General features: G+C 38.9%; 1 protein-coding gene and 1 long non-coding RNA gene across 3 annotated transcripts; one reads left to right on the top strand and one right to left on the bottom strand.

Moving 5' to 3' along the window:
• Nucleotides 1-19,601: 19,601 nt before the first annotated feature.
• Nucleotides 19,602-56,669, bottom strand: Itprid2 (ITPR interacting domain containing 2). 2 transcript variants are annotated; one of them, XM_059260787.1, is made up of 17 exons: nucleotides 56,376-56,669; nucleotides 56,049-56,094; nucleotides 52,748-52,797; nucleotides 51,854-51,910; nucleotides 50,015-50,054; nucleotides 49,830-49,928; nucleotides 48,437-48,645; nucleotides 46,963-47,642; nucleotides 40,907-40,979; nucleotides 37,148-37,236; nucleotides 33,852-35,057; nucleotides 31,859-31,936; nucleotides 31,652-31,779; nucleotides 30,918-31,068; nucleotides 29,718-29,783; nucleotides 28,610-29,078; nucleotides 19,602-20,753 (listed from the first exon to the last, which is right to left on the bottom strand). In XM_059260787.1, exons 1-17 carry the CDS (start codon nucleotides 56,584-56,586, stop codon nucleotides 20,659-20,661), a joined length of 3,747 nt encoding a protein of 1,248 aa, XP_059116770.1. In that variant the 5' UTR covers nucleotides 56,587-56,669; the 3' UTR covers nucleotides 19,602-20,658. The 2 variants fall into 2 exon arrangements, with proteins under 2 accessions (XP_059116770.1, XP_059116769.1); XM_059260786.1 differs by lacking the exon at nucleotides 19,602-20,753 and adding an exon at nucleotides 20,873-21,800 and having other exon boundaries at nucleotides 28,614-29,078; nucleotides 56,376-56,667.
• A 298-nt stretch (nucleotides 56,670-56,967) lies between these two features.
• On the top strand, nucleotides 56,968-63,417 carry LOC131908144 (uncharacterized). Its single transcript, XR_009378560.1, has 3 exons — nucleotides 56,968-57,151; nucleotides 61,171-61,283; nucleotides 62,936-63,417. It is a non-coding gene; the product is annotated as an uncharacterized LOC131908144 (long non-coding RNA).
• The last annotated feature ends 3,832 nt before the right edge of the window (nucleotides 63,418-67,249 follow it).

Raw genomic sequence — 67,249 nt, 5'->3', positions numbered from 1 at the left:
AGTCACCAGAAAGGAGAACACTGGCTGGTGAGTGTGGAGGTGGGGGTGGTTTTCAGAAAATGTCCAGAATACAAGCTTTGGCTGGAAAAAGGAGATGGGCTGGGCATGAGGGACAGAAGTATGAGGGCAGTTTTTCAGATGTTGGTCACCTGGGCAGAAGAATTTTAAAAAGACTCAAAACAGGAAGTGCTTTGCCCAAAATACAACTCAATTTAATGAATTCCATTTAGAACTAACTCTGAAGTGATTAATATTCATTAATTCTCCGTGTGGACAGTGAAATGAATATGTTATGATTTGATATATCAAAGGGACTCGCAATCACGGTTAAGTGGTTGAGAGCAGGGCAATTTCGACATCGCCTTGATGAAACGCAGCTGCCTCCATGCATTGAGTGCCTGCTTGATGAGAGCTCACACGGCTGAAAAGCATGTCGATGCTACTTATCCCAATTCAGAAAGCTGATAGGGTTTTCTTTCTCTTCCTTTTTTCCCTCAAAATCTATTTTAAGGCTTAACAATATGAACAGCTGGTATCGTGGGTTCTAGAAATAATTACAGAGTATGCGAATAAACATAAAATTATGTAATATTTCACATGGAAATTTCAAAAATAATATACTTCAACTCTGTACCTCACAATTTCAATTTACTTGTGGTGTCTAACGTATTCTTAAATTGACATTTTACATGATAAATATTATATGATTGACTTAATTCAAGTGAATGATAACCAAAAATTAGCAAAAGAAACTATAATGCAAAGAAAGATATAAAGAAAACCAAAAAATTCATAAACACAAAAGCAAGCACAGACTAGATGAGGCCGAAACACTACAACATATCAGGGATGCTAATCTGAGCATGCTAGAACTAGAGATCATTTTATTTTCTTTTTCTCTGTGTGTTTGTATGTGTGTGTTTGTGCGTGTATGTATGTATGTATGTATGTGTGTGTTTCTGTGTGTATGTATGTCTGTGTGCATATGTGTCTATTTATGTGTATGTATGTGTCTGTGTGTGTATATGTATTACATGTATGTGTGAATGTGGAATATGAATGTGTGGTGTATGTGAACATACATGTGAGTGCATGGATCTGTGTGCTCACTTGCTCATGGATGCCAGACAATATTGGATTTTCTGCTCTATCATCCCCCACATTATTCTTTTGAGACAGAATCTGTTACTGAACTGGAGCTAGGCTGATGGCTAGCAAGCCACAGAATCTTCTCGTCTCTGCTTTACACAGTGCTGAGGTTACAGATACATGCCTAGCTGCACTTGACTTTTATGCAGGTGCTCGATCAGAGCCAAGGTCTTCATGTTTGAAGATGACCTTCCAAGACATCTCTCCAAGTCTTCTTAGTACCCATAAACTGTGTTATTTATTAGCATCTTGTATATAAGATCATCCTTCTCACTCAATTTTCTATTAACTTGAGTGTTATTTGCTTTTGCTCTTGACTCTTTTGGGGGGCCTCCAACCAGCTCCCAAATCATGATACACACTTATTCTTAATTATCAATTAACAAGCTTTAGCTTGGCTTGTTTCTAGCCAGCTCTTCTTAACTTAAAATGATTACCTTTTGCCTCTGGGCTTTTACCTTTTCTACTTCTGTATATCTTACTTTCACTCTTTGTGGCTGGGTGGCTGGGTAGCTGGCCCCTGAAGTCCTCCTTCTCTTGCTCCTTCTTCTTTTCCTCCCAGAGTTCTCCTATTTATTCTCCCTGCCAGCCTCACCTATCCTTTCTCCTGCCTCACTATTGGCCGTTCAGCTCTCTATTAGACCATCAGGTGTTTTAGACAGGCACAATAACACAACTTCACAGAGTTAAACAAATGCAGCATAAAAGAATGTAACACAGAGATATTCCTGGCTCTGCCTCCTGAGTGCTGGGATTAAAGGCATGTGACACCACCACCCAGCCAGCCTGGTCTACAGAGCGAGATCCAGAACAGGCACCAAAACTACACAGGGAAACCCTGTCTCGAAAAGGCTGGGCACGCCTTTAATCCCAGCAGAGGCAGGTGGATCTCTGTGAGTTCAAGGACAGCCTGGGCTATAGAGTGAGTTCCAGGGAAGGGGCAAAGCAACACAGAGAAACCCTGTCTCAAAAAACAAAAACAAAAACAAAAAAAAAGAAGAAAGAAAGAAAATAAAAACAAAACAAAACAAACAAAAAAGAATGCAACACATCTTTGCATCATTAAACAAATGTTCCACAGCATAAGCAAATGTAACACATCTTAAAATATTTTACAACATTCGAGAGTAAATGCCATATGAGCATGGACATGGTTCAGAAAGACCACAATGGCTTAAATGATTTAGGTGGAGTGATGTATGTTGGTCCTTTCAATTTACTATACATTGCCTAGAAAACATTGTAAACTAGGGAGCCTTGAAAATGTAAATAGAACTTCTTTTATTGGCAGTAGTGAGGTTGAACAATCACTTTTCTAACATCTTAGATTGACAAATACAGAAAGGGAAGGGATAAGCACATTTAAACACACACATGGGATATTTATGTGGCAGAAAGAAATCGTATTTGTGAAGGATTCCTTTAAGTAACTTCTCTGGGACCCTCAATTCCTGGTTATAAATGTCAACCAATTTGAAGGTCTGCTACAGGAGAAAGAAATATGAAGGAGACTTCAGAGAAAGGTACAGCTGATAAAAATATGGTTCTTGTCAAGGGAGTTTTCAGATATCAAGTTTCCATCATGTTGAAAGGTACCAGCTGTGACTCTGTGGGATGGTTTATCTCACTTTTGGCATTTCCTGTGAGTCACACTTTATTCCTTCTCATTGATGAGTATTTTATAAACACAAAACCTCAAAAACATCTGCATTATTTTTTTGTTGTTGTATAAATGGACTAATAAGCCACCAAAAGTCTCATGAAGTTGACAGTCACCTAGCTGAGGCTGACTTCCTATGAGCACCCCTTCCCATGATGGACTGGATTCAAATTTGAGAAGTGGCCAGCTTCCACCCTCGCACCTCAGACTCAGGCCTCTAACTCTTTGGAAATGGTTACAGAGGCACAGCCCTGGGACAGAATACATATGTATGTGTACAGATGAACCTATAGATGTGGACAAAAAGATCTCACAGACATGGTCCACAAGCAGGCAAGTTGCACTGAACTGGTAAACAGCAGAGAAGCCAGAACCTGCATCCCCATCTTGGAGCTATGACTTTATTTACATGTTTAAGAATATAACAATGGGGAATTCTCTGCACATTTAAAAAAAATGGGGACTGTCTGGAATTTTTAAAAATGATCATATCAGTGATGATGTTTCTTAACTCTTGATTAGAAGACAGAGGTTCCCTGCCCTTCTTAAGGTTTAAACACATTTTTTTCCACGTCCAGAGGCCAAATGAGCTGCCTAACCATTTTGTATTATTAGTTATGTCCCAGCACTGTAGTGATTGGTGTGATGCCTGACAGTGTTGCACTTTCCCAGGAATGCTGAACCCACGATGCTGCTGGGACTTCATGCTGTGTGGAGGTTACATATGAACATTGGGCATAGTGCACAGTATAGGAATTTCAGCTAGATAGAGTGAGCCACAGAACTGACCTTGGATGGTGACATTTGAAAGCAAGTGACAGGGCTTCCATAGAGAAGTCATTTCCTCATCACAGACACCAGTTCCAAAAAAAAAAAAAAAAAGGCTATTGTGCTTTTTAAGTTCAGTTACTACTGTGCTCTTACCATGGTAGAGAAGAACAGATGTTGTGCCCTACTGAAGCACACAGGAAACTATTCAAGAATTAGGTCCAAATTTAAAGGGCCTCTTAAGTTCATCTCTTCTATGTCACCTTTCCTTATTCACTGCCTATGGATTATTCTCCAAACCATACAGCGTTAAAGATAACAATATGAATATGGGCTGCAGATGTCATTCAGTTGGTAGCATTTGCCTAGCGTGCACTAAGTCCCTTATTCCATTTCCAGCACTGGATAAAGAAAACAGGCACAGCAGCAATATTACATATTGAGCTTGAGGCTAGCCTAGGCAGCATAAGACACCCATCTCAAAACAAACAAACAAACAAACACTAAAAAATTCAAATAAAAAAATAAAACAGATTTCTGTTTCATGCAAATCACACCAAAAATAGATTTTATACATATTGTAACTTGGTGTGAGACAGTCGGACCTAGAAGCATAAACAGAGATGCCCCAGGTAGAGGAAATAATGGTTTAAATGAGTCTGCGCAGAAGTTAACATAGTAGAGAGCTTTACCTCGCGGGCACTGATTTCCCGTGGAGCTGTTCCCCATACAGGTAGCTCTGAGTAGCATACCTTTAGTGGAGCAGAAGGGTTTTGTTTATTTCATTTATGATCAGTGATTCTTCTGAGCCAAGGACACTAGAGGATTTCTAATCAAGCTTTGGTGATGTGACAGTGTGCAGCTTCGGATGGCTTGCTGCAGAGCAGAAGCCAATTAGAGGAGAGGCAAAGGTGGTGTAGACAAAGAACTTCATTACAAAGAGCTTGCTGGTGGGAAAACAGCAGAATTCCCATCTGAAAAGATTCCCATCTTTGCCAAGAGGCTGGTTTATATAGGATGTGAATGATCATGTACAACTGAGAGTCTCCTAACAGGTGGAGGCGGTGGCCAAATGACGCATCAAACCTCCATTGCTGAGTCATAAGATGGTGGCATGCTCTGTAAAGCTCAAAGCAAGGATCATTATTTCCTCATGCTGTTCTGTCACTGATTCACCACCAAGACAGTCTCTGACCTTTTACACAATGAATGCTCAGGGGTGACAGCTGTCCCAAAGCCATCTTGCTGATCTCCAAACTTGGAGAAATAGAAGCATCAGACCCTCCTAACCACGACAGGAGGCAACAGTCTGAGGAGATTAACCAAGGTGTCTGCATCAGAGCAGGTCTTAGGGTTAAGCCTCAGTGATGTCTGGCACTCTGGAGTGACATGCAATCTCTTTTTTAGAGAGCTATTATATTTGGAGTGTGTAATGAATGCCAGACAAGCTCCAGGCTTAGGGGTTGGGGAAGGGCTCTGTGGAAGAGGAATCAGGAAGAGGTGACTCACCCCCCAAACACACCGAGGTGGGTTTGGTTGCTAAGAACAACAGGAGGCTTTGAGGGACTTGGGAATGAGAAATGTGGGAACAATTCACTTTCTTTGCTGCCCTCAATTTAGTCTTTTTAAAATGAGGGTTGGACTGCATGCTCTCTGAGCCCTAATGTTCTGATTTTAACACAGAGTGAAGTTCACTTCAAAGTCAGCTGAAGAGCTGCAGCAACAGAAATAGACCTTGGAGTATAAACACTATGTTATCCAGAGAGAAAACAAAGATGACAGACTACATGTTTTAAAATAAATTCACTCACTGTGGTTTTTAATTCTCAATCATAACCTTGAACTTTATGAGTATTGATTTCCTAGGATAAGAAAACCGATAAGTGCTTTCCTAACTATCTTTCTATTCATTTTAAATAAGGTCATTAAAACCTCTCTCCTTCTCCTTATCCCTCATCTTCCTCTTTCTATATATATATATATATATATATATATATATATATCTTCTCATCTCTTTCTCTCTATATATATATGTATATAAACATATATATACATATATGTGTGTATGTATAGATATAGATAGATAATAGAGATAGATGGATGATAAATAGATAAGATAGATAGATAGATAGATAGATAGATAATAGAGATAGATATCTCAGTTTAAATATCCTTTTGCCCTTATCAAAGGGACTTTTCTTTGTTCAACTAAATTTTGGACATACAAAAATTAATCACAATGTGTTCCGAGTATTTATAAGAAAAAAAACAAAACAAAAACAAACAAACAAACAAAAACAAGATAGCATGCTTTCCCTAAAGGGAACAAAAGCTTTGTGAAGTACTTCAAACACTGAAGCAGAGTATTGCTGACAACACCATAAGACAGGAACAGAAACATAGTATTTCTTATTTGCTTGAGGTCATATAGTAACTGAGTCCTAGGCTAGAGGTTCAACTCAGGGTGGTTTTGAGTAATGGGTTAGATCAAGCCGCTCAACTCATAAATCAACAGAGAGGTAAAAGGCAGAAAAGGAATTTAACCAACAGGTTCACACTGGGAAGAGAGACAAGGTCAAGCATCTCAGCAGATCTTCAAGACCCTGCCCTGAGCCTTGGCTTTAAACAGAGGAAGAAGTAGACAGGGCATCCTGGCTATGCGGAAGTAAAACGTAGCCATCAGACTCTGGCCAGGCCAGTCATCATTCAGTCCAAGTCCAAGGTGACTCTGGAGAAATCCCTATGGCATGAAGGGATATTCTGATTCCCATGAGCTGACTGTTTATGCCTTAAGATTAGTCTCCATTTCTATTCTGGGGTACTGTTTCCAGTTAGTGGGTCAATCTCATCCTCGGGTGATCTGCTGTGACACTTTACCTGGAATCTAAGGTAATTCAGTTTTATAACAATAACAAGAGACTTTCTGAAGATCTGGAACACAGCATTGTAAAAGCTGTCAGTAAAACACCTTCCTTACTTTACCCTTGTGCTGTCTGCTGTAAAAGGAGAGGATATAAACTAGGTATGCCTTGAGTGATAAATATGCCTCCATACAGAGTTCATCAGGAAGCTGACCCATATCAAGACAAAGGGGACAGGCTGAATGAGGGAGAAATGCCAACTATATCAATCTCATCTCCCTTCCACCATGTCAATATGCCCTGTTTTGTTTTTTGAGACAAACTTTCACTATGCCCAGGCCAGTGCTGATTCATAGTGTCCATCTTTGCTTCAGCCTCCCAGATGCTGGGATTACTAGTGTGTGCCACCGTGCCCAATAGATCTAGTACTTTCAAGCAAAATAAATTCCTAAATTGATGTCATGTGTCTACTATTTGTCTTCATCTATCCTTTCCTGCAGGACTATAAGTCCCTGCTCTGCTGATAAGGAAACAAATTTGGAATCCTGTGTTCCTGCAACAGCAGTAGATTCAAAACTAGATCTAGCTAGTCTCTCCAAAGCTCTTCTAAGTTTCTCCTTACATGGGTGAGATTCTCACAGATAATCCTGGCTTTTCAAAATGTATAGAAAGGATATCACCCTCTTTCCTCAGAGAACAGGAAGCAGTTGTAAAAAAGGAGGAAGATAAGAACAATTTTAAAAATCTGTCATTCTATTGCCCTTATGTTTCCTGGTGGACCACATTTCATCCCTTCCCAGCCTTTATTTTACAGCTAAATTAGATTACACAATTCCTGGACTAGACACTCTGTTGAGATCAGGCTATGCCCTGCTCAGAGTCACTCCACACTGTTTAAAACAATGGGGCTTTGGGGTGTGCCTTTCTCTAAGGGACTCCTTTTTATAAATGACATTTGAATCACTGTAAGTATAAATACAGAGACAGGATGACTCTACCTTTTTGTGGATGCAAACAATACCGTTTGCTCAGCAGCATCCATTAGGCACAGACCAATACATAAATTATTCCTAAAACTACAAAAGTATACCACCCTATCAAGTTAGCAGTGATTGGGACCATGTAACCACATGAGCACATTAAATCATATCGGGACAGGCAGGCCCAAGAGCTCATCAACCCACCAGACCCAGGGAAATGTGAAACCCACCTCACTCAGAACCCATAAGGAAGAGGACACCTAACAAACACTGTGATGGAAAAAGACTGATAATCTGTCACCTGACCATCTGGTGTGGTGTGTGTCAAGGGACTCAGGCCAAAAACTCAGGACTGTCTCAGCTGACCGAAGCTTGCTTCGGCTCTGCTCCATCTGCACTGCTGATGCTGGCTACTCAAATGACCACGAGCAGTCCATTTATCTGTCTGGACCCGGTCCTGCACTTCTACTTCATGGCATCCACAGTTTCCCACCTGGTTCCTGTTTCTGAAGCTCACCCCAGGGAAGTTGAAGCTTTACTCAGACCTGTGACCCTTGGCATCTCCAGTGACTCTCCAGTAGGGTTTGTTATCTTACCCCAGCAGAAACTCTTGGCATATCTACCAGCCCTTCTACCTTTGTCCCCAGTAAGGCCTCTTTGTACCGCTTGACCTCCACAAACATGTCTGTCTACATGCCTGACATAGTGTGCTCATGACACCCTCTCAGCCTCAGATTCCCTGTTCAGTCACTTCTCTCTTGAAATTTCCTTTCTCTCTTCTCTGGTTAATGAAAACCTATTCATCCTAAAAGTCAATTTCTCATGCTACTTCCATTTCATAAAAACTCTTTGTCTACTCATATCTGTTAAAAACTTTCCTACTCCAAGTTCTTTGTTGGTTGCCAAGGTAGAGTGCAGGGTGTAGAGTAGGCATGTTTCAGACATGTTTCTAATACCTGTCCTTCTGATGCTTACTAATGAGAGCCTGGAAAACACCCTCTATGAGGCTCAGATTCTTCAATTATAGAGTAGAGAACACCATTTCTACTTTAGTAATACCTACCTTGCAGTGCTGTTAAAACTGACTATATAATTCTTTGGTCATTGGTAATGTATAAACAGACAACGATGTATAATTTCTAACTCTTAAAAACACTTTCATGGGTCCATGACTTTTTGTTCTTTGATGATGTTCTGGCATTAGCAATCCAGTCTATTCTAGTAAATACAAAACTAGAGTCCAGTTCCATAAAGAAAACAACATTCAATCTCATAGGTAATGTCAAAGTTTTCTTGCCCTCTATATGGAGGACAGAGTAGAGTGAAGAAAAGTCATGGCTGGCTAGTTCAATAGCATCTAATTCTGCTTCCTTCTGTGCTGCAGAGACCCCAGTCCAGGCCTCTCTAGTGTCCTACATCACTGGTAGTGGCGTATCACTTCTCTAGAGCTGCAGACACACTTCTGACTCTGTTGACTTTTGTTGGTTTTGGAGCTTCTCTCTTGAAGAGCAAGGCAGTTCACCTGTATTGCCCAAGTGTTTTCAGGTTACCTCCATTCTAAGGATCTGGCAATCCACTGTTGCTCTGTATACCATAACTCCCTTTTGAAAGAGATTCATTCTTTTAATATCATGCCAGATAAACTAATTTATGAAGGAACATGGAGTGGTAGAGTCATATTTTGCCATTACGAACCAATGTAAGTAAATGGAAAGCCCATTCTAGTAGTTTCTCTTTGTAGCCTTTAATCCTAGGTTTCTCAGGTAGAAGTCTAACTGGCATTCCCTTAATATCTAAAACAAAGTTATAAAAATCTCATCATAGTCCTTATTGGCTTGAGGATATAGTGAGGTGGGAAATGTCAAAGAAGACCGTCCAAATCTCATACAAACGAGTCTCTCTAGTCTGCAGCTTTGCCCCATTACTCAAGCTGGGCTACATGGGCACATCAGTAGAAGCATCTTTTCTTTTAGCAAGTCACCTGTTTCATGGGTAGACTAGTACATCCCTTATCTTCTGAGGCATTGTGTTGGGGAGATAAGTTTTCCCTTGATACTGTTATTTTGTGCTTTGTCACTGGAATTCATTTTTAAAACTTACTAACTGATAATGGACCCCAGGAACATCTAAACTATGATCATAAAAGTCATCAGGGACCAAGGAATCTTTTCCTTGTCTTTCCTTTGCTGGGGCCAAACACTATCTTAACTCTTTTTCTCTCTGCTTACAATCAATTTTGTTAGCTTTCCTCTCCAAAGCCTCTTCATTTTTTCTAAACACACACACACACACACACACACACACACACACACACACACACACAAATGACTACTGTACAGCTTTGAATACTTACAAATCAGAAGAAAGTGACTGGTTAAATCCCAGTTGTACACACAGATCTGTGTTGCTCTCAATCTTTGTCACCAAAGGTTCTTTCCACCATGGGTAGTGGTTAAAGTAGAGAATTCAAATGCTGAGTCAAAATGCTGAGTATAAGTAACTGTGAGCCCTAGGCTGCAGATGAATCATCTATATCAACACCCCTCAGCTAAGGCTGAGAGAACAGCGCAGAGGAGAAGGCAAAAAAGAATATCTGAGCTGGCAAATGGAGACTGAGTGGAGCTGTGAAATTCTGACTTCTGAGTGTGGCTTGGCTGTTATGCACATCCACTCAACAGCAGCTTTTGTTAGCTTAATAAGACCTACACAAGCCAGTCGGGATTCCAGCTTGGGCAGGGGAGAGGACCCTGAGATCCCCTCGTTTGGGGAAGAGGCTATTAGCAATTGATGTATGACAAGGGAAGGTCATTCCTTTGTGAGGACATGACCCCTGGTAAGTTGTCCATGCCCCCAATGGGTGGTCCCACTGCATGTGGGGACAACACCAATTATACTCATGGGAAAATTATCAACTTCAATAATCCCTCTTTTTTTTTTGTCCTTTATTTAAGTCCCTAACTTCCCTGTGACCTAGTCATAAACAATTGACTTAGATCACTTACTTTTCATCTGTTCATTTTTAGTTTGAGACAGGGTCTTGCTAGGCAATCTAGACTGGCTTTGAATTTGCCATCTTTTTACCCTATGCCCATGAGTGCTAGATTACAGACATATACCCTATGTCTTTAATCTTAGATAGACATTTAATTTAAATCACAGAAATCACAAGCATTGTTGCTCCATCTTATTGAGGATTACCTAGACAGAGGTGGTCTTTTACCTACCTGAGACCATTCTTCACAGTCCATGTTCTACAACAGTAGTTTACATGAAGGATCCAGTAGAATCCTACCTGAGAAGTCCCAGCTGCACCACACCCACTTTCCCAGAAGCCCTGGAGTTTACAGATGATTGCTGTCATGTGGGGGTCATTAGTTTCTCATTTAGTCTTTAAAAATGAGGTCAGAATTAAGTCCTGTGGAGTTCCGTGACCAGAACAACAATCATCATTCCCTAAATTGTCCCAACAATCAGCCCAATAGTCTAAGTCTGAGTTAAGGAAATGTCAGCCAGGACTCTTGTCTTCCTACTGGAATGAGGAAAATATTAAGGAGTCTAACATAAAATAATACGAAAACATTATCCTACATGGACCATTAGGACTAAATGACTGACTGGCATTCTCTTGGTTTCACCATAAAAATGAGAACAAATGAAATGACAAGAAGATTCCACCCTTACTCAGCATGAGATCCTGAGAGAACTACTAGAATCAATATAGTATGTTTCTTGGAAAGAAAATAACTTTTGACCCAGAAGAAATGATGGGTTATTGAAGCAGCAGAAAGGCACCTGTACAGAACTTTCACAGAGATGCAAACTCATAGCCACGATCCCCATACATGTCCTTCTGAGGCTTGGGGAACACAAACAAGGCAGGCTCATTCATTTATAGGTTCACATAAACAAGGCTGACAGAGAAAAAGATGACCTGCTCATATTTTTCCACTTCATCTTGTGAACACTTCACTCTGGAAATTATCACCCAGGCTCAGGTCTTTGGGATTGCCATAACAAGATTGTTTTACAAGGAATGCAGCTCAACTGGTATGGGGTGAGTTACTTTAGACACTACAAATGCACACTGCACTAGGAAAGGAATACTTTACCCAGAGCCTGACACAATCCCAAATATGTAGCTGCAGCAGCAACTTCCACCCTCACATGCCAAATGTATAGAGAGGGAGTTTAGATATATTTAGACTACAACCCAAGCTTTTCACAGTGAACATCCGTGCAATGCCTATCAGAAATCATGCTGGACAATCCTTTATCACCATTCACATATGGGGGTTCTGCCAAAATTTAGTTTGTCTTAGCCACATTTGACAAAATATTTACTTCCTATTTTAATTTCCACAATCCATGAACTATTCTTATGAGACACAACACTACCATTTCTCTGTTCTGAGATTCATGGCTGGAGATGTAGTGTTTCAAGAATTCCATATTTTGTAAGACAATATAATCATCATATTCATTAAAAAGAGTGTAGGGGAGATTTATAAGTGATTGGCTTAATTCTAAAACTCCAGGGATCTAGTGCCTTTTTTGTTTGATTGTTTTATATCATTTCACTTGTCTTTTGGCTCAAGGGCAGAAATTCTTTAAAAATCTTTGCAATTTCTCCTGTATCATCTGATAATCAACACCATTAGACAAAAGTTGGATCCCCAAAGCAGCCCTTTTCTCCTATTTTTTTTTTACCCCATTGCTATGTGGGTTTAGGAGACTCCATTACTTCACAGAAACACTGTGGGTGGGCAGGGCTTTGAAAGTCCTTACAGAAACTTTGCTGTTTGAAATGTTTTATGAGGAACTCTTTTTAATCCTTCTCAGATATTAACAAAAGATCCTAAGGACTCAACCTGGATTTTATCTTTTCCAGAGCTACATTTTTTTTTTTTTAGTAATTTTAATGAGACTCTGGTATATATGACACAGTTTTATTTTAAAGCAGACACCTTCTAGTCCTATTTAAAGTGTATTTTCAATTCATTTCTTGTTCTTTATATTTCATTAAAGAAAAACAAGGCCCATTTCTCCTCTTTTCAAATAATTACTTCTTTTGAGATTATAATTACACCATTTCCCTCTTTCCTTTCTTCCCTCTAAACCTGGCCACACAACACTCCTTGCTCTCTTTCAAATTCATGGCCTCATTTTCATTAATCATTGTTACATGCATATATGTAAATACATATCTAAATACAACCTTGTTGGTTGATCTGTATAATGTTACTTGCATATTTTGTTTGAAGGACTGACCATTTGGTATTAGATAACCAATTGATGCACTCTTCCGTGAGAAAGACTATTTCTCTCATTCTCAGCATTTCCTAGTTGCCTGTATTTCTTTGTGCAGGCTTGAGGTCTTGTGGTCTTTCCCTGTCCACTTTGGCATGACTATTGTTGTTGCACTTATTCAGGGCAGTCATGTGGTAAGACTTCATTGGTGTAGCTTCCGACGTTATGAGGACACAGTCTTACAGCAAACTCCCTGGTCTTCTGGATCTTACAATCTTTCTGCCTCCTCTTTGGAAATGTCCCCTAAACTTTATTTGCGGGATTTGTTTCATACATGTATCCACTGGCACTGGGCTCCACAACTCTGTATTTTGATTGGTGTGGTTTTCTCTAACTGTCTCCATCTGCTTCAAAGAGAAGTTTCCGGGATGAAGGCTGAGAACTGCACTTATAACTGAAGATCTGGAGCTAGTAGTTTCTGATGAGAGAGAACATTCGGTGTTTGTCTTTCTGGATCTAGCTTACCCTCCTTAGTATCTTTCTAGCTCTCACGTTTTGCACTTCCCCTGGCAATCTTTTTAACCAGATTGCTGACTTTAACGGGTAGGTTGCCTCTTTGCTGCATTGTCACAGATGTGTGTGAGGGCAGACTCCATGCTGTCACCAAAGGAGCCATTTCTTTCCTCTACTTTACAACAATGTCTTTTTCACTTTCCTATGAGCCTTTATGGAGGCCTCCTTGAAGCCTATTAGATTTCCACTAACTCTACATGAAGACTTTTTGGCTTCCAGTAATGACATCCCAAAGCCAGTGCCAGTGGTTTTAGTTATGGCAGCATCCCATGTCTGGATACAAAACTGTAGCTGTATCAACAGATACATAAACTGTCTCCAAAGTGAGTGAACTAAACAATAGTCATTGTTCATACACCTATAATTTTGGCAAGGGTTAGCAGTAACTAGTCTCATATCCATGTGGTGTCACCTTCAGATGGGACTTTACTAGAAGCTGCAAAGTACATTCAGAATAACTGACTCCCAGGATTAGCAATTTGGTGCTATCTATTGCATGGGAGTTCATCTAGAGCCAGAAGCCAGAAGTGTCTGTTCTCCATGGCTTGTTTTTCTAGGTTTGTCTTCCCTCCAGGATGGAAGGTGAGACTCACGCTGAGAATCACATGAAAATGCATGACATTATCCTGTCATAGTCTATATGGTAACATGCTCTCACGTCTACTCTCTCTTGTCACTCTGCTGTCATAGATACACAAACAGTTGCAGGGGAAAAAGAAGTATTATTTATGTGTACCACACAAGTGCAGATGTGCACAAACGCAGAAGAGGGCATCAGATCACCTGGAACTGGAGGTACCTGTGGTTGTGAACCATCTAGTGTGGGTGCTGGACACTGAAACTTCTGGAAATGTAGAAAGTGCTCTTCAGCACTGAGCAATCTCTCCAACACTAAACTCCAGCTCTTAATGAAAGACTAGCTAAGATTCAGGAGAGTAAATGGGATATGGTACTGTTGGACTCATCTTCAGAAAACTGTCTGTAATAGAAAGATGACAAAAAAAGAAAAGACCATATAAGGACATTGATTTTAGGGATATATTCCTTATTCCTGATGACTATAGAGAAAAAAACTAAAACACTGTTGTTGGTTGTTTTTGCTCTTTGGTCTTTTAGGGGGCCCACTGCCCACCTCCCAAATAAATCACACATAGAGGCTTATTCTTAATTATCAATGCCCGGCCTTAGCTTGGCTTGTTTCTTGCCAGCTTTTCTTAACTTTAAATTATCCTGTCTACCTTTTGCCTGTGGACTTTTTCCCTTTTCTTACTTCTGTATATCTTACTTTCACATTTACTCCATGATGGCTGGCTGTGTGGCTGGGTGGCTGGCTCCTAGCATCCTCCTCTCCTTGTTCTCTTGCTCCTTCTTCTTCTCTCAGATTTTTCCTTCTATTTATTCTCACTGCCTGCCAGCCCCACTTATCTTCTCTCCCGCCTCACTATTGGCTGTTTGGCTCTTTTTTAGACCATCAGATGTTTTAGATAGGCACAGTAACACAGCTTCACAGAATCAAACAAATGCAACTTAAAATAATGCAACACATCTTTGCATCTATAAAACAAATGTTCCAGAGTATAAACAAATGTAACATATCTTAAAACAATATTCTACTACAAAACACTCCATATTTCTTTTTCCTCTGTGACCAAAATATATTTTCAAAATGAAGTAATCACCAAGCTAAGGGCTTTGTATGGATAAAGTTTTTTTTTTATTTTTCATTTCTAAAACCATATAAACACAAATATCATATATATTAAGGAGTACCATGTGATATTTCAATGCAATAATGTATATTGTATAGTGTTTAAGTCAGATTAAATATATTTTTCCTATCATTTACTTATGTTAAAATATTTAAATTTTTTCTTGCTTCTTTTTTAATATACAGGATGTCATCTAGTCACTCTAGTGTGTAGCTAGAGTTTTCCTGCCTTGCCCACAGTCAGGACAAATCTCTCTCACCTGCCAGTCCCACAGCCACTCAGACCTGACCAAGTAAACACAGAGACTTATATTGCTTACAAACTGTATGGCCGTGGCAGGCTTCTTACTAACTGTTCTTATAGCTTAAATTAATCCATTTCTATAAATCTATACCTTGCCATGTGGCTCGTGGCTTACCGGCATCTTCAAATGCTGTTTGTCATCATGGCGGCTGGCAGTGTCTCTCTGACTTAGCCTTCCACTTCCCAGCTTTATTCTCCTCCTTGTCCCGCCTATACTTCCTGCCTAGCCAAAGGCCAATCAGTGTTTTATTTATTGACCAATTAGCAACACATTTGCCATACAGAACATCCCACAGCACTAGTGCATTGGTTCTCAACCTTCCTATTGCTGTGACCATTTAATACAGTTCCTCATGCTGTGGTGACCCCCAATCATAAAATTATTATTGTTGCTACTTTTTAACTGTAATTTTTGGTACTGTTAGTTGTTTTCCGATAGTCTTTGGGGATCACAACGCACAGGTAGAGGATTGCTCTGTGTCATAGCCCTTTCTCAATCAAGTGTAACTGTAACTTAGGACTCATTTATTGGCTGCTCCTTATCCCTGCCTCTTGCCCTTTTTCTTCAGTACTGGGGATGCAGAGCCTTGTGCATGCCAGTTAAGTGTCAGACAACTCACCTACTCCTGCCTCTCTCCTTTTCCCTGTTTCTAGTAGCCACCAGTCTCAATTCTATGAGATCAACATTTTTCTTTTTAGATTCCACATGAGTGAGATCATGATATATTTATGAAAAAGCTTTGACAGTCATTCTCATAACCCAAGATAATCAACTAGAAACCACTAAACTTTTGCAGCAATCAGTATAAAAATCTCAGATAAGTAACAGATGGGCTACGAAGAAGCACTTACTGCATAGGGGAGGTTTATCTAGTATTGTATCAGAATATTTTGGAGATGCTTAAATAAGAAACCAGGAAGTTGGCTGTGGCCACCACCTCTCAAAAGTGCCTCCTCTTTCCATTGTCTCTAAGTGATTTCAAGGTCATGAAGTATGGCTATCCACACTTCCTGATTCTGTCTCTTGCATAGACAAGTCATGGTTAAATGTCACTCTGTTAGCAACCTCCTGGCTGGAACTGCTCATTTCCTTCTTCCAAAGATACTGTCTAGTCTAAAGTAGTGTTTTCATAAACTGTGGTCTGAATTATTTACAATATCTAGCAGTTGAATATTTATTCCTTTCAGACTTGATTTTTTTTGGAACTCTATCAAATTGAAAATCAGTTGGCTACTACACATAACTAGAATCTAATGTTCTGAGCATATCAAAAGGCAATTATAATGTTCTCAGAATTGAATATGTTTTGCCTGCACTATCTGTGTTGACAGTAAATTAACTCATTTAATTTCGAGTTCACAGTAATAGTAAGAATAAACTGGGGTTGGAGAGATGACTCAGTTGTTAAAGCATTTGCTGTCCAAGCATGGAGACCTAACTTTGATTTCCAACATTCATGTAGAAGTCAAGTGAAGTGCCCTGTGTATATAATCCCAGAACGAGGGAGACAGGTGGGCCCCTGGAGTTCACTACTCAGCCAGTTTAGCTGAGACCATAAGCTCCAGGTTCAGTGAGAGACACTATCTCAAAAAAAACAAGGCGGGCAGTAATTGAAGACACTCAGTGTTAACCTCTGACCTCCAATGCACACTTGCATATATACATGGCCAGAGCATATACACATGCTTGCACACACACACACACACACACACACACACCAAAGTCTTAATTTTTTTTAACTTTTTCAAGTTTTTAAAAACTCATATTCCACTTCAATTTTTGCAAGAACTTAATTTGAGACTGAGTCTTATGCTGTAGACCAGCCAGGCCTGGAACTTACTATGTAGTCACAGGTTCACTTTGAACTTGTGACAGACCTCCTGCCTTAGCTTTTCAAGTGATGAAATCACAGGCATGAGCCAGCTCACTCAATTGAGAATTTGAAAGCTGTTTTCTGTAGTTATATTTCATTAGAATATTTTTCTAAATATAAAATTATGAAACAAATACTAGTGATATGTCTATGTATACCCCTTCTTCCAGCCTCCATGGATACCCACATGCATGTGCCATATCCTTACATGTACATATACACAGATAAAAATAAAAAAAATTCAAGAAAATTTTACCATTAGTTTTTATTTATTTTTATTGAATGTGGAATGGCTGGATAAATCTAATTGTGATGAGATTTTAGAATAGAAAATAACAAAAATGTTTAATGTTCATTATTTAAATACTTTTCTGTTCTTAAAAAGTAGGAGGAACCAGAGCCAAGTGGCGGTGGCGGTGGTGGCGGTGGTGGTAGTGGTGGTGCACGCCTTTAATCCCAGCACTCAAGAGGCAGAAGCAGGTGGATTTCTGTGAGTTCAAGGCCACCTTGATCTACAAAGGAAATTCCAGGATTGCCAGAGCTGTTACACATAGAAACCCTGTCTTTAAAAAAGAAAAAGAAAGTGGAAGGAAACCAATTTGTGCCTAATGCTGCATCCATTCTAAGATTCAGCCAAGGTGGATTTGAATTAGCTGATCAGAACGAGGACAGCTGGCAGAGAATAACAGTGATACCTGCATTGCTGCTTTACATTCCCTACTAGCCACACCCAGGGAGATGGAGCTGAGAGCAGAAATGATCAAAATTTCAGCAGGGATTCATGAGAGGAAAGCCAGGCAATGAGCAATGCTGCTTTGCCACCAAGGTATGCTCTGATAGCAGGACAAAGGGCGGGCTCTCCTCTTCCATACGTCACACCACACTGTCATGCAGCTGAGAACCCTGGCGGAGTAGCAGGGTTTGTCTTCACATGGAAAAATACAAGGTTTTTCATTATCAATGTCATCTCAACTTGCCCTCACATGTAGAGGTCTGAATGAACATTACTTCTATTTGGGTGCCTGCATTTTTTTGTATATAATAATAGATAATAATAGTATAATTTCTAACCAAATATAAATCTAGATATTCACAACCTAATTGTTCTAACGGTGCCCACACACATCGTAATTTATGTTTGTGAATCTAACTTAGAATCTTTTTCATAATACTTAAAGGTATTGTTTTAAAAATAAAATCTTTGGACTGCAGAAATTATAGAAGCAACCATAAATCATCTATACATGGATTTACTAAACCATTAACTCAAGAACATGATTAAGGAACTATAATGTTTACCACAGATGGCTTTGTTTTTAAGCACCAATTCCTTCCTAAAAAGGAATGGTACAGCATGTGCTTCAATCTGTGGTGCTGTCCATTGTTGGTGTATCATCCAGTGGCTAAAACCTTCAAAAGTAATCTCAGGGCTTTGCGCTGTGCCTTCTTCTGTGAAGGCTCTTGGCACAGAACACATGAGCTATGAACAATGTGCATCTTTAAAAAACATTGCTCTCACCAGGCACATGATAATTTAAACTCAATTTTGGTGTTCTTGATAACCTTGTAGTAACGATTCTCTTGAATAGTGTAATCCTATACTGTCCACTTTTCTGTCTTTAGTCTTTTACACATTGGTAGACTTTTCTGACCCCTTTAAATTGTGTTCTCTCAAATTCTGTTTGGAAACTGGATACTGCTAAGCATATCTTACATTAAAAGACACATCTGTTTTCAGGTCCCTTTCCTCATCATTCTACATAGTTTGGTGGCTTGGACATGGTAACTTCCCAAGAAACCAAGGAGCAGAAAAGTTAACAGAACATATGCTAAGTGATCTGCCTATTGGCTCAGCCTAGAGTTTCAATTGTTAGACCACCAATATTGATCATCAAAACCCGAGAGTCTTATTCTGTTAGAAAGAGACTGAAATTGGCTAAAATCCCAAATAGCTAAAATTATCAATGCTTGCATTACTTACTATTCATAAGGTATCTGGTTTGCATGTTTACTATCACTGTCACAATCAACTGGTTAAATTCCTGAATAACTTGACCAACTAACAATAATACTTTAAAATCTGTTCTTTTTCTTTTCTTTTCTTTTCTTTTTTTGATGCACAGTGACATGTAGTCCAGGCTGGCTTTGAACTCCCGATACTCCTGCGTCTACGTCTCCAATAATGAGACTATAGGCATGTGTGTCATTCCTGGCTTATTAGTTGCTCTTCATAGTTTAACTGGACATTTTAAAGACAAGTTCAACCTGTCCTTAGATGGGATCCTAGCCCTGGGCCTTTATACACCCAAGAGTGATTAGTCCTGTGCCTCTTCTTGGCGGTGGAGACAGAACTTTCTGAGAGCATTGCAGGAGCCTCATCAGGGAGAGAGGCTCAGCAAGCAGTTCCGACGTTATTGGTTAGTCATCAAAAGCAATCCAAATTCTTCACCTTTGCAGGTCAAACAAAAAAAGTAACATTTAGGCAAAATAAATACTTTATTGTTTTAATGGGTTTTTTTTGTTTTTTAGAGATCAGTCTTTGTGTGATTGTTCAAATATTTATAAACATTTTAGATAGTCTTTCAAAGAACGCTAACATTTCAAGCACTTTTGACTAAAATTTCTCACACAAAGTTACATAATAGAAGTTGAAGATTACAAATACTAAGAGACTAATTTCTAATAACATTTGGTTGTTACTTTATACATTTATTTGACACATATAATACCAGATAGGAAACTTTTTTTTTTTTTCAGAAAAAAAACCAAGAGTTTTCTGGTTAAAACTGAATTAAAATCATTTATGCATGAGGAAAACATATCTAAACCTCATTTTGGGAAAAAAAAAACAGCTTATTCATTTCTATTCTATCCATTCAAGTCACAGGCCCCATTATCTTGAAAATACTATTTAGTCTAAAAGATAGAAGAAACATCTTAAGTAAGGTATCTGAACAATGCAGAAAGTACATAGTGTTTACCATAATGCACATAGCTATAATAAAATTACATTTGTTTGGGGCAAAGCAACAAGGCTTACAGTGTAAGAACATGAAGTAGTTGTAGGTAACCTCATGAGATCTACCCTACTGCTTCTCAGTAGCCTCCTCAAGAATTAAGAGCAATTTTTACAACAGAATCGTTTGTCTTCTTGGAAGTGACCCACTGAAGAGCAGTGGAGGGAAAAGTCATCGGTTGCTTCAAGCTCTCAGAAGATGAATCTGTTATTGCACAGTAAATACCTCATAGAGGTCAGTGTTGTAGAAGCTAGTCTGAAGAAATACGTTATTTATAAGTTGGTTATGTCTGGAACTCTTCAAGTTTTACAATTAATTCTACATAGGACATCAACTGGAAAAAACATTGACATACAAATAAATACTAGACTTTCAAATGGCCAGTCTGATAGTTTAGAAATGAGTCAGCAAAGTGCCTAAGTTTCTACATATGTTTTTAAAGTTTTATGCATAGGAGAACTGTATACTGTACACTGCATACAGAAATGCACACTATCCATTGTGTACAGTAGCCAGCTCAGTAGAAAGTATCTTCCAAAGGACAAATAACACCTCCACCAGCAGAAATCACCAATAACGCCAGTATTACAGGTAATGGGAGCCATCCCAACCCTAAAAAGAAGGAAAGGTGAACATTAAACATTATTCAAATATTATTTTGAAAGTTCTTTAAAAAGAAATGTGAAATTTATTCAAATAATTCCACATATATCATATATATATCTACCTATACCTATTTGCCTATCTGTCTGTCTGTCTATCTATTTATCTATCTCTGTCTATCTATCTATCTATCTATCTATCTATCTATCTATCTATCTATCAATCAATCATCTACCTATGAACACTTACATATAATCCTCTGGCTACTATACATTTTTTGAGAGTTAATTGTTTGATCCTTGGCTTTTGAAAAAGAATCCTCAGAGTTGATTCTGACATAATTTATTAAAATATTTTCTCATTTTCCACAGCTGAAATTATGTATCACACTCTTCATATCACACTGAATAAACACCTTCAGTTGGGAAGTGTTATACAGACTATTATTCCTTAGTGTGTTCACCAAGAACTGCTATTAATATAATTTATAAAATATAGGTATTCATTTAAATAAGTAAATCACATAAAATTCATGAATAAATTAGGATTAGAAATGGATATATGAAATGTCTATTTAAAAGGTAAAAATAACAAAGAAAGTTATAATTTTTTGACTAATTCTCAAATTCTTGCTCATAAATTGTACATTTGAAATACAATTTAATTAACATTAAAGTAAGATTTGGATCTAAAGCCCAATTTCAGGGTTTATTTACAACAATGAAATTTCAAAGTAAGCATACACTGTAGGCAACTCTGCCCTTAAATTAAGTTGTTTACACTTTAGATGAGGTTATATATGGTTTTCATACCATAGGACAACTAAGACATATATTATAAAAATAAAAATTTAGCTAGAGATAACAAACTAAAACAAATAATTAAAAGCCAAGTGTCAATTGATATCCAGTTAAATGAAGAAACGAATAAACATTACCCAGTAAATCCCACTCAATGACTGTCCTGCTTCGAAGTCGACGCTTTACTTGAAGACACGGCCGCCAAAAGTCCACTGACAATCTCTCGTCTAATTTCCCCAACAATAGACTCTTTAATCTAGAGGGGAGAAACAGAAACACACACATTTAACAACAGGACTAAGCTCTTTTTTTCTTCAGTTTTCAGATAAAACCACACGTCACTTCATTGTTAGAGTCAGCTGAGTCACAGAAAAGACCCAGCCTTCATGTGGCCAACACCAACGCACCTGCAGCACAGGTCACCCCTCAACCCACATCAGACTCCGAGGTCTGGTGGAGCACAACCCAGATAATGATAGTAGAAAAAAAACAATCACCATTCTCATGGGACAAACATGATAAAAACCTCTCTTAAGTTACTTCACACAACAAACTGCAAGGACTAAATGCAAGTCTTGCAATGTTGCTTTTACAGATGCAAGAAGTCAACAGGATTTATGCTTTTAGTGCTAAGAAAACCTGTAAGTAGCAAAGTGATAGGTAGGCAGAAATGCTCTGCCTGTTTCTACCAACTAAAGACAGAATATCTATAGAAGTTATATATTGTCTTAATCTAACACTTTTTAAGGGGACAGAAGAAATTTTCATTTAATAATACTTATTTTTAAATATTATAAACACACTCAAAACAACCAACTGCTTTAGTGTTATGGTGTGCTTGTCGTCTGTCTGGCTTAGGTAAGAACTTTCATCTTGGGTTGGGGAAGGGCCGAATCAGTAAATGCTTACCATGTAGGCATGAGGATCTGATCCCAGAGGCCATGCAAAAAAAAAAAAAAAAAAAAAGCCAGGTATGGTGATGTGTACTTGTAATTCGGGCACCAGGGAGGTAGAGACAGGTGGGTCCCTGGAACTCCCCAGCTAGCCAGCCCAGCCTAATGCACGAAGGCTATGTCAGTGTGAGACTCTGTCTCATAAAACAAAGGAGAAGTCTCTTGAAGATGACACTTGAGGTTGTCCTATGGCTTCCAGAGGCAAACACGAACCCATGCACAAATAAATACCCAAACATGCACACACTCAGAAAAGAAATAGACATCTCATTTTATTGATGAAAGAAGCAAACAGACCCGAGGCAACAATCATTCTAATTAGGATTTTCTTGTCTAGATGTCTTAATACAATATAAGCCTCCTTTTCTTTCTAATGATATAGCCTCACCTCCAAATAGCTCTTTGTAAAGGCTTTAAATGTGCACTTGCTGAAGTAAATTGATAATACACTCCCAAATTAGCACCGTGCTGCTCTCAACTAGCTCTTAAAAATTCTGCTTTTCCACAGTTTCCTGTCAGTCTGATCTATTTCCTAAAACGTTCCTAAATACATCCTGAAAACATCTCACTTGGAGTCTAAAAATGGCTCTGCCACGTAAAACTTGTCCATAATACATAGACTTATATATGACTCTTCATAGGAGCACAATAGGGCTAGGGAGACGGCTCAGTACTAAAGGCTAGGCTCAAAACCAAAGACAACAGAAACAAAATGTGCCTTCACTATCAACCATTCATTTGCCCTGTTATGCAGGTTAATAAATATAAGATTTTAAATTTACCTCTTACCACCATTTTTAGAACATTAAATAACAAAGATTTTTTAAATTCCTAGTATTTTAGGTTCATTTTTTAATGAGTATGAAACATGCAAACCAGATGGTTGTAGCCACAGTATATAAGGCAAATACAGTGTGAAGAAAAAGACCACTGCAAATCTGTATTTTATAAGATGCTTTCTAATGCAACTATGAAAAAACAACCTTACAACACCTCCTTCCTGTTCATCATTCAAAACACAAACTAGCTAACTAGTTAGCAAATGATATACCAATTAAAAATGAATACTAAGCATTTTGGGTAACACAGATATTACTGGCATAAAGTATAAAAGAATATCTAAGACCCTAGCAGGATGATATGCATCTATAGTCCCAGTCATTTGGAGGCTGAGACAGGAGAACTGCTTAAACCCAGGAGCATGAGATCATCTTGAGCAAAATCCATCTCAACAAAAAAGAAAACAAACATACAAACATGACTCTCTACTGTCAAGCATATTTTACTCTAGATGGGCACACAAAATGATACTGTCTCAAAAATAATAACAGACTAAGTGTGCTGGTGCATGCCTTTAATCCCAGCACTTGGCAGCAGAGGAAGTTCAAGGATAGCATGGTCTATAGAGAGAGCTGCAGGACAGCCATAGCTACATAGTGAGACCTCTGTCTGGAAAAAACAAACAAACAAACAAACAAAAAAACCCACCAACCAAATAAACAAGCAAAACAAAAGAGAGAAAAGTAGCTACATCTAAACTAGCATTGAAAATAACACAATGCCTATAATATCTATTTTATAAAGGAATCATGGACAAATAAATTAGTTCTAAAGTTCCCCATGCTATAGAGAAGACAGGAGGGTTGAGAGTAAAACAATTTTAGGAATGGTGGTAAAATTATCATTGTTAGCACAATTTCCAAAAGGCTGTGTAGACTTTACATGGACTACTCAACATTAAAAAAGGACTACTTATTGCACCGCAAAATGACTTGCTGGTGTGACGTGGGAAGCTGCATCTACACAGTGCCTAGGGCTCCAAAGCCATGGCCCTTAGACAGTCTCTGAAAGATCCCAAGGGAATACACAAGAAGCTGTGTTTCTACCAAAACACAGTTTAATCATGTCAGATGTACTGACAGTTGTAAACCAAGCCTAGAAGCTTAAACAAACATAGAAAACCTTTACTAAAATCATGACAATCTACATTTATTCTTCCACATTCAATGTTGAATTTGTCTCCGTGAAAATGGCATGTTCACATATCCAATAAATCATCTTTTTATTCCTACACATATGTACATTTTCTAAACTATCTGTAAACAGTTGCAGGCCCCGGTCACACACATCACAGTGGTTCAGACAATACTAAGGCAGATTTCTTCCCAACTGTGATGTGTACACAACCTGAGCGAAGGAGTATCCCTAGTTTGACAAAAGTGTAAGGACAGACTGTGTGTATTAAACACTTGTCTGAAAGGACTTTGTGTCGACTTTGACTTTCTCCTTCCACAGTGGGAGTCCACTGAATTAGTGCATTGTAAGTAGAGAAGTACTCTTTAAAGCCTCACATGGTGCAGTGGTGGGAACAAAGGCCGAACAGTCATCATTGTTTTCGTGCACCCAGGAGTGCAGGAACAAAGTTTCCCCGAAGGTGCCTGCCAAACATGTTTAATCCTCACCTGCAGAACTGTTCTGCCCAAGACTAGATAGTGTCATCCTGAATGGAGGCTTTGTTAATGGGGGTCAGGGCCACAAATTTACAAGAAAGATAGAATCAAATTTAATTTCCTTGGTAGCAGATACAATAAGCTAAGAACTTGAAATTTAGTGCCATGGACATTTAAATTTAAAAGATTACCAGTTGGAAATAAATGGAGTAAGGAATACTCAGTATTTGAAATATCTTGTAAACAAACTTTTAAACATAAGCCCACCTACCTGAACTATGATAATAACAGGTATTAGTTTTTGAATTTTAATGAGCAATGGACCAATGTATCTATTCATGTATGCTCTCAAAGTACTCCAGAGAGTTTGATTTTCTAAGTATATCAATATTCCTTGTGCCTTGTTTATACATATATTTTGCAGGGTAAGCCCTTCTTTGTAGACAGCAAAGGTTAAAGCAGATTTCCTTCAAACATTGCCATATTCTGATGCGCCGAATGGCTTCTCACGATGGGTTTAGTTACCCATTCTGAAAGTTTGTCAAACATTTGCCTAGCATGCCAATTTAAATGTTGACAAAGTATAACATCTTTCATATTTCATGGGAGACTCCTATAAATGACTAAATAATTTTCTAGGACCGAGGCAGCATAATAGAAACAAATGACTTCTTCTATGGTCTGTGCTGTGCTACTGGCTAAAGAATCAATGTTCTGGTCTAAAGCGAACAGTTTCTTCCTAGGAAATGACTTGCAACATGGATCAGGCCAACAAACTTTTTAAAATGAGAACTCCAGCATGCATTAAGGGAGCAATTATGCCAGACAAGCAATAGAAAGTCATGTTTTCAGGAGACCTTTAAAAACAAAGCAGAGTGAAAGGAACAAAAATACCACAATTTAGTAAAAGAAGAAAAAAAAAAGAATTAGCAAATGTGCCATGAGCAAATGCATACAGGTAGAATAGTTAATTAATCTAATTCAAGTAATGTCCTGTGCTTAAACATGTACCTTGGAACAGATTTCTACTCACAGACATACCTGATTGAGGAGGCTGAATGTACACTTTGCTAAATGTTAGCCAACCATAATTAACTTACTAAATTAACTCTATTTGTAGATCAAATAAATATATAGAATTAAAACCTTCCATTAGTTCACAGTCAAGTCTGGAGAAAAAATGAAAACCATGCAGCCTGCAGCTATACTGATGTTGAAAATGGGCATTTGTTCCAACATGTCAGAAATCCTGGGTAACAATTTGCATGTAACACAAATGTCATGTCTATTTATTTACATTGCATCCTCAAGACACATGAGTGGCCATAGAAAGTAGCTTCCAGCTGAACCCAGGAACTAAGACACAAAACGCAGACAACTTAACCATCTACCAGCAAGGTCAGTCCTGTGCACAAGCCACTCCTCCTCACACCTGGTATTATAGCTTTGTCAGAGTTCAGACCATCCTTTCACCGCACAGCAGTAACCCACAAACTCCAGCCCGCCCAACCCCCAATTCTACAAGCACAAGTCAAACGTTTCCAAGGCCCAAGTACCATTTTTACTGTTGTATTATCTGCTTCTGGACTATATAATTGTGTATTAAACCATGCTACTATTTTGATTAGTTTTATATCTTTTGTCCTTTCTAGTGTCACTGATGAAGTTTGGAATATCATCTTTCCAATCCTGTTCTACCCTGACAAGTCCTACAGTTTTTATTGCATATTTTAACAGCACAGACATTTTCAGGAAGACATCATCTGTGTGTTCACAGAATTCTCTGTTTATTTTAATGTACCTCTTAAGCTATTAATGTGCAATAAATGATGGTACCATGTATGTAGGCACTAATCATTGGCCCCAGAGGCTCAATGGCCCATTGAGTGAAGATTCTATGCTACAAACTGATTCTAAAAGTATGTTAGATATACATTTACATTTACATTAGAAATAATTTGAAAATAGGGAGCCCTAATTTCGCTGGCTTATTTTGATTTATTTTGCTCTTAAATCGTTAGTTTTTGGATAACTGAAAAGATTAGGAAATCTGCATTCATGAGACAAGAAATGTTGCAGTGTGTGTGTGTGTGTGTGTGTGTGTGTGTGTGTGTGTGTGTGTGTTTGGTAATATTTTCATAGACTTTATGATCCCCAAATTTACAAAATAAAAAGACCCCCAAACCTGAAAACTTTTTAAGGGCCTCTGTGAAAGTTTTCAGTTTTCCTTGGGGTTTGTCCTGTTAACCCCACTGTAATTTAAGTCAATAATTCCATGGTTTACAGGTCTTTTCCGCTACCTTGGATACTTTATAAACTGTGTTGCTGGTTTCTTTCTGTTTTTGTTTTTGTTTGGGCAGTGCTGGGGGGTGGGGGAGGGAATGTCACATTCAGGCTTACAGACGCTGAGTGCCACCTCTGCTGGGGTCACACTCAAGCCTAATATAAAATAAAAGGTGTTTATTATCGGGAATTTCAGGACTGGATGAAAAGAAAAGTACAACCAGTTATACTTCCTCTTCATGGTTATTTTTAGGAACACAAAACAGAAAAATATTCAGAGTGTATAACCTGTACAGAGAGCAGATTAAAAAGCCACCATGAAGCTTGTCTGTGGTGTTCTTCTTTTTAAAGATCTGTATCAGTTTATATTAACGGAACTCAATGGTAAAAACAGTGTTCTAACATAAATCTAAAACACCTGCAGAGGCTCAGATGCCAATAGTTTGGTTTCCTATACAATGATACTCAGAGGTGTGCCTTTTGAGAAGTCACTAGATTAGTCCATATATGGGCTCTTAATTCCACAAGCTACCGGGAGGCCACAGAAACTCAGAAGGTGGGACCTGGGAGAAAGTAGGCAGGTCCTCGGGCACAGGACAGTAGCTGCTCTTTGTTGTCCTGGCCCATAGACCTCCCTTCCCCTGCTCCCTGACAACACAGGGCAAGTAGCCCTGCTGTCCCGGCTTTCCCCACATGCTCTGCTTCACCACAGACCCATGAACAACAGAACCACGTGTTCATGGACTGAAACCTCTGAGAGCACCAACAGAAAGATGCTTTCCCTCTGAGCTTGTTCCTCAGGGCATGTTGTCACAGTGAGAGAACGTTCAGTCACTCTACACATTTTCTCAATGAACTTTTGACCCTGACTCGTAACCTTCATTCATGCCTGTGACTCCTTTAGTAACCCAGAACTATGGTCAACACTTTAGGTCCCCATGCTGTTGTCATCCAGGGTAAACCCCATTTTCATACTGTGTTTCAATCTAAGAACAAATCATACCGTTTCTACACTTCTCTAGCCACCAAAGGAAAAATATTAATCTCCTCCTTTTTGTCATTTTCTCATGCCAATCAGAATTTTATAAAATGACAGCTTTTAATCTTGAAGAGGTCTAAATTGTAATTCCTCATTTTCGACACGTAGAGATGAGAGGTCTAACGGGCTTTCCCTCCTTCAAACTTTTCAAACAACTCTTCCCCTAAAGTGGGATTACCCTGCAGTATGAAATCTGCAGAAATGCATGGTCAGTAGGAAAGCTAATCTAAAGTGTTCCACAGTTACTGTAGCCAGTGAAATTAGTCTCACAAGTAAGCAATATATGAGTCAAATCTACCAGGACACTGCCTGCAATTAACAACACACGCCCAGACTTGACCCACCTCCCGTATGACTTGTTGCAACTCATCTTGCTCCACATTTCGATGCACTTCCTGAGCAGCTGACATCAGTGGGAGATCTTCTTGCTCTTCCTCCATGTGAGATGTAAGTCCCACAACCTGTGAGGCTTCTTCAGCTGCTCCAGCTTCCTCAGAACTCTCCAGATCTGGAGGTGTCTGCACAGAGCCTGTTCTAGAGGGGGCCGTTGGTGTCAGGGCCACAGAGGCTCGGAATATCTTCTTTCTTGCCACTAAGCGGGCTCTGGGTTTGCTTCCCGTGTTGCCAGAAGGCCCTCTGGATCTTCTGTTGTTGTGGGAGGGGCTGGAACAGACGGAAGATGATTCTGATGTGGCTTGAGAGAAAACGGACTCTGAGCTTTCTCCAGGAGGAATTTCAAATCCCATCTCTCCGAGTCCCAGGCCCAACTCGGACTTCAGGTATGACTGCTCCCGTATTAGTTCTGTGACCTGGAGGCCAAAAAAGTTATTTTTCACTTGCAAGATTTAGACTGATAATTAAGAAAGTTAAAAAAACAGCTATGCTTACTGTCCCAAGTCACATGGATTTTTAAAGGCATAATTCTATTTTATTAACTTATTAACTAGTCAATTTCACTTCCAAAAACAAAGTTAAATCCATAGTAATCTCAAGCCATAACTTGGGAATGTAGGAAACACAGTGACTTGAAATTTTACTAGTTAACGTTCAGATGTCTGAATTACTTCATGGAAGAGTAACGAATGAAAATTAAAAGAGTTACTCAGAAGCCTTTGCCAATGAGTCTAAAATGTAATGATGAATACATAAGTCATTTTACAGATCCTATAAAGACCCTGCATCTGACAAGAAAGGACTCCTTGAAGTACAAATGAAATGTTTCTATGGTGCATCATCTCTTTTAGGTTATAAAACAAATCATATTGCAATGAAGCTAGCTTTCTAGTGGCCCAAATGGTACTGGATTTCAAAGTGGCAAACTCACTTCCAATTAATTTAACTTCTTAAATTCTGTATTTAAAACAAGCGTGAACGAACCGGGAGAACTGCATGTTAATGAGATGTTACAGCACCCCGCCCCTGTAACTGAGAAGGAGAGACAGGCTTACTGGTTCCATGACATTCAGTGGAGACGGGCACGATAAGTTATCAGCACTCCTACTGCCGCACATCCCCTGAAAAGGCAAGTACAGCACACAGGCTCACACATGCACACATTTTCTCAAACCACAAATGCTTCATACTAAAACTCTTGGCTACTTATTTCCTCGAAACATCACTTTATGTCACAAACACTGTAGTCAGCTACCATGAATTCCTTCAAATTCTGTGACAGCTACACAGATATTCTGGCTCTCTACTCCCACCAACACATTTCTCAGAATGATGGGTCAGAACTACAGAAGCATGCATTCCTAATGATTTGGAAAATTATTTTATCTATGTGTATATACATCTTCCTCTGTAGATGTCCAAACACACATACTTACATCCATTTATTTTTAACAAAATCAAACATGAAAAAGTAGGGTAAAATTCAAAATTTCAAACCACTATATTTTATAACTGGAAAGATATTGGCTAAAATAAGAATATAATGATGATGCTCATTCCATGGGAAGGCACATTAGAAATACTAAGAAATGGCACAACATAAGGACAAACGTGTCCCTTTCATTATTCTTATTGTATATGTGGATGCCATCAGGATATCACACTTGGTCCCTTAAGGAGACAAGGAAGGCATCAGAGGAACTGCCAGTCGACAGGGCACATATTTGGCCTAGGGAAGGTCTCAGGTTCAATCTTCAGCATCAACCATAAAACATAAAACTACAAGGAACGGAAAAGAACCAAACTGAAAACAAAGGAAAAATTCAAAGGGATAGGCAATTTACATAAACAAGAGAGCAGGGAGAAAAGGAGTAATAGATTATGTTCTTTGGAGCTAAAAGCAGGGATACGAACTTAAAGTAGTCATATTTTAATTCACTAAGATTTTTCCTTCAAAAACAAAACTTTTATGTTGACCTTTGCTTTTTCTATTACTGATAATTATCATTAAAAATTTCAATGTATTTCTAAATATACTGAATATAAACATTATACTTTGTACATAAAACTAATATGTATAATATGAAGGTAATCAAGACAAAATTAAATATTAAATCTCCAGGGAGTAGGATAAAAGCTACTTGAATATTATGCATGGTCCTAAAGCCATTGAAGCCAATGGTTAAATAAGTCCCCTGTCCTAAAGCACACATTATGAATAACCCTACTTCCGACCCTGGACCCCCACAGCATACCGGGAGCACAGAGGATCGGAAGGGTGAAGGCCCGCGGACTGCACGGAGCTGCTCATCCAGGCCCAGCAGGCGCTCTTCCAGCTGCATCTCCAGGTCCTGCAGCTCCATTCGGACAGAGTTCCGCAAGCCCTGCAGCTGATCAACTTCATACCTGTCAGATTGTGATAAGCAGAACTTTGGAAAAATAGTAGCCAAGTGATTTCTAGTCACCACTCTTTTGAATACTAGGAACTAACAAAAGGTTTACAAACATTGCAATTCTATAAATTCAGACAGAAGCAATCCCGAGGTAATGACTAGGTCTTTTTTTAAATTATTTATTTTTATTTCATGTGCATTTGTGTTTTGCCTGCATATATGTCTGTGTGAAGGTGTCGGATGCCCTGAAACTGGAGTTACAGGCAGTTATGAGCTGCCATGTTGGTGCTGGGAATTGAACACAGGTCCTCTGTAAGAGCAGCCACTGCTCTTAACCTCTGAGCCATCTCTCCAGCCCATGACTAGGTCTTTGAACCCGTGTACTCTCATCTCTCTGGAAAGCAGACTACTGAGAGTCTTGCTTGGCACCCCAGAGGCACAGATGCAACTCAATAAACACTTATTTCTTACCCACACTGCTTCACAAACCGGAGAGTTCACAGCGTGTGAACAAAGCTGCATCCTCAAGAACCTATGCTGAAGGCCTGCTCTCTAAAGACCAGGCCCTGACCACACTATCACAAATGAACCCTTACCTGTCCTCCTCTGTCATGTGAGGGTACACCACAGTTTGCTGCCGCAGCATGGCCAACTCCAAGTCCATCATCTGCGTTCTGAACAGATTCAGGCTCCGCCTCACAACTTGAAGCTCCTGAAAGGTATTCTGAAATGCAATGCAACAGGATTACACTACTAAATCACACTACTTATTTTGCAACTAAAAAATTTAGGAGGGGACTTACTTCATAAAGAGGTAGAACAGACGACTTCTGAGTATTGTATGGAGCAGCAGCAAGATCAGGCCCTCTCATCATAGGGTACTTCAAACAGATGAAACAGGATTAAAAGCCATGTCAAAGTAACTACTGCCAAGTTCTCTAAGGTGTTAAGGCTAATGTAAGGTATGCATTAACATTTTTCTTTAAGCTAAATCAAGCCCAACAGTGTTTTATACTATAATCAGCAACAAAAGAAATTAGTCTCTAATGCTACCTATTATTCTTAAATATTCTGGGTCCAAATTACTCTGTTTGGGAGAAGGAAGAGGCAAAGGATAATGTGTGTGTGTGTGTGTGTGTGTGTGTGTGTGTGTGTGTGTGTACGCGCTCGCACGCACATGTGTGTTCACAGAACTTCCTTCTTGCCTTGAAAAAGAAAGTAGAAAAGCCAAAGAGAGACTCAGAGATCTGGAAGCAAATCCAACAGGAGACTGCATCACATTGATGTGGCTGGAGAGAGAGCAGTCAGTGGCCACCACGTACACTCTCCTATTGTTATAGGCAGAGAAGACAAAAAGTTGCCTTGCCCTCATCTCACAATGTAAAGAAGAAAAAAAAGAGAAAATTAAAAAAAAAGAATAGTATAAATGTATGTATGTGAGTATGTGTGTGAGATGAGTGTGCTAGTGTAAGTAAACATATGAGTTTGCAATGTGTTTGAGTGTATGTATCAGTGTATGTAAATGTGAGTATGAGTGTGCATGTATGTGTGTGAGAAAGAGAATGTATGAGTGTGTGAGTATGTGGTAGGAGGCTATATCATGAAAATAAGTTGGTAAAAATTCAGTTGGTAAATACGTCTACAGTGGTGACACCTGAGCTGCGCTTTAGACACCATTGGGGCTTTGCAGTTCATGCAAAGAGTGGCAGGGACAGAGCCCTGCAGTTGGAAAACAGCAACAATGAAATCACCCAACCAACCAACCAACCAACCACCCACCCAACCAACCAAGTGATATGTGCAGATTACTCCAAGTTCACGGACACTGAGACCCCTGCAAGCTCTGTTGCCCAGTATCGCCTACGCAAGGAGACTACAGAAAACTATCTGTCTGCTGGGCTGAGGTGAGAAGTGGGGAGATTCATCAACTGAGTTACTGATGGGACATTCATGGCCACAAATCACAGCTGGAGTAGCTGGCCTGGAAAGGCACACCACAGAGGCACAGATAGAGAGGGCTCTGAAAATTCCCAGCCTCACAGAAGTACAGTGAAAATGCTGAACAGCTCAGTCACAGCCAGAACTATGTTTTATGGGGAAGGAGAAATAGGTATGTTCTAGTCAGACTGCAAACCATTAGGGACAATGGTTAAGGGTACAAGGATGGTATTTAAAAGGTGAATCTTATTATTTGAAAAGTTGCAACTTTGATTTTTACCAAAGTGGTTTCCCATCCACTATTTCACTATAACAGATAGCATGCATTCGGAATTCACACTTTACCTGATTCTCTTCGGAGTGGTTCCAGTTTGGAGCCCATGGAAACAGACTAATTCTGTGCCAGGAGGCCAGCATCAGAGGTCAGCAGATGAAGAGGAAAGCCTAGTCAGAGAGCTATAAGAACCAGGAGAACACCGTGCAAGCAGAGCCAATGAGAAGACTTAGAAAGATAGGGGTGATCAACACATCCAAATGGCAGAGAAAAGGAGAAAAGGGATTAGAAGATGCTTTTAACAGGACAATCGAAGGTTCCAGACAAAGAGGAGGATAGGCTGAAAGGGGGGAAAATACCATGAAACAATTCCTCCTCTACAAAGAGGAGGCTCTCGGCACAGAAATTAACTGTTCGGGATTAGTTACAGCTTTCCCCCACAAAACAGGAGGTATGTGTCTAGGAGAGCAGGTACAGATGAGTTCAGGCATGTAAGAAAATAAGCTGAGGTGGTTTGTCTAGCTTCCTGGTGAATTATGAAGAATTCAGAGCAATAAAATATAAATAAAGATCTTTTATCTTACCTGTGAAAGACTCTGTAGTGAGTTTCTAATATCATGCAACACTCTTCGCAACTGCATCTCTATGGCAGAGGGAGGATTCACAGGGCATGCCCTGTATGGGGGGGCAGCATGTCTATGTGAAGAGTAGGGACAGCCGAAAGGAGAAGAGAAGACACCACACGAGGCGCCCGATATGTTGGGGACACTGTGAGCACTCAGAGTTCTCATGTGTTCACACAGGGGCCTGTCCGGCCACTCATGGACAGAGTGAAGGGAACAGGTGGACTGGGATATTGGAGCAAACTGTGGACAAGGGGGAAGCCTCCCATGGTGGCATTCCGCCAGTCCTGTGACCTCACTCTGAGGGGCTTCTTCTTTCTTCACAGAGGATGGGGGGATAAAGATGGTGGATTTAACCACAGACTGACCATCATGTTCAGTCACTTCCTTTTCCAATTCTTGTTCATCTTCAGATGTGTACTTGTAGGTGAAGGAAGGTGGGCTGCACCGGGTCTCTTTTCCTGGAGATAATCGCACATTGACAGAAGACACGACCCTTACTGGGCTCAGTAAGGTGGTCGGCAAAGACTGAGACCTTCTTAGGGGATAGCCAGCTTTTGCAAGCAAGTACCTTTGTTTCAAGAGATCCTTTGATTTTATTAGGCTACGCCCTACTCTTTGACCAGACAGACTGCAAACCTTCATTTGAGCTCTCTGCAAGGCAGTATTCACTCGATCCAGGGAAGAGGGAAACCCCGTTTTCTTTTCAGAGCTCACACCGCTGCACTGGGCGTCAAGGGAAGCCAAGGATTTGAGAATATGGTGTGTGGTGTACTGGGCAAATTCACATTCACTGCTTTTCTCCACATCACTGTCTCCACTGCCTTCCCTCCGGAGCTCTCCAGCTGAGGGTGGAGGTGCATCCTTCTCCGTTTCTGGAAGCTGAGCATCAGAGTCACCGGGACTCCTCGTGGACTCTTTCTCTCCAGTATTCTCTGCAGTCTCACACAGAGGGAAATCTGGGTTGTCTGCTTTCCTTTCATCAGCAACTATTGCCACCTTGGCTTTGCCTTTCTGAACAGGGGCGCAAGACTCCTCTTCTGACTCATTAAAATAAGGCTGGTCTTGTACTTTAGGGGTCACGTGGTCTTCACCAAAGGATGTGACAGTGGTCTCGCTGTCACAGCTGTCAGCACTGCTCCCCATGGCTTGCAGGGGTTCGTGAACCTGCGGCGGAAAACATTTCGGAGGATGGGAATAAAGTCAGAGACAGCGCTGGCCAAAGACTACAGATGAAATGTGTCTGGACTCAACCGTCTCCTGTTGTGGTTGCTCTGGCTTTTACCACCTCCCTCCCCACTACTCACAGAGACTGTTTAAGATCTATTTTTTTTATATTTCCTTTCCAACCCATGACACTGACTCACAGAATTGGGCAAAAATGTCTTAATGTTCTCCTTCAATACCTATGATTTCCCTAGCTCTTCCCACCTGCTCTTCATTCTGAAAGGAATTATGTTCTTTTCCCACATCTCACCATGCTGTGTTTGTGATCAAGTGGCCCTAAGACCAGGGTTCTCCACAGTTTCAGCTCAGATTCTTCTAGATCAAACTCTTCTTACACTATGGCCCCTTCCCTAAGCTGAACAACAACTATGACCCGCTCACGCTAAGACATAGGGATCTCTTCAAGGAAGCAGTCATCCTTACTTGCAAACCTAGCCAAGGGTCTTCTTTCCTTCCTCATCACTAACATATGTCTCAGGCTGCCTTTACCTTGTTTATTTCATCACACTATATACTCTCTTCCCACTGCCCATTTTTTTGCACACTCTATTATTTTTTATTTTAAATGTATTTAATATACATAACCTGTCAAATAACACATCTTAACCTACTCTATCTTAAGTATGCTCAAACCAATTATACTAACTTACAGGTGAGCAAAATTATCTAAAATAAATCTTATTTTATTAATAAAATATTTAGGGTCATGTAGTTTATTGAATACTATAAATGAAAAACAAAATTGTGTAAGTAATTTTGTGTAAGTAAGAGAGACAATGGCCACTCAGTGGACATGATGGAATGCAAAAACTCAAAACACAATATCCATAAAACACTAACACACAGTACAGTGTAGAGTACTGCCCATTCACTCCCAGGAACACACACCAGATTGCATCTACTGTTACTGTTCTATATAAAAAAAAGATACAATCAAATATTGAAATTTGAAGACGTCTACAGAACAAATGCCACTTGTGCAGCATTGTAAAGCTGTAAATTTCAAGTCAAGGAATTACAGCTTGGGGAGCAGAGACTTATTTGCCTTTATTAATAAGTTTTATACCATGCTTTCATATTACTGATTATCATTTTCCATTTTAACTTGAAGAATTCTCTCCAAAGGTTTTTCAACAGTTTTTAAATTTATTCTCTTAAGAATATTATGCATGAACACAATGAATTATGATCATAACTACATTCCATTTCTCTACTCCAATTCCCCCTTTACCCCCACAACATGTCCCCCTCCCAACTTCATAACCTATTTTTTTATCTTGACAACACACCGAGTCTAATCAGTCTTACCAATATGTACTGAGGTGTAGGACCACCCACTGGAACATGGGCAACCTACTAGTGGCCAGAACTCCAAAGAAAAACGACCCTTCCCTTAGCTGTTCTCAGCTGCCAATAACGCAGGTCAGAGTGGACCCTTGTGATCGCCTCCCCTCAGCTAATGACTCTTCCAGGTCTTCTTGGTGACTTTCTTGCCTGTTTACCCTTCAAATGTCATGTTTCTAGAAAGCTCATTATTCTTTTTTCTCCTTATTTCAATTTTCAAATTTTATTAAAGACACGTTGAATACCTTTTCTGTGCATTCTGTGACTCTACATATCAACCAACCAGCAGCTCCTCAAGGATAAAGAAGTACCTGCTTTCTGGGTTACCTAACAGCATAACATTTCACAGAAGTCCATGTAACTAGCAAGAATATGAGTTTTCAAATAAACAAGTTATTATAAAATGCTGGAATATACTAAATATAAGCAAATAAGGAAAAAATCAGGCCAAGCACTTTAATGACCAAAGTAGTCACTAGTAATAAAAAAACTAAGATGTTTTTTTAAATACTCAGAGATCATGAAGAGTAAAACCTGAAATTTATAGTCAAATACTTAGCCAAGATGTACATTCCAGACATTTTATTCCTATTTCCACTGGATAGACCACCTTGCAATAAGACACATAGACAGATTACCTTAAAATGAATATTAACGAAAGTGCCTATTAAAATAGGAAGTAGTACCTGAAGATGGTTGAGGGGGAGGCAGTCTGCAGAGTCCTCAGCAAAGCCGCTACTGTCGGAATGCTGACTTGCAGTTCGCAACAGATGATCTGTCAGTAGAAGCATGCTGTTAAACTAAACCACTGCATAGGCCTGTGTTGGCAGCAACATTAGCCTAGATATGATCCCTAATGAAGCAGCACAAATTACTTATGAAAAATCATGGCTTCAAAGTATGGTAAGTAATCAAGTTCAAATAAAAGCTAGATCAGATTTTCTATCAGAAATTCTCAGTATTCACTTGCTAATTAGGCTCCAATGGTAATGTATTTGGTAAATCCAATTAAGTCTTACCATAGAGAAAAACTGTATAAAACAAAAAAAAATGACAATGTAAATCTATAAAAGATAGTTAAGCAGTAAAATTAGAAGTTTACATGCAGAATGCATTAAAAGAGGTCTGTATCTTCTTAGCATGAAAGAATGAAACTAAGGGCAATAAACTAAATCATTTGAAACGTGAGGTTATTTAAATATCTCTAATGTTTCTAATGATGCAAGTATTTGTATTAGGAAATAATTCTTTCATAACAATTACCCAATTAATATATGACATTGTTAATATTGTAAAACATGTTTACTGTTATGTCACAAAGCTCTAATTTCTACATATATAAATATGTATATGTGCTTTTAAGAAAGATGCTAAGTACAGCAAGCAAAATGACATTCTATTCACACTAGAGCTACCATAAAGGGAGATGTTATAGCTAGTCCATTTGCAAGGACCTGAGAGACAGGAGAGTCTTGCAGAACTTCAGAAGCAACAGGCTAAATACAGTGCTTTACCAAATAATTTGAACCAGATAATATGACTAAATAAAATCCAAAATTAAAGTTCACTTGAGTTTAAAAACACTCCAATGGAGTTTTAGGGCTCATGAAATAGTGACTCTGATACTATTAAAAACTGAGAATAATTCTACAACAGTGTTATGATGAGTTAAGCTCTTATACTAAGTTAAGGAAGTATTCCATATCCTTACCAAACCTAGAAATGCTGGAATAATTACCAAACTGAATTGTAACAAACCATTCCCACCAGTTCTAATGAGGTATTACATTCATTCAAAAATGAATTATCAATAAATGAACAATCTATGTCAGAGCACTTGTCACTATACTGGTGTTTCCATGTCTTTGTTATGTTTTGTTTTATAACTATGAGCCCATGAAATCAGAAACTTTACTTATTCTTAATGTTCTGGTATGCAGAACAACATGGCAATATTTGCTTAGTGACTCAGTTGTAACTCTCAACACAATTAAGCAGTCATATATATAATCTAGAAGTTAAAATGCGTATTTGGTTGGGAAAAGGGAACTTCGGTGGAGTACAGAACGACGAGCTCAGACTTAGTTTCTTCAAAGATCTGTTGAATGTGCAGCAGAATAAGGTCTGAGCCTGTTGCCCTCAAAGCTGAGCACCATGTGACCCACACAGTCTGAATGGCAATGGATACTGCAGGCATGGGCATGGGGAAGTGAACAGAACAGAGAGCCCAAGTTTCTTTTTTGCTTCATGGAGCACAGCAGTAACTTTTCTCCTTTGTGGATTGGGATCACAGCCCTCCATTGCCTGGGATTATTTCCGAAGATAGGAAAAGTATTCCCTCAGCTACAAAGCACACAGGTATTGCTGTGCTCATCTATAATCCCAGAGAGATTAACAAGTTGAGCTTGAGTTTGAGGCCAACCTGGGCTCCAGAGAAAGGCCTTGCCTAAAAATATACAAACGACATTCTAAAAGTCTAAATATCCCAATCTAAGGTCTTTAGGCAGACATTTCTGTTCCATAAAAAGCATAGTTCTCTTGGGCTAAAGAGATGGCTCAGTAGTTAAGAACATTTGTTTTTGCAGAGGACCTGGGATTAATTCCCAGCACCCACATGGTTGTTCATAAACAACTATAACTCCAGTTCTGGGGATACAACACCTTCATCTGGCCTCCATGGGCACCAGGTACACAGACATCATACAAGCAAAATACATAAAATAAAATAAGGAAATTTTATAAAATGAAACCACAGTTCTTTACTAGAGAAATTTAGGTCTAAGAAAGATTAATCCTCAGTTCTGAAGACATTTGATGGTACCTAAATTTAAAAGTTAGAAGAAGTACTTAAGTGTGAAAACATAAAACAAAACATGGAAACCATCTGATTAGTATCAAAGAAACTGAATAAAATCAGACTTTTCTAGATTTTTTTTAAGAAAAATATGTTGTATCTTCTATAACAAGAACAAGACTTCTAGAGGTGTGAAGCTGCCCAATAAACACTGGACTGGTACATGAGCTAAGCCATTGAACATTTCTAAGGTGCAGGAGATAGTCCCTGCACCTGAGATTAGGGAAGTTCAACTTGCAAAGTCCTTCTAGTGAAGCCGTGCATTGTTTCTATTAAACTAGTGAAATGAGTGTCCTGCTGATGATTCTCATTCTAAAATTATGATCAGTCAACGACATACCACATTACCAGAATTCAATAGGCTACCTTCCAAAATGGATAAAATGTGGCTGTTTCCTGTCCCCCTTTCTCATGAATGAACACACAAAGCTCTTTTACTGTTACTTTATAAGATTTATTCACAAATATGAATACATAGTTTTGCTTATGTTGTAACAACAAGAGACTGAAGCCTGTGAGAGGAAGAAACTCAGATTTGGCCACAAACTGACTACATATCTTCCCCATCACTCATGGCTTCCCTAAACAATTTAAAGCAGTTTTACTCTAGTTTATCCTCCGTTGACACATGACAAGTTGCTTTGCCCAATATGGCCCTTGCCTATCCACCTAAGGCAAAGATTTAAGCATCACTTTACACCTCAATAACAGATGTATTTATGGATTCAAGAAAGAGAGCAAATCCAATGAGAAAGTTCAGTGTGTGTCTGACTGGAGCCGCAGTGAGTAAGGCTCTAGTCTTTAATGCCATACTGCAATGAAAGAAAAGTCACGTGCAAACTGGCCCTCAGAAGGAATTTTAGAGATCAGGAGGACAAACATGTAATTTTCTATTCTAGGAACATACATATAAATTTTTGTTAAAAAAAAAAAAACAGGGTGGTTTGGTATGTGTAAAGTTTTAAAAATAAACAGTCCTACCTTCAGTGGTCATTTAACTTCTTCCTCTTTCTCTAAATATCAAAAGCTTTGTAAATCTAAAACCAGATGGCATTTTCTAGTTGCAAGTCAAAAGTGTAAGGAATAGATCCAAAGGTTCTCTGGTCAATAATTAATGATTCAAGAGAAGCATGGCATCTACGGCCACTCACCTTTGATCTACACTTTGAATTTATTTAACTTGGTTTAACTATTGTGAGCGAGTTTTTCCCAGTTATATTGCAAGTATTATACTTACAAGATATATGTGCATAAAGAAAACACAGAACGATAAGAGTTTTCAGTCATAACAATGTAAAAGTAGTCTTAATCTGTTTCAGTGCATGTGCAGATTTGAATAATATTGAGAGCACCCAGAAATGTTTAATGAGGTCATTATAGGATAAACAATCTAGTATTAGTTTATAAGCATAAAAATCTCCCCTGTATAAAAACCCCACAATAATGATATGAAGAAATGATAACACACCCACCCTGTATCCTAATCTTTTCACACTTACTGCTATTGCACACGCTGATACATAAACCACTTTCCTTCCCGGCCAACAACACAGAATAATTATGGGGAGCTAGTGGGCAGTGGTCCACTTACCTCTTTTCGACTTGGCAAGGCCTAGCTGGCAAGTGGCTGGTACATGAGGTGCTTCCCCCTCTGTGCTCTGAACCTGAAAGAGAATTCTTTGTAGTTCAGAGAATCTATGGCGAAGAACTGCATCTCTCTTGATGGCAATTCATTAAACAAATCAGTCTAACTAAAGTGTACCAAACATATAGACATTTGATCTCAAAATTGTCAGCATGTCCCACAGCTATGTTTTCTGACCTACTTCCCCAAGTGACATGCAGCACTCTACCTAGACAGCTGGGAGAGAAATAACATACAAAGTAAATGCACACACAGACAGAACTGTAAGAAAATGCTACCACACCAGGAAGTCACCCAAATGTTAAACTTAAAAGTAGTTTCAATCTTTTAATATAATCTATTAATATTTTAATAGAAAAATATTAATCTGTGTATCATAGGAAGTGATCACTGAGCCATATTTGATACATAAATTAGCATTTTTCCTCAGATTGAAACTACTTTGAAGTTTAACACTTGGGTAACTTCCTGGTATGGGCCATCTTTAACCTATGGCAACTTTTCAGAAATGTCATTCATTATATGTGGTGTTATCTTAGTTATGTCTATATGTAAGTGGAAAGTAAATCTTAATACAACTAAAACCTTGAAAAGTCTTACCCATAAAATCTCTATAAAAATTCTATTTAATGGAGGTACCAAACCTACAAAAGTTGCCTGTCTTTTTCTTACCTGCACAAATACATCATTGTTCAGGAAATTTTGATTCTAAACGCCATCATCCTGTGGAGATACTAGCTAGCTATTCTACTACGACTAACTTGTATCATTTGGAGGAGGCATATGTTAATTTCCAATACTTTACCACATAAAAATAAGCAAAATGACCAAACACAGGTTTTCAAACTTGAACAAATCAAAGAGCAAATAGCAAACAAAGCTTTAATTTGGATCCTGAAATATTTCAAGCTATGAATTAATTTAAAACTAATAAATATCCCATAGGAACGAAGAGAAAGCCAACACACACACACACACACACACACACACACACACACACACACACACACACACAAAAACACACTGCATACATACCACCTCCACAAAGTTTAACGGTACTACTACCCAGTTCAGGAATTTCTGATGTGATGTGATGACTATATGCTATAGAGTCCCATGAATCCACAGTTAGGACTTGAAGAAACTGAAAGTAGTGACCATTTAACACTACTCTGAGTTTGAGACATATAAAGTAAGCTCTACTGATCCTTGCTACTATTTAAAAATTATATTATTTAAAGCAGCAGATACAAGTTCAACCGGAAAACCATTGTTTTAAGTGCTAGGGAACAGAACACATTTTCTTTTTATATTCAACAAAAGGCCTATTATTAGCTGCTACTCAGACCCAACCAAATACAGACAGACCTCTAAAAAACAATCATTAACTAGATTGAAAGAGTGCAAAAGAAATCCAGATAACTATTTATATTTTAGGAATCTAGCTTAGACACAACAAATTACTATTTCTCACTTTGAAATGTAGAATTGGCAAATATTCTATTTCCTTAGAGATTAAATTAATCACAAAGTAGTGTGGATTTAAAGAACATGCTACCTTCTCTGTCTGTCCTTCATGATGTTATTCTAGGGGAAAAAAGACTTTTCCTTCTATTCCAAAGCCCTTCATCCTTGCACTGACGACGGAGAGGATTGTGTTTATTTACAAAACTAACATCAGTAAGCCTATTCTCACTCAGCAAACTTCACAGAATTAAGACAGTGAGTCACGGCTTATTTCTTAGTTTCTATTATTGGTCACAACTATGCAAAAGTCAGATTTGAGTGGAAAATCAGGAAAACAATACAGAATGAAGATCTACATAGCAAGCTTTCGTAGTGCTGTGTGGTAAGCTGGCTGTGTGCTGCAGGTGGCTTTGATTACATTCTTAAAAATATAATCAAACATAACTGAACTGAATAATAAGTAATACGTTTTCTAAACTTTAGGTAAGTTCAAAACTTTCCATAATAAAAAGAAAACAGACGAAAAACACATTAAGCCAAAATAATAAAGTCGCTTGTTCCTAATGTTTTGGGAACAGCTTTCTGAATCCGTGTCTGTGTATCAATCATGACTTTCGTTTCTTGATTGTAATATCTTTTGGACGTAGCCCTTCACTCGAACCAAAACAACACCAATCACTCTTGTCATTGTATACATATATAAATATAAAATAATGTTGAAATAAAATTTAGAGTCTTAGGAATTACATTATGTGTTGTATCACAAAAGAAAAGGAAAGAAAAAATAAATCAAAGAATGTTTTACAAAGAAGTAGTATGGGGCTGTGACAAGAACTTGAGCTCTCGTCCACTGACCTCACTAATCTCTATCCACCTATCTGTTCCATGGTAAATGTATGGTGCAGTTAAAAGTTCAAGCCTTACTAATGCCATTTACTGGCTTCTAAAAATTATCTGTAATAATAATCTGTTTTTGCAATTACAAAATAAGGATGAAAACTCTTCTACAACAGTCCTCAAGCCAATCAAAGTAACTGCAAGTGAACTTTGCAATATGAAGTAGCAATGACACACGACAGAAGATTCCTCTCAGCCTTCCATCACTGACCATCTCCTGACATCTCCATCTGACATCATAGGAAGTATGACATCCCTCAGTGAGACAGTGAAAGCCGCTGCTGGGAAGTGGTACCTAAGTGTCAGGAAGATGTCAGGGAGGAAAACGATTGCAAACAACCTTCTTTGTACCAGTCTATGATTCTTTAACTACTTGTAAGTTACCTTAAAGAAAACTGCTATTTTAAAACACACAACACAGTTTGTTCCTACTGTTACATAATTTTTTTAAAAAAGACTTAAGGTATTTCAGAGTAAAAAAAAAAAAAAAGCAAGTAACAAGCCCAGTGACTATTTGGGACATCAGAGCAGATATCAATTTTTAGAATTCATATCTTATCTTTAGAAATTAGAGCTAGGACTAGGCATGGTGGGACATGCCTGTAATCTCTATATTTGGGAGACTGAAGCAGGAGAATCAATGTGAGTTCAGGGTCAACCCTTGCTGAACAGCAAGACTTGTCTCAAGAAACAAAATTCATAGTCAAATTTGAGGGCCAAAGGAACAATGTAAGCTGTTCCTCAAATACTTTATAGATCTGGAATTGTTTGCATTTAGATGAAAAAATAAAATAAACCCTAAAACTTAGAAGCTAAAAGCAATAAATTGTATTAGTTAAAACCAAAAATAAGTACAAAGACAGGATTAGAAACAGTTACTTTAGGAGCTCAAGAAATATTACAAGTGCACCGAGTAACAATTACATTTAACTAGTTCATTAGCACTGTGAGAGGACCAGCTGGCACACAGGGGCGGGCTCCCAACACTAATACAGACATACCTTTTCTACAAAACATGAGCATTCAATAGGAACACTTGGAACTGTGAATCATTCAGACTTCTGATGTCTAACTCCTTGGAGTTACCATACTATATTCAAACAAGTCAACAAAAACCAACAAACAAAAATTATCCATTTACGCCACTAAGAATTAAAATCCTCTCCCCATACCCCAACCAAAAACTGAGAAAGGGTTTAGAATTTCTGGGTACTCTGGGCATTCTGAAATGTTTTTTCCGAAGGCAAGCTGACTTTGAACTAAAACAGTCTACAGGCTTTTCCACCTTTTTCTTTCTCAACTAGAAGAAACAGACACTTCTCCTAGGCCTGTATCAGTCTTGTCTGTCTGGCTCTCTTCACAGTCAAATATCTTCCCGCTTAGGTGCTGGTTCCTGTCACTTCTTACCTCCTGTCTCAGCTGACTAGGCAGCCTCATCCAAAGTACCACAGCGAGCTGCTTCCGTTGAGACCGACCGCTTGGAGAGCTGGCTTTCTGAGAGAAAGAGCTCTAACTTGTATCTACTTGCCTCTCACACAGGAACAAACACTAGCTACAGCAATCAGACCCCAACCAAAGGGAGTCTCCGAGAGAACCGGTACGAGCTACTCTGGAAGGGATGTAAGTCTGCCTCAGGAGACTGTTCTTTTTGTCTGTTAGTGATTCATATCATGCTTACAAGGAAATGAAAATAACACATTTCCCTGCTTTATCCATTGTTCTATAAGCTTTCTCTGAAGTTCCCAAAGAAAAAACCAGAATTCTAGGTTTTCAATGCATATTTTAAATAGATATGAAAAAGCAATGACTTGTTATTCTTAAAGTTCCTCTATTTACAACAGACAAAGTTGACAGAATAATTTATTTATTTATTTGAGAAAATATCTTACTATGTATACCAGGCTGCTAGCCTAGAATTTGCTATGTATCTTCAGCTTGTCTCAAACTCATGGTCATCCTGCCTCAGTTCTCTGGATGCTAGTATTATATACATACAAAACCATTCCTAGTGACAACACATACACACATACACCCCAAATATCTAATATTCCTTAACTATCAGACGTCACAAAAAGGTTCACATTATTTGGTCATTAACTGGTTTTGCCAGCAGAGGGCGCATATGAAAAAGGTCTACGAGGAAACTCACCAAACTACATCTACCATTTTACAGGTGTTATGGACCTCTGATGAATGTTATCAGAACCCTTTCAAAGAACTGCCCCTTACATTTTTGCTTAGAATTCATGAATTCTTGAAAATCCTATAAAGCACAAAGAAAGACCTGCCAACCTACTGTTGTCCAAACTGAGTCAACAACATGAAAATTTCAGATAGTGCATAATTTGTATAGGTTTGGATATTGCGGTAGGTACAGTGCAGAAGTGTGGGAGCTGTCGGATCTACTCAGCACAGAAGAGTGGGCATGGGAAGGTTTGCACTAGACTTAGTAGTTAGGACTAATTAGACCAAAACAACACACAAGAGAATCAATAGGACAGTTGGAGGTTTTAAAGCAATCATCATAATTCTCTTCCATACTCACTTTACTGAGGCATAAATTACTTTAGAAATTGAAAAAAAAATGGAAATATAAACTACAGGAAAAAGATTTAGAGAAAAATAGCCTAAAAGAAAAATGTACACTATTCCAAAGAGCTTCTAGTCCCCTTTCATTTTACTCTTTAGCTATAATTAACATTTAGTAATTCCAAAAACCACCAAACAAACAAAAAAAAACATAAAAAGCTCAATCAACAACTGAAATTTTGAAATGAGTAAAAAAAATCTTCACTAATGTGACTGGTACAAAACTCAGCTAAGAGAACATTATGGGCACCATTACTTATTCTGTTCTTCAATGGCAGAAATGTGATTCTAAAGCTAGACGAGCTATTACCAAAGCAAATCTTTTGTATTTTTAATAGGAAAAGTGGCATATTGTATTATGCATGGCCACAACTCATAGAACTCAGTTTCTTCCTGTGTAACATGACACAACACTTTTCCATGCAGCATCCTCAGGCCACATGGCTGAATCTCTGGTCTATCAGTTCCTGAAGTCTAGAAGAGCTCTAGATGAATCTCGTGAGTATTTTTCCTTCTTGAATTCAAATTCTATGTCAACTAGCAAGAGAATTACTCGGTAAAATAACAAGTCACCAAATGTTGATCTGGGCTTACAAACCCCACTGGGCAGCCTTCCAGAACCCTCCCTCTCAGGCACACGACATCACCACTATCTATCCACAAGCTGCCTGCATCTTCACTGGGACCCTTTAAGACTAAACATCACATCTGTTTAGTTTCTGCATTTTCACTATTATGCAATACTGATTTGGATTTGCATGTACACTTTCAAAGCTCTCTCTGACATCAAAATCTTAGGCTTGAGGTAAAAACAGTTGCAGATAAAGTGTCATCTGGGAAACGACAGTCTGGCCTGAGGGGCCCCACAGCACACAGTTCTACAACCAACTTTTGGTTTGTGAAGCACACAAGAAAGTCAACACAAAGACGAGTTTCTGTAGTTATGAATCTGTTAGCAGCCTTCCTCCTCTCTCCGTTTTACACACTTTCTGGAGCTTTTCTTCCTGGCTCTTTACTTAACAAGTGGTCTCAGGGGCTCTTTGACCTACCTCTTCCATCTCGAAGGAGTCTTTCTGCTGTGTCATTATATTTCTTATGAACGGGATCGCCAGTGGTGCACAGGGCTCTTTGTCACTCGTGGACGCGTGGGCATTTCTCAGCTCACAGTGCCTAGACATGCTGACATCACAACCTAAGTCAGATTCCGGAACAGCAGGCTTCTGGAGCAGTTGATTCTCCAGACTTGGAGTTTCTTTGCTTTGTTCGCTTTCCTTCTTGTGGCTGATGTTCCTGTCTGCTTCCTCAGAGAGTCTGTCGGCATCAACACTGTCTGTGATGGTCGACAAACTTCCTGAGACTTCTTCTGTAACTGTAGCCAGTGTAGAAGAGGACTCCTTCTTCTTCATAACCTTCTGCAACTTGGGGTCATTCTTGCTGCCGCTGTCCTCAGCCAGCGAAATGCTTAGACTCTTTCCTTTCTCACCAGCGGGGGAAGGACTCCCTTCTTTCTCTGTCTTATCAACACATAAGTTCAGTTTGGATAGTGTTTTCATCAGACGGTTGGCAGTGTTGCTTCGAGTCAGGGGAGGAGGGGAATCTGTTGCCTCCTTGGTGGAGGTCACTGAGGACATACTTCCAATTCTCTGCAGGGGTGTCCCAGAGACTTGGGAATATAAAGAAGAGAACGCATTGGCCACAGTAGTAAGCACCTCAATTTGACGGAAACGGCCTACAAAAAAAAAAAGAGAAAGAAATTATATGCTTCTGGTATATGTACCTATAGTAAACAAATTCTATGCTCATATTATAGGTACATACAGTAAACACATGCTGTTTAGAATTCTAGTAACTGAATTTAGATCCCAAATATTATGAAATCATTTTTCTAAGTGAACATTTAATCTCTACATTCAAAGAATAAGAAAGAAGATTTTTATTGTGAACATTAGAATTTATACTCTAAAAAAATTAGAAATAAGCACAAAAAAATGATGATAGTACTGAACATGAGAGAACTAGCTATTGATCCCTAGTTATGATTTATTGTTTGGTCATGAGCTCCATTAAGACTCTTCCAAATGCTGTCCTAAGAAAACACAGCAGCATATATTTTACACTGATCCATAGACAACCTTGGAGGAATCCTGTTTTTAAACACCACTTAACAGAGAAAAAAGCAGAGATGGGTGAAAAGAACCCACCTGGCCAAGGTATTTTAGATTTACAGAAAAGGACCTGAAATAGACTGATTTTTCATTTAAAATGAACAAACCTCTCCCCCCACTTCTTTTTTCTTGAACAAATGCAATTTAGAGATAAATAAAAGGTTCTGCAAATAAATTATGATGAGTTAATGGGGATGGAGGGATGGAATAATCTCTATAAATAGGATAATTAACTCAGAATGAGTAAAAGAGCTATTCTATTATTAACCTTATTTTTAAAATGTCAGGTGCTAAAACAAAGATCATCTGACCTAGAGGCTAAATTTTTAAAACAATGCACTAACATCAAAAGCCTTACTTGTCAAAGCATAATTTGGGTTCTCTACTTCCATCCGTTGCATTTGCGCACTCAAAAATACTTTAATGTCTATGCCTCTGGCAAAGGATGAGGAATTAAAAAACCTGGAAGGAATTTTAGAAGCAATATCTGGTTCATCTCGTCCAAATCCAAGATTATACAGAATTTCTTCAGGATCTTCTTCATAAAGCTCCAGCAGTTCTGAAACACTACAACGAATGAAGACGAACAGAAAGATGTAACATGAGCTTGTAGTCCACAGCACATTGTCACAAACCCCACAGTTCCAGCTTCATTCCCTCAGTTTCTGTTCTTTACACCAATATCTGTTCCAATATCTTCCAATACTGTGCACTCCCTTAGAAAGGACAGAGAGGTGCATGTTCTCAGGGTGCCAGTGCTGGAAAAACAGAAACTAAAGTCCCAACACCTAATCCCTAAGAAACAAAACAGACCCTCTAAGGGATTCCTCACCTTATTTTCTTGGTCATTTTAAAGGGATTCTTCAGTAAAGCAATCCAGTTAAAACAAACCAAGCATGGTAAGGAAAGAACAGACTGAAGGGAAGATGGAAAGGAAAAACATCTGAGGAAGTTGGTATAGCTTCGGTACTGAGGAGCCAGCTGTGAAACATAAGCTTGGCAGACATTTTTTGTCTTAGAAGAGGCGACTATCTTAGAAGAAGCAATGAAGGAGACAAAGGGGTCAGAAAGCAGGGGAGGAGCCTCCTGCTCTCTCTTCCCATATCCACTCAGGAAGGAGGAAGAATAAGGTGAGGAGGATATAGGTTACATAAAGGGAAACTCGTGCTCTCGATCTGCTGGGCATTCAACATTACCATACCCTCTCACTCCAGTGATAATCCACGCTTTCTGGGGCTCGATAAGGGACTAAGAACATTAGAGAGGGAACTGGTAAGGAGGATGCCTGCTTCAAAGAAATGTGCCTAGGTCATGATACAATAATTTGTACTGCAATTTAAAAACTGGTTCCACAGGCCCACGTAGTTGATTTAACAAACATTTTAGATTGGTTTAACATGCTGAAAACAAATTTAGCCTTAAACATCAAGCTTCTAATTAGGGAGGTTTATGCTGATTTCTATGTCAGAGTTACTCAAGGCTCTCACAGAGAGGGGAGTTTTGGTTCTTTCCAAGTAGAAGTTACCCCAATATGGAGTTTCTCTTTCCAGATGCTCACATAACTTTAATCAATCATTACTAGATTCCAGCACTGTTGTGAACATAGCTACTGCTTTTTATTTGCTTAGTTACAGGTGTTGTTGAAACACTTTGGGTTCCCTTTGATTCATATACTCTTCAGCATCAAATCAGAGAGTGGAAGGTGATAGGTCCCTTTAACACCATGTAAGCGCAGTCTCACCAGAACTCACCTTGACACTGTACCACTGCTTTTCCCAGACCCAGTAGAATTCATACTTCTCCCTTTCTGATGAAACTGTAGTCTTCTCTCTTTGGCCAAGATATTGTTGCTGTAAATATAGTAAGATACTTTCAAACTTGATTCTCTATAATCCTTTTCTCTTTTAGAAAGAAGCAGAACCAAACAGGTACATACCAGTTTTCCACTTGAGCACCAGGTTCATGGAGGTGATTGGCTACAAATGAAAAATGAATAAACGGAGGGCACAGTCGTTAGAAGGACAATGGCACAATTATGGAGAAGATAGGTTATCTACATTGTCACAGTTGACTTGTTCAATGTCCACTATTGAAACTCCTGTACAGAGAGGCAAGAACTGGACCAGCAGCTTTGGCAGGTTGCTTGTTCTTTCTGGCAATGCAAAACTACTCCTATTTGAGTGTTTAAAAATAAAAAGATTTATAAATAATCGATTAAATTTCTGGATCAGGCTGAAAAGTAATAAGGAAGACAAATAGCATATGCTGGTGTATGAAGTACTATCAAATTTCAAAGTTGTCAACCAAGAATATCTTAAAAGCAAATGTGACTGGGCACCATTAAGTAGAACCATAATATGCACATATTTCTTATGTGTTTTTAAAGTTAGTGCCAGCCTTCAGGACAACATGAAATGCTCTATACCTTTCGATATAACATCTCCTTTAAAAAAAACATCTTCTCAACTTTATCCTAGATTAACAAGGTCAAAGCAAATAGAAGCCAATGTTTAGAATTTTATCATACTTACAGAAAAATAAAACAAGTGAGTTTAATAACAAAAATGTCCACTTCAGCAGTTAACTTTTTCATTTCTGATGTACATAATGGTGAGAATTTTTTTTTTTGCTTCTTTGTACATCCTACCGATAGTATTGTTTGATATCATGACCCAGGCAACTATGAAAGGCATCAAAAGCTGCTTACAAGGTTGCGGACAAGCATCTTAATAAGGTGCTGATGGGATTTCTAAGGGCACTAACTTGAAAGAAGGAAGTTAAAGTTTTTATTTTTTCTTGAAAAATGCATTGACAGAGATAATGAAAATATTCGTATTCTAAACTTTCTGAATGTTCTAATGTTCTCAGTAAGTAACTTAGCTTACAAATGGAGTTAAAGTAGCAAAGGATCAAGGAGACCAAATTCAGTGGATAAATTCACTCTTCATAAGCTTCTACTTTTTAAGCATTTATCAAAAATCTTTAGTTCTTTGTAAGAGTTACCAGTAACCTATTCTAACTAATGAAATAAAATAAAATCAATTTGGATTCGAGCATGGTGGCTCATACTCGCAATCCCAGCACCAAAGAGGCAAGAGCCAAACAACCATGAATTTGAGGTCAGCCTGAGGCTACACGGGGAATTCAAGGCCACTATGCCTACACAGTGCAAGATCTGTCTCAAAACAAAGTCAAAGCCCTACCTTTCATAATAACAAAAAAATCGTTTTAAAAAGAGAAACCTAACTTTATATACTGGGAAGCTTTATTAGGAACCAACAAAGAATTTAACAACATGCTTTTGCAGTACTGAAGCACCCTGAAATAGGCACCAGCATAATGATCTAACTTCTAACTCTATTTGGTCTTTGTGTTTTATCTTTAACTGTCAGGAAGAAGAGTGAAAATATAAGGAGAAAGACAAACCACAGCTGTAAGTGTGACATGGGTCCACTTCCCCAAACTAAAACTAAGCTTCCACTTAGTTTTCTCCTGCATAAATATTTAAGCTCCTGTCCCTCTTTGGGACAGTTTTCCTCTCATTTATGTCACCATAGTTTTGTCACCAACAGTTCCTCTAAGCATTTACGTCAGGCGAGATATAGCTATGGTATTTCAGAGGTGTCCAGGAAAGAAAATCCTACAAGTTAGAACAGTGAAAGTGACCCATTGTCAAGACCGTTAAGTGGTCGGAGAGCTCTGGATCTGATAGTCTTTACTACATTTCTTAAGATAAACAAAACTACAGAAAGATACAGTTCCTCAACAAACAGACCTTCAGCTCCCAGCGACAAGTCATCTTCGAAGCTTCCTCCATTTCTCACAAGCACACCTAGAGCAAAGTGTGAAAATTAAGAATTCATACTGTCATGCTCTGCTCTTCCCCATTCTCCATTATTGTACAAAGCCGTTAATTAAACAAGTCGACCAAGACCAAGCAAAATATTTTACAAACCACAGGAAAATATCTCAAACCTGAATACACTCAAAAGCTATTAAGATTGTCATTTCAAGAAGAAGCAAACAAGTCTTTTCTCTGTTGTATAGAAATGACATATGTGGCCAGGTAAAACTTCCAGAATTCAGGGGTTATACTTTATATTTCTTATGCCTCTGAAGATATTTGATTAGACAAAATACTTTACCGAAGAGTTCCATAGAAAGCCAGGTCCTGAAGCAATCATTCCTTTTACATCTTCATGTTACATCAGGGTCTCAAGCTTTGTTTTCCCAACACTGTAAACGCTTTTTATTCACCTATGCATTCTTGTTGTACTTTGAACTCGAGAATTTTGTCTTGCACAGGTGTTAAAATTTCAGGTGTGGCAATTTCAGTTAAAGAGCAAAGAAATGCTACACTAAAGTTAACCTTGTTCACTCATTATGAATTTTATTTATATTTACATATCATAGTCTATATTTAATCAGCCTTTATAATATCTAACTGGGCAATAAGAATATAAGTACGACATTGTGAAGCGCTTTGGGAAACACAGTTACTTAATGTTACTATTCTTTTATGGCTTATGACAATATTTTCCCTTTGGCTTCTAGCTCAGAACGGCGCATTTTATAAACAGGAGCCTCACTTGTGTAATTCACACACACAGTTTCACCTAAAGGACTAAAGAAGATTCTCAGCTCTGAAAAAAAGCGAACTTCCTCTTACCCTTCAGTGCTCCACTGCTCTGCTCATCCAGTGAGGCTCCCAAAGGGGTGCTGCAATCACAGAAACACAGAAGCCTCAGTCTTCTGGAAACCCATCTGGGGAACTGTCACTGCACAGCTTCACTTCAGGGTTAGAGCTAAGCAAGCATCTTAATCAACTTAGCGCTCCTCCCCAAACACCAGGAATGTGAGTGCCTTACATAAGTAAGTCGTCCTTCTAAGCAAATACGTGTTGTCAAGTCAGGTCACCAGCAGTGACTTAATCACAGGTCTGCTCGGCAGTAATTAAAAGCAGGAATGGCGATCGCACATGATATAAATTGTTATTTTCTTTGCAAAAACGGGGGGGGGGGGGTTGGAATATAATGACAAAAGGCTAAGGAATTGTTTCACTCAATCCCTTCTGCCGAAACAAACCAAAACCAAACAACCAAACAAGCAAGAAAACAAAAACAACAGGATTAGAAGAAAACAAAATTTCAGTGGTAAGCAACTTCATTTAGTAACACAAACAGTTACAGGAGTTGGGAAATACGCTCAAGGGTTCCTTATTCTTTCTTACCTGTCGATGGAGCTGGCAGTCCAGACTACTACCTAAGCAGCTGCTCTTTCCCTCAACAAAAGCCTTTCTCATAAACACAGAGAAGCCTGAGAGTCACTTTCTGCTTTTAAACTTAAGAAAAAAAAAAATGACACATTTTCATCACTCAACTTTGGAAAGTCCTCAACTCAGCCTGGGAGTCAGAGTGAAGGATCAGCCAATGCTGGCTGATTCTCTCCTCTTTTTGTAGTTCAAGCACAAATGTCTCAGAATTGGTTTTCAATTAAGAGATGCCTTTACTTGTCTTAGTGTTGTGACTTGAGTCACAGGAACGTTCTTTGACTCTGGAGGCTCTATTCTGTGATACAAACTTTAGTTTTCAGTGACAGTTCCCACTGTTAACAGTCTATCTCAGAAGTGGGATCTACCCTGGAAGCCATCTGTTTAAAGAGATGCTACTGAAAGCCGACTAAAAGTGCAAGCAAATCCATAAACAAGGCAGTTCTTTGAAAAGTGGTGTTTTTGAGATGTAGAAGGATCATGAGCAAGTACCATATGGGAACAGATAAAACTTTTAATTCTAAGGTTTTGCATACATTTCAATGACGCTCAAATTTATGTCATTAAGAAACTGTTTTTTTCTCCTGATGGCTCTTTTCTTAGTTGGGCCCAAACACTGTATTTCTGTGTCCACAGCTGCCTGTGCTGTTCTGCAAATGAGGCAGAATGGAACTGGCCTCCTTCTTCAAAAGCACGTTCTCTACTCCTCACTACCCTCCTCCAAATCCCATCAGAATCTTTACTGCTTCCTAGACGTAGCTTTCGTCAATTTGGTTGGTGAAAAAAGAAATAGTTCTCAGAATGAATAAAGACTCCATCAGAGAAGGGAAAGTATGACATCTTCACTCAGGATATGAACAGCAATGGGAAAACAGAGCATTGCAAGGAAGGAAAATACTGTCCTTCAAATCATTTGCAAATAATATACAAAACACATTAACACTCAACTCTGAGAAGGACCCCACATTGCTATTAAAAAACACAGTTGCAAATATCGTAGCAGTCAAATCTACAACAGACTAGCCCACATTAAAAGATTCCGTGTTCCAACTTTCCCAGGCACAAATGAATACTGCTTGTGTATTGAATAGGGGTGACTATCGGAACAACAAGAAGTCTATGAGAGGAGGGACAGAAGGCTCCAGAAGCTGTGCACATTAAGTTTAGCAATGAAACTTCTGGAATTTTCTGGACTGAACTTGTGTCCTGGTCAATGTCAGCATTCTCCTACTTGCATTTACCTGAAAGATGTATTTATTTCCTGTCTACTTGATACGATTCCTTCTACAATCCCAATTCCCATATATCATTTTTAAAATGTGATTTTTCTTTTCTTCTTACATTAAAAAAAATTCATTAGACCTGTTTTAAGGATAAGCGAAAAGTGTATCCAGGAATGGATTTTAAATCCAGACCAAGATGTAAACTTTAAAGACTTGAACAAAAGCAAGGATAGACTACCCTCTTCATTCCTCAATGGAGAAATCTCAAAGATACTGCTTTGTAAGTTCTCTCATAACACATTTTGAAGATGCACATTTAAAATTTCAACCTTTCAATTTCACACCATTCTGATGCCAAACCCCTGGCACACTACTGTGCTTTGTAAAGGTCATATTCTTGTAATTCAGAAATCAAAGGGGTAAACTAAGCTGGTTGTTAACCTAAATATGTCTTGAAGCAATGTATTTGCCTCTGTGCATCTTTAAAAGGAATGTGTATACATTCCATAATATTTCAGAGACCTCCATGACACCACTAACAAAAGTAAAAAAAAAAAAAAATTCCCCAGTCAACAATCAGTATGGCTCCAATTACTCAAGTCACTAAAACAGAGACAGCCAATATTCTATCTGTCTTTAGGGGACCAACATTAATACCATATATAAGAATCACCTTCCAAAATAAAAAACAACGAAATAATCCCTAGGGCAAATATAACTTGAAAAAGCAATAGTATGCCCAGCAGCAAACACCAACAAAAGTTTAAAAGCTATAGTCTTTACACAGATTTTTTCAAAGAGCAAATAAACTGGAAAAAGATAAAAGTGAAACACACTTCGCCATAGTCAGATTTACTTGCAATACAACCCACCCTCTGTATTTTATCAAACATTTTTGTGCCGGTTGCCAAAGCATGTAACATAGACTCATGCAGTCTGAATGCCTTCAAAGCCCCATTTCCTTCTTTGAATTCCAATGCCATCTGACAAACCCGTGTCCAAGGAGTTAAACTCCAAGGACCAAGTTGGCTAGTTTTAATAGCTCCCCAGAGAGACTCAAGGCACACAACCCAAATTAAAGCCCGGTTAGTGTAGTTAAGTAAATTAAATTCGTCTAAAACACGTTTGAAAGGAAAATGATTCCGTGCCAGATATGCAGATGCCAAAATAAAAACATCCTACGAAACATCAGAATTCTTTCAAGAAATGCCACGACCAGCCAAAGTAGCATCACCATGACCTGTTTTAGCTTCTGATCTGATGCTGACATCATACTCGGGCTGCTAAACTTTACAGTTCTAACTGTAAAGTTAACTCAGTCACAAATAATCAGAGGCCACAACACTTCCAGTTCTAATCGCTTCAAGAAGGAAGCTATCGGCCGGCTCACTTTCCGGTTTCTAGCTTACAGCCGCCACGGGACCCAGAGACACTGCCGATTCCCTCGCTTCTCCCCAGACAACCCGAGCAGGACTCACCGGCAGTCTTTGAGCCATATTGCGATCTTCTCGTTGGGCACGTTTCCTGCGGAGCAGAGCGAAAGGACAGCCCGTTAGGGACCCCCAAAAGTACTCAGAGGCTGTGCCATCCTGACACTCCTTTGCAGGAGAATCCGCCGGGGGCAACCGGCAGCCTCGGGGAGTCTTCCGGGCGCCCGACCCAGGGGAGACAGCCCGCAGCCAGGTGCACATGCTGGCGCTAGAGCGCCGATCACGCGCGCGTTTAAAGGTCGGGGGGCGTCCGGTCCCCGCGCCCGGTGGCACGGAGCACGCCACCTCCCCGCCCGCACGCCCCGGCGCACCGACCTCGCCCCGCGGCCGCCGGCAGCTTCGCTCCGGGGAGGTCCTCCTCGTCGTCCTCGTCCTCGTCCTGCGTCGTAGCCTCTGTGGACAGATCCTCCGTCTCCGACGCCTGCCAGGAGCTGCGGCACTTGGCCCAGGCCTTCCTCCTGCGACTCGCCACTTGCCACTCCAGTTCCTCCTCCGCCTCTGCCGACGCCGTCAGGGGTCGGTTCATGGCCGCACCGGGGGCTCCGCGGGCCCAGCCCGAGCCTGAGCGGGACACGGCGGCGGCTGCGGGGACCCCCGCCGCTGCTGTCAGCGCCCAGCCGGGCAGGGGGCCCGGGGTGGGGGGGGAGCGGGAGCGGGCGCCGCAGGAGGAGGGGACAGGGAGGGAGGGAGGGAAGGAAGGGAGGGAGGGGCGGAGGGCCGGCGCTTCACGTGAACCCGGCCTGGCGCGGCGCAGGAGCGCGAGTGGCTCCGGCAAGCGCGGTAGGCGCCGAGCGCCAGGCCGGCCCGACCCCGCCCACTCCAAGACCCCGCCCCGCCCCCTGCCTAGCCACGCCCCCACCAGACCTAGTCCAGCCCCTCGTAGCTGTGCGCCCCGCCCACGAAGGAGGTCACGCCCCCTTCCGGTGGCTGTCTTGCTGGGAGCAGAAGAGGCGAGTCCTGGCGGGGCTTGGCCTGACAGGCCCGGAGCCGAACCGCCCCTTTCGCGGTTGGCTCAGGAAAGAGCCAGATTTGTTTGTTTGTTTGCTTGTAGCTTTTCCTTCTCTCAGCTCCTCGCTCATCCAGAAATAGAGGTAAAGTGCCCAGGCCAAGTCTCATAAAACGCCCCCGCGTGCGAACAAGTGACTGGGCTCCTGAGACCTATTCTTTGAGGCGTTGCTTCAGTGTGGGATGCCTGAGGGGTTGGGCAAGGATGAAAGAAGCCGGAGATTGTAGTGTCCAAGTGTAAAAGCTTCCCCTGGTGCTGCTTGCACGCTTGAGGAACGTGCGTCCTGGCTCTGCGATTTGTGAACTGGGCTGAGAGAGAATGGACATACCACACGGAAGCTGCTGACAGGAAAAAAAAAAAAAATGACCTGGAAAATGGAGAGATAGCTAACTGCTTGGATTTGGGGCTAGGAGATGCGACAAGAAGCAGTTAGTGCCAAGGTTCTGAAGTAGCTTTTAAATAACCTTCGGCATCCCCGTTTAACATGTTTTTATCCCTGATGAGAAAAAAAAAAAGATTCAAATTCTATCCAGAATGAGACAAAATGTGACATATCAAGCAATGAACATCCTCTGTCATGTTATTTCTAAGCTATCTACACTTAATATAGGTTTCCGGTATTTTATTGTGAATGGCTGAACTCTGAAAACAAAGTTAGATGCTTGTTTTGGTCTTACCTTTACGAAAAAGAACACTTTTACATAATTAAAATTTTAAGGAAGAAATTTTCTACTTGAAATAGATATTTACAGTTAATAAAATTTCAATTTAAATGTGCTTTAGTAAGCAAGGGAAATAATTTTTGGAAACTTGTTCTTGAGGTGTAACGGTATCTAGTTTTCTGTGCATGCACTTTTAAAAGAGCACCTTGACCTTCTTGTCTTTGTTCTTCCCTATCTTCTTTCTAGCATGATCTGTTAGTTCCCAATACATCATTATTTATTGTTGGAAACAACAACTCCTCCTGGTTTATCAATATCCCCAAGATCGAAGCCAAAATCCAGTCTGGCTTCCCAGAGCCATCACAGTATTATCCCCTTCACTTATGGTGAAACATCAAGGGAGTTAGAAGGATGTTTCTAGCATCTCAGTGGCTTGATCTTTCACTATTAAAGAATCTCTTAGTTCTTAATATGTCTTAGACTTTCAGGAGCTCCATATTAAGGGTGAAGCTAACTCTTTAGTATCCTTCCAAAGCAGCTGCCTGTGGAAAGATGAGACAGGTGAAAAGGAGGTGCCCGGAGAACTGTTGGTGGGGTTGGTCAAATGCTGCAGAGTGTACTACCTCATAGTTTTATCCAGGACCTTGTTGGATCTTGTCCCATCCATCTGCTGTCCCCGGCTTCCGTTCTGTCATAACCATGTACTATTGCTGGCTCTTTTTCCTTGACTTTTAATTCATTCCTATTCTGCCTAATACCTGAATGGACAGACCAGCTGATCCAGAATTTCTTCACTGTTGTTCCACCAATCATGATCATAACCCTTTAACAGTTCCTTGATATGACAGAATGTACACACCATTTATTGGGGTACTGAATTATGCAGCAAATAATAGGACTGGATCCAGACAATATGTTTAGTTTACCAGCCACATTGTAAACATGAGAGATTATGGAACAGATTTTAATATCATTCTTGTACTCCTAATACAATACTTATTCTACATGGAATACTGACTGCTTGAAGTAAGTTGTCTATTTGTAATTGTTCTTTTTCAAAGGAGACAAATTAGGGATATGTTTGTTTTGTGTTTTTTCACCAATGCATAATATTTTTAATTAGTTTTGTTTGCGTTTTTAGAGAGCAAAGAATTATTGGAAAAGGGAATAATGAAGTATAGCTTATATTTGCAAGTCATTCAACCACAATCAAAGAAAAAAGGGAGTAAACCAGGAAGTATAATTAGAATAAAGTATAGCAATTATTGAATCTGCAGTAGCAGAAATATTTTATTTTACATTGCAAAACTTAATGGAGAGTGATAAAAGTATATTTCCTTGAGAAGAACATCTATCAGACAGCATTTGTGTGGTCAACTCTGAGGTTATTTTTAATGCCCAAAGTATTTGATTTATTCAATAATATATGCTAAACCTGAGGTAAGTTAAGGCATTGGTTGTTTTCCAAGCAAGTACCCTAGGCTAGACCAGTTGCAAAATCTGCATTGCTTAAAAATATTGTCTAGGTCATTGATGCTTCTGAAGAAGAGAAATACAGTTATATTAATATGGACAATGTCAATAGACAATATAGAGTGGAAAGGGGAAGGTCTTTGGTATCAGACTAAAGTTGAATGTTTTCCTTCTCTCTGGATATCACTTGGTTCATATGTGAAATTGCAATCATAAATACCTTCCCAAGTTAATGTGAGGGTTACACAAAATTAAGTAGATGTTCACTAGGGCTATTGCAGTTACTATGTTGCAAGAGATAAAAAAATAAGTCAATTTCATATGGAAGAAATTACTCTAATACTAATGAATAGCTTCTATTTCCATTTTATGAAGATATTTTATACATTATAGTAAGTTCAGGATAGAACAAAAAGCATATTGTGGTTAAATAAAATTTTAGGTGGAAAAGCTTCAGTAATAAGAAGTATATGATATCATAAGAAATATATGATATCATGTAAAATTTCTTAACAAAGGCCTCAAATTAGAAAACAAGATTTATTTTGGTGCTAGTTACTTTGAAGCCTTTTGATTCTAGTTAAGATACTGTTTCATTTATATCTATGAAATCAAAATTTTATTCAAAATCTGATCTGAGATGGAAGAATTATGGTTATATCAAATAATTTTTCATTTTTGGTGATAACACTACATACTGTATTACTTTTTCTCCACTTTCTTCTGTTCCAGCTCAATCCCAATATTAAAAGCTTGGGCAATCCTTAAAACATATTTTATGTGAGACTGATGTAGTACATACTGCACAAAGGAGGCACCTTCAAGGTTTATTTAAACAAATGTGACAATTTGGGTTAGCTCAATAATGCTAAAATTCATTTCAGAAGAAGAGCTCGTGGTTCCCTCAACATCTATTAGCATTTCCAGTGATAGCAGTGGGAAAATTCCCAAATAGAATAAAAAAGAATTGAAGGAAAGTGTCATCAATAAGAATAAATTCTTCACCGGGCGGTGGTGGCGCACGCCTTTAATCCCAGCACTCGGGAGGCAGAGCCAGGCGGATCTCTGTGAGTTCGAGGCCAGCCTGGGCTACCAAGTGAGTTCCAGGACAGGTGCAAAGCTACACAGAGAAACCCTGTCTCGAAAAACCAAAAAAAAACAAAAACAAAAACAAAAAAAAAAAGAATAAATTCTTCAGAAATACCCAATGATTTATTTATAAAACAAGTATAATAAAAGAACTCTGCTGAAAGATAGTCTGACTTTGGTCAGTTCTTTGATCTATTCCAGTAAGCTATTATTAGTCATTAAAATATATTTTGTTTTAGTATTTCTAGTTATTGTACATATTTTAGAGAAATAAAATCTTATCAGGTATACAACTCAAGCCTGTTATTAGACTTTCCAGACTAGTTAAAAAAATCAGTAATTATTGGAACTTTCCTTATTGGAACACTAGTATAGCACACAACCATCTGCTAGTTTTATTTTCCTTTTTTTTTTAAATCAAGTACACATCAAAGGGAAAGGTGTAAATACCACTTGAAAACTGCTTTACATATTATTTATTCAACAGGCAAGTCGTATGTTTTCTGATGTTATAAACATTGGAGGCTTGCCAGTTTTATCACTTGCTCTCAGGTCACAATTTCATGTTTATAGAACACTAGATTTACCCTTTCTACAATAAAATTGTAGCCAGCTTCTTTTTTTTCCCCACTGACTCAGTTCTCTACTGTCTCTGAGCAGCAGGTAAGAATGCCATCTAGTCTTCAACCACAATGGAGAAGCAAGATCATGTAACAGAATAAATAAACTTCATTTGGTTTGGTTTGTGAATTCATAAAACAGCTCAAAGGAGGCTTTGGAATCTCCTTACTGGACATATGGGAAAGCCAAAATATTTGTAATTCATCTGTGAAGCCTAGATTCTCAAGTTTGAATTCATCTCTTTTCTTTTTCTTCTCAGTCTTGCCGTAAAATGTTGCTTTTAAAGATCTCCGACATCTCGAATCATGCAAGGTTTTACAGAGGTGTATGGATCTATATCAACTGCTCACTTTATGCCAGTACTTGCTGTAGGTAAGACTTTTTTTTTTTTGCAGTATATCACAAAACAGGATAACGTCTTAAGTTCCCAAGTGTTAACATCGTACTGTAATGTGATCAATTTTTTGATATACATTTTCTTCCTAACTTGTTTATTTCCAAACACTTGTACTTTATATATGATTGCTTTTTCACTAAAACCAGTTTGAACTTAAAAAATTTACTATACATAGATTTAGAATTATGTATTTCTATATAAAACTTTCTTTGTACCTTTTATAAAAATGAGAGAAAACATGTTAGTTCCTGGATATACCACATATCAATCTAGTACTGATATATTTTAAAAGTTTTATGAGGACAGTGTTCATAATGGTTGTTTCACATGTGAGCATGCATGAGCATGTGCACTGAACACACACACACATACACACACACACACACACACACACACATATGCACAATATATTTTTTAAAGAAAATCATTTCTTTAACATTTACCTGATCCTAAATAAATATGAACTATACTAGCTTCTCCCACAACATTTCCTGTCTGTAATCTATTTTCTGCAGCTGGTTCATGCCCACTATAGAACAAACAAAATCTACATTCAGAACAGGACCCTTTACAAGTTCAATAGAGTTATTCTGGGTGAGTCATTGAAAACACAGCACAAAAACTTTCCTCATCCATCAGAAATGCATTTTAAAAATAAAGCCAAAGTGAACAAGGCTTGGCAAGTTTAAGAGTAAAATGGGAAGAAAGTGGAGCTTTTTTCCAGCTACAGACAGGATTTTTGACTATTTCTTAACTTTCAACTTTGCCATTTCCTTTGATCACCTCTAAGTAAAAAGTGTAAAGTCAAACAGGTAAGACATAAAATACTGACACTTAGTTTCAACTAGCACTGTCACAGTGGGTCCCCTGCAGAGTCAGTGCACCTTTGTAGCTCAGAACGGTTTTAAGACTCCTTTGTGTCTTTCTTTACTTCAGATCTATAAGGCACAAATTAAGAATCCGCTTTCTATGGGCCTTTAGACAAATAATTAGAAAGGGGTGTGTGTGTGTGTGTGTGTGTGTGTGTGTGTGTGTGTGTGTGTGTGTGTGGTTTTTTGATACAGAGTTTCTCTGTGTAGCTTTGTGCCTTTCCTGGAACTCCCTCTGTAGTCCAGGCTGGCCTCGAACTCACAGAGATCCGCCTGCCTCTGGCTCCCGAATGCTGGGATTAAAGGCATGCACCACCACTGCCCGGCCAGAAAATTGTATATAAATTTTATATTCATTTCTTTAAAAATCTTTTAAGTAAATCAAGTCCATGGAAGTAAATCCAGCAATGAAGTATTAGAGGAAGTAGAATTATGGAGACAGAAAATAAGCTAGTTCCTAAGAAAGTTTTAAGTTGAATTTGATAATAAACAAGTCTGTATAAGAGTTTCATGAATTTGAGATATTTAAGTATTCAAGATTTATAAGTCACTGTAAATTACTTCCTATTAAACATGTTACTCACCCAGTAGTGTGAAGAAAACTTCCTATTTTCCACAAGGCACGATAGATCACGCAGGTATTCACATCCCATGAGCAAAAAGAAATCCAGAATCTATGGAGATATTATAGGACTTTGGTTTTATTATTTTTAATTATGTGTATATGTGCATGTCTGTGTGTGTGCATATGCATGCAGGTGTCCAAGACAGCAACAATGGTTGGATTCCAGGAGCTGAAGTTATGGGTGTTTGTTTCCCTCCTGACGTGAGCGCTGAGAACTGAACTCTCACCCTTTGCAAGAGCAGCAAGCTCTCTTAACCACCCGCTGAACCATCTCCCCAGCCCCATGGATATAATCTTTAAAAATTACGCTAACTCGGAACTCTTGCTACAGAATTTCATAATTCTTAAGATCCTCTTTAACATGAGTTGACCCAGAATGATTACTGTGAGCTAATTAACGTGTACTGTAGAGGATCCTAAAGTGGGAAATGTCCTATTCACAAAAGTCCTCCCCTGAGTTATAGGAAAAGCCAAGAGACACTGAGTTACATATATATATTGTCCCTGGGCTCTGTTTCCACAAGTCAATGTACAACAGTTGGTAAAGAAATAAAATGTCTATGTTTGAAATTTAATCTGCCCATGGAAATACTAGGATCGAAATAAATAGATATATATGCCTACTCTAGTTAAAAACAAATTGTAGTATTCCATTTCCGCATTTGGAGAACTTCTTTCCTTTCACTTTTCTTTTGGAGTAAGTAATTTTTAAATAATAAAATAAGAACTTATTTTTCTTTTAAAATGTGTCTCTCCTGCCTAGGAATGATTTTGTGTTATTTATTTTTACTTAAATGTAATCTACATATAATGAAAGTTAAGGGGACTTAATATATATTACCATTAAGAAGTAAGAACAACAACAAAAAAGAACTTCCCTATAGTCTGTGTCAAAGGAATGAAAATGTAAAGCAAATTCCTTTGAAATCTCATCTCATTGGGCATGAAAGTTTCTTAAAGCTGTGAGGTAGCATGGTTGGCCTAGATTACATTAGTACAAATAACACAGCTCAATGGCATGTAGCATGTTTATTAGGAGATTGTTATTAAGTAAAAGAATCACAAGATAGAAGTTACCAGACAGGTTATTTTGCTTGATTTTTAAATACTCTTCTGAGTCTGTGACTTTTCTTATAGTTTTTTTTTTTAACAAATCATCTCAGGGTGGTACTTTAAACCCTTCAAACACACCTTATGTGATATCTATTTATAGAAGTTTTAATAGGGCAATTATTTCAATGGACTCTAGGAAATGGCAATGTTAAAAATGAATGGTTTTAACTAGGTACTTGCTTTGTGCCAGTCACTATATTTAGAACTATACTGACACTGGCTCATTTAATAAAACAAACAAACAAACAAACAAACAAACAATCCTACCAGATTCTTTAACTGCTTGATTGTTCTAGTTTTATGGTTAGAAAAGCAGATTTTCTGAGATGTTAGTGTTCCAGACCACACACTAGTACACTGCTTGAGTGGCAGAGTAGTACCAAGGCTTCTCCCTACCATGCTCACACTCAAACTTACCCTCACAACTGCTTCCTGGAACCTGAGCCTGGTTATTAGAGCTCAGCAGCTGTGTGAGCACTGCAGGCCTCTTCACTTACAGCTGGGCAGAGGAGCAGGGGCACTAAAAGCTCATGGACTCCTGGGGAGGGATTTATCAACTCCAACACCTTGGTTTTTCAAAGCAGCAAGACTGAGTTAGAAATATTAGGGAGCCTGCCTAAGGTGAGCAGGTAGTCAGTGACAGAAATATGACAAGAGTCCCGTATCAGCATTTCAGTGTGCTTGCTTGTCTACTTCTCAGGAATTCTACCAGGAAGTTTTAGGCAATAACCTTACTTATCCTAACACTTTAACTTGAACATATCAGGAAATCATACATATCTCTTCTGTTTTTTTTTTTTTTTAAGTTACGGACATTGCCTATAAAATAAATACATTTAGAATCACAGCAACCTCATATACTACACTTGCAGAGGACCTAAGTTCAGTTCCCAGTACCCACATACTGAAGTTCCCACAGTTTGTAACTTTAGCCCCAGGGGGATCCAATGCCTCTGTCCTCTGCAGGCACCAGTACACTCATGAAGCTCATCCCCCAGACAGAAACACAGACATACACATGGTGAAAAATAATGAAGGTGAAAAATAAATAAGTACAAGCTTGAGATATGGATCAGCATCAACTGCTGAACCCTAACTGCTCTTGCAGGAGACCCTGGTTTGGCTCCCAGCATCCCAGTGGCAGCTCACAACCATCTGTAATTCCAGTTCCAGGGAATCTAATGCCTCTTTTGACCTTTGCTGGCTCCTGTGTACACACAGTGCACACTCAGACACACACAGGTACATATTAAATAAATATTTTAAATAAATGCATTTAAAAGCATTAATGCTAAGTATTTGCAATTGTCATTTAATAGAATTTTCAGAACCCTCTGAAATATTTGTTGATCTGTAATCAGGAGAGTTCTAGTTAAATGGAGGACAAATCTCCTATTTTCTCCAGAAAAAAAAAAAATCTTTGTTTTTTTTCTTATTAATATAACATCTCTACATATTTTGTTGTTTTATGCTAGCTTTATTTGGATGTATATTGTGTTTTGAAATGGAGTCTCTTTGTGTAGCCTGAAACTCATGATGAGTCTACCTCTGTCTATCAAATACTGTGATTATTTCTTTTTGCATTATCATAAATTATACCACAACCTTTACTATGTGCCTCATAGAGTAGGAAAACTATGAGTAAGATGTTCATTTTAGTTTCATTTATTATAAAAGTCATAGTCATAAAAAGTCTTCTCTATAAAATACTTTGTAACCATCAGAAAAAAACATTTCAAGACAGAATAGCAATAGGATATACTTCCGTGTTCCTTGGAAAATTCCAATCATGTTGTAATCTTCCCAGGCCCCTAACTACACAAGTTCAAGCCTATGTGATAATAGACTTTGAAGCAGTTCTACCCAAAGTTAAAACCACAGTGGGAAACATCACTGTCTGTTAGAGCTTATGCAGTCCTTTTAAGGATGGTTAGGGAAGGGTCGGGGGTAGCATGATGTGCTGTTGGTTCAGAAAGAAGTATGGCAACTTTGATGTAGCCTTTTCTGCTGATGTCTGGTAGAGATGAGGGTAAATTTACCAAAATTTTGCATAGTCCTTTGAAGTATCACAAGCTTCTATTTGTAAGTGGGGTCTTTTGATAATTTTTTTTTTACTTCCTATAGGTGTAGAGTTATAGCCACTCAATAGCTAATTAATCATGCCTTCCTCTCCTTCTTTGCAAATAATTGTATTGGACTGGATTGTAGCTAGAGGTTTCCTGCCTGGCCCACAGTCAGGACAAATCTCTATCACCTGCCAGTCCCACAGCCACTCAGACCCGACCAAGTAAACACAGAGACTTATATACTGGTTACAAACTGTATGGCCATGGCAGGCTTCTTGCTAACTGTTCTTACAGCTTAAATTAATCCATTTCCATTAATCTATACCTTGCCACGTGGCTCGTGGCTTACCGGCATCTTCACATGCTGTTTCTCATCGTGGTGGCTGGCAGTGTCTCTCTGACTCAGCCTTCCACTTCCCAGCTTTATTCTCCTCCTTGTCCCGCCTACACTTTCTGCCTAGCCAATGGCCAATCAGTGTTTTATTTATTGACTAATTAGCAACACATTTGCCATACAGAACATCCCACAGCACTGGATACCATTCCTATAAATGATGAGATATGCCTTTAGATCCATACAATGTAGGAACATATCTAGATAACCTATGTGTCTACTGATTTCACTACTATATGCAAATGTGTAAGATACATCATGTCTAGTAAGAAAAATCTTCCTTTCATATAAGTCATGTATCTCAGAGGGGTTATATTCATTGATAAAGGTAAACATGTAAGATGCTTTTATGTTATCAAATCTTCAAAATGTCAAGTAATAATTTTAATGTCTAAGTTTCTCACTAGCATATAATATTAAATTTTCTCATTAAAATTGGTATACTTCAGATCCCAAACCTATTACTCCAGCCAGCCATAAGCACTCAGAATTGGGAACAGAATCTCTGTAACCTGAGGGTGTTCTTTAACTTACATTTGAGTCTTATATGGAAGCATAATATTCTATAGTAGAAGCAAAAGGCTAAGATTATAACATAGCTAGTCTAGCTACTTTGATACTCAAAGTATTATCTAACGGGGATAGGTTCATGATAAGAACATGAGGGATTCAGTTCTAAATCTAAAATCTAGCCTTCCAGGCAAAGTTCAAATGCCAGATGTGGGACCTAATACCTTAAGAGCTTAGTTATGAGACTGGAGCAATGGCTGACTAGTTAAGAGCAGTGGCTCCTCATCCAGAGGATTGGCACCCACTAAGGGCCTCACATAGGCTTTAACTTTGGGTCCAGAGGATCCAATGCTCTCTTTTAGCC

This window comes from Peromyscus eremicus, chromosome 4 (genome assembly GCF_949786415.1).
Source record: "Peromyscus eremicus chromosome 4, PerEre_H2_v1, whole genome shotgun sequence".
NCBI lineage: Eukaryota > Metazoa > Chordata > Mammalia > Rodentia > Cricetidae > Peromyscus > Peromyscus eremicus.
Note: the sequence above shows the minus strand (reverse complement) of the source record. Positions and strands in the feature narration are given on the sequence as shown.

Coding starts and splice junctions, on each gene's coding strand:
- Itprid2 (XM_059260786.1), bottom strand. CDS start 56,586: ATGAACCGACCCCTGACGGCGTCGGCAGAGGCGGAGGAGGAACTGGAG. Junction 50,055..51,853: donor CTTGTCGCTGGGAGCTGAAG/GTCTGTTTGTTG, acceptor TTTCATTTGTAG/CCAATCACCTCCATGAACCT. Junction 31,069..31,651: donor CACATGACAGAGGAGGACAG/GTAAGGGTTCAT, acceptor ACAATCTGACAG/GTATGAAGTTGATCAGCTGC.